The 72,089-nt window shown below is 34.9% G+C and overlaps 6 protein-coding genes across 10 annotated transcripts in view; 2 read left to right on the forward strand and 4 right to left on the reverse strand.

The window, feature by feature from the left end:
* Window positions 1–8,670: 8,670 nt before the first annotated feature.
* LOC110800104 (flavonoid 3',5'-methyltransferase) lies at window positions 8,671–10,851 on the reverse strand. The gene is made up of 5 exons (XM_022005396.2): window positions 10,583–10,851; window positions 10,377–10,462; window positions 10,081–10,225; window positions 9,793–9,924; window positions 8,671–9,116 (listed from the first exon to the last, which is right to left on the reverse strand). Exons 1-5 carry the CDS (start codon window positions 10,643–10,645, stop codon window positions 8,805–8,807), a joined length of 738 nt encoding a protein of 245 aa, XP_021861088.2. The 5' UTR covers window positions 10,646–10,851; the 3' UTR covers window positions 8,671–8,804.
* A 617-nt stretch (window positions 10,852–11,468) lies between these two features.
* Window positions 11,469–23,454, forward strand: LOC130461328 (uncharacterized). The gene is made up of 3 exons (XM_056829383.1): window positions 11,469–11,502; window positions 11,653–11,906; window positions 23,192–23,454. Exons 1-3 carry the CDS (start codon window positions 11,469–11,471, stop codon window positions 23,258–23,260), a joined length of 357 nt encoding a protein of 118 aa, XP_056685361.1. The 3' UTR covers window positions 23,261–23,454.
* A 2,545-nt stretch (window positions 23,455–25,999) lies between these two features.
* LOC110800105 (uncharacterized) lies at window positions 26,000–29,681 on the reverse strand. The gene is made up of 5 exons (XM_056829223.1): window positions 29,362–29,681; window positions 28,423–28,521; window positions 28,215–28,323; window positions 27,889–28,128; window positions 26,000–26,463 (listed from the first exon to the last, which is right to left on the reverse strand). Exons 1-4 carry the CDS (start codon window positions 29,541–29,543, stop codon window positions 28,048–28,050), a joined length of 471 nt encoding a protein of 156 aa, XP_056685201.1. The 5' UTR covers window positions 29,544–29,681; the 3' UTR covers window positions 26,000–26,463; window positions 27,889–28,047.
* Window positions 29,682–40,657: 10,976 nt separating this feature from the next.
* On the forward strand, window positions 40,658–42,867 carry LOC110800102 (vacuolar protein 8). Its single transcript, XM_022005393.2, has one exon. The coding sequence runs from the start codon at window positions 40,852–40,854 to the stop codon at window positions 42,532–42,534; it is 1,683 nt and encodes a 560-aa protein (XP_021861085.1). The 5' UTR covers window positions 40,658–40,851; the 3' UTR covers window positions 42,535–42,867.
* A 14,214-nt stretch (window positions 42,868–57,081) lies between these two features.
* On the reverse strand, window positions 57,082–58,952 carry LOC110800099 (CASP-like protein 1F1). The gene is made up of 3 exons (XM_056828793.1): window positions 58,680–58,952; window positions 58,440–58,566; window positions 57,082–57,557 (listed from the first exon to the last, which is right to left on the reverse strand). The coding sequence occupies exons 1-3, from the start codon at window positions 58,823–58,825 to the stop codon at window positions 57,342–57,344; spliced, it is 489 nt and encodes a 162-aa protein (XP_056684771.1). The 5' UTR covers window positions 58,826–58,952; the 3' UTR covers window positions 57,082–57,341.
* Window positions 58,953–63,521: 4,569 nt separating this feature from the next.
* Window positions 63,522–72,089, reverse strand: part of LOC110800100 (uncharacterized) — a 12,854-nt gene continuing 4,286 nt past the window's right edge. For all 5 annotated transcript variants that reach the window (XM_022005389.2, XM_022005390.2, XM_022005388.2 and 2 more), the window contains 5 exons: window positions 71,787–72,089; window positions 71,429–71,680; window positions 70,738–70,818; window positions 64,715–65,239; window positions 63,522–63,726 (listed from right to left, as the gene is read on the reverse strand). The exon at window positions 71,787–72,089 is cut by the window's right edge. In XM_022005389.2, coding sequence (XP_021861081.1) covers window positions 63,670–63,726; window positions 64,715–65,239; window positions 70,738–70,818; window positions 71,429–71,680; window positions 71,787–72,089 — 1,218 coding nt within the window. In that variant the 3' untranslated portion in view covers window positions 63,522–63,669. The remainder of the gene's footprint in view (window positions 63,727–64,714; window positions 65,240–70,737; window positions 70,819–71,428; window positions 71,681–71,786) is intronic.

The following is a 72,089-nucleotide window of genomic DNA, read 5'->3' on the forward strand; positions in this document are numbered from 1 at the left end:
TACTCATTGGCCTTGGTTGATTTAAACTCATGACACTAGCTTGAAGCTGCAAAATTGTGAGCCCTGGCAGATATAATCCTCATGCTTGACCAACACCTATACAAATTCTCCTATCTCATTCAACCCATCTTTCAAGCCGTCTTGAGTCACAAACAAAAAAAAGGAAACAAATGAAAAGTGCAAAAAAAATAAAAATAAAATGTGAATAATAAAAAAGAAACTTTGCAAAAGCGCCTCTAAAGTTAGTCTAAAAAGTAAAATAGAGAAGCATTTAGCGCACCAAAAAAATATCCGCCCAGAAACCATTTTCAGCGCACAGAGCTGGGCGCCGAAACCTTTAGCGCCCAAGCCTGGGCGCTGAATCTCTCTGCTTGCTGAAAATTTGTCCAAAAGTGCTCGTCATTTTATCCGCACACGCACGAAAAAATAACGAACACTTGGAGGGGTACAACACGTATTCAGATATACGTACCACCAAAAAAATACATGTACTCAATCAAAAAAAAATATAAAACAAATTTTTGGCTTACGGCAAGGCAGCAGATTAAAATAATAATAAACTTCACTTATTCTACCGTTTCAAATAACATGTTTCCACCTCAAGAACATACTTATCAAATTCGGCATTTTAAGAAACCATTTTCTAGGCTAAGAACTACGCAAGACCTGATTCCAAATTAAATCTATTTAAGGCGGATACGTAGGCAATCCATGATTCGGTCCAACCAATTTGCAAAATATTAAAGCCTATAGAAAAACAAGAATAAAGAATAGAAGTCCCTTATTGAAATTTAATTACTTGCAACCCAAGTCGAAAGAAAAGTCAAAGGAAGAATCCAAGTCACCAAGATGCCAAAACGAGCACACATCGAAAAATAATAAAGGCACGTACCCTTGCCAGAAGGAGCACTCACACTCCTAGGCACTTAGCCAAGGCTCAAAAGATCGCTTTGCCTCAATTGAATGGGGGCTAGCGCAAGCGCCCATGACCTCTAAAAGTACTCAACTTGACCCTCCCTAAGAGAACTAACTCACTTAAAGACTTTCTTTCACCACTAGACATAGTCGTTCGCTTAAAGACCTTCTTTCACTAGACACAGTCATAATCGCCAACAAGTAGTAAAGGCAGTAAGCTTGCAATAAAGAGGATTTTTCTACGGTATCGCCCCATCGTTCCTTCGAACTCAGGGCACCCGTTCATGGTAATTCAAATGCTTGCGAATCCCCTTTGAAAAAAAATCAGACATTGTCAATAGGACTCGGCACTTAACCAAGGCTCAATCTACTCAGACATATGACACGGGCATCTAAGATCGAAATCTAAAAACATCGTTAATGGGAAGACATAATAGCAACTGGGGGCTAAAAAAATTGAAATGAAAGAGCTAGGGAAAGAACTAAGTATACCTCGACCTTTTATACAGACATACACCAAGTAAATCTAAGTCAATTTGAAAACGGTTATATTCTCGCAATTCTGGAAAAGATGGCCCTAAAAGCCTAAAGCATATGCCAAACGGGCACAGTATATCTTGACGCCTGCACCCTGGCTTCCAGCAAATCCTTAGGCAGCATTCCAAAAATCGTAACAGTATTTTGATTCACTCATGTAATCCTGTACGAACCCTTCTATAAGTCAACCTACTTAGGACACCTCGGATTGTACACAGTAGGACTCGGATTTTAAATGATTTTCAAATGATTTTTAAAAAAGACTTCTTCGAACCTAATAAAGTGTCGTTGGTTTAAGCTAAGTATGCGTTTATCTCGATATTGCAAGTGAGTCAAAAGATTTCCAAATATGATTATGGGTAAAGAAAGGCACCTAACTTTTGGCCAAGGCATACTACAACATGTGACTACCTTGACCATGGCAATGTCGCACAATACGACATTTACAAGAGAAGTAGCAAAATCACTACTCGAACGTACCTCGCACTAAAACGAGTCTGGTTCAAACTATTCGTGATCCATGTCACCATGAATGCATAAAAACTTATGCCAAGCATTATAGCACCAAGCCAATCCCGTAGCTACAGTTGGAGGCTTGAGAAAAACACTCTAAAAATGCTCGAAATGACGATTTTATCGCAAATTCTCGACGTTAATGCTATACATATGTCATAGGGGCTCAATCCTAAGCTTTAAATCGTGCAAAACGAACCTTAGAATGGCTACAACCCCTCCCAAATTCTAAAGCACTACTTAGAATATATAAAGTCACCCCACTAACAAGGGTAACTGAAAATCGCGAGTCACCAAAACTCCGATCAAACCACTGCACATAACGCTCGCCCTATAAAGCGCCCGTTACACAGTCTACATCGTTCCAAAGCAAAAGCGAAAGAAAAAAAAAAAATCAATCAAAAAAAAACTGTCAAAGTTCTGCCCATAAATCATTTTCAACGCCGAGAGCTGGGCGCCGATATCTTTAACGCCCCAGCCTGGGCGTTGAATATCTCTGCTTGCTAAATATTGCCCTGATATAAAAACAAGAAAGAAACACCTATGGATCCTCGCATCGAACGAAGTAATAAGCCGTGCAGACCCACGCAGAAGATGCTACACTTGTTCGAACACCTGAACGAGGCGTGATGAAGTACTCCAATGCAAAATATAATAATAATATCCCAACACCTGGAGGAATGTTCTAAGACACGCCGTTAGGCCACACAAGCCTACGTTGCACCATAAGTTCAACCATCCCACAGTACAAGTCTAAAAAGTAAGGCACATTGCACTAATGCAAGCACGACTAAGAGTAAGAGACAAAGACTACTTATCGCCCAAATGCAAGACACACGACTTCTACATTAAGGATTAAAGGTAGAAAAACATTACCTACCACGGAAGGGATAGCTCGCACCTACACGAGCGAAACCCCAAGGCATCTTTCTCGAAAGAACCTACAAAATCGTACGCCAAAAGGAAGCATCCCAACATGCATACTTGGGGGCTCCAAGCTACGAAACAACCATAACAAAATAAAAAATCTCGAAGCAAATGTTTGAACAATCGAAAGGGCACGATGTTTGAGCCCACTTCATGAATGGACCTGACCCCTATCAAGCTTCTAAGCAAACTATTCAAAATCAGTCATTGCTCAAAAAAAAAAAAATGATTCAAGCAAACTGATTAATGGACCGCACACAACGGCCATCCTATGAACGCTCGTTCGCACATACATATCATCATTCACGAACACGTTCAAAAAATATAAGAGCGATCAAAGTCTTACACCTCAAGGTATGTTCCTCGGGCCAAATAGACTCGCCCAACTATTGCAATAACTGTACGCCTTAAGAGCAACAGTTCCTTAAAATAATCGCCCCAAAGAGACAAGCACCGTAGTCCACCAATCGGCTACAGCTTCTCAGGAAAATCATCACGTTCTAAAAACAAAGAAAAAACAAAAGAAAAGAGAATACATAGAACTTCCAAGTGAAATAAACGAATGAACAAGAGGCCAACTGTGTCATCAAAAGACCAGTCCAAACAACACTTTCAACGCCCCACCTAGGCGTAAATTATTTCAACGCCCAGGCCTGGGCGCCGAAAATGAACCCAGACTCAAAAAGGCCCTAACTTCTATTGGGCCCTGCCATATTCATTCGGCTTGAAAATTGTCGATTTCTTCACTGAAAATCGCACCTCACGGCTTTGTTAAGAGTAGCACACCACTATAAAGATCACCCGCACTTACGAGCACGATCCCAAACACGATCAAGGACATTACAAATGCTTATCCCCAAGGAACCCTTTTGACAAGAACTGACCGCCAAGCACGAGTACTTGGTGGCTCGAAAGGAAAAAATATATCTCAAAAAAAAAACGGAAGGTATGCAAAGTTAAAACAATATTCCCAGACTACGCTGTACAAAGTCCCGTGTTTGGATAATCTCAAAAGAAAAAGAACCGGTTTACGACCTCAAGCCAAAGGTCGTCGTTGATACTTATACATGGTCCCCAGATCAAAGACTCAGGTAGTGGCAAAATTGAGCCGTAAGGACTAGCTCAAAACCATGAAGGAAGATGACCACAAGACAATGGTCCGCCTAAGCACGTTGTCAACCCACATTCAGGATGCAACTAAATCCGAGCATCCCTCGGAAGAATTCGCTCCTACAAGAGTAAATAAAATAAATTCTCAAAAAAAATCACAAGAAAAAAAAAATGAAATAGGGACTTGCCCACCTCAATCAGGCAAGATCGAACCACGCGAGTTCCAAATTAAAAAAACGAATTCAGGGACGTCCACCCTCAGCGGACAGGGCTCGCCCACCTTCAGCGGGCGGGGTCTGCGTCACTAGCCGCGCAGGTCCTCAGTTTTCGAAAAATAAAGTCTTCAAATTTAAAATAGGCTCGCCATCTTCAGCCGGCGGGGTCTACGGCGCAAACCACGTAGGTCCTTATTTTCAAAAAAGCAAAAATAAATTTCAAAATAGATTCGTCCACTTCTATCGGACGGGGTGTCCACCCTCAGCGGACAAGGTTCGCCATCTTCAGCCGGCGGGGTCTACGTCACAAACCGCGTAGGTCCTTATTTTCAAAACATCAAAACAGATTCGTCCACTTCTATCGGACGGGGCGTCCACCCTCAGCGGACAGGCTCGCCATCTTCAGCCGGCGGGGTCTGCGTCACTAACCGCGCAGGTCCTTAGTCGCTGCAGCGATAACTTTTTCGGTTTTCCCTTTTTCCAAAAATTAAAGGATTGGTTTTCCCTTTTTCCAAAAATGAAAGGATTGGTTTTCCGTTTTTCCAAAAAAGAACGATGTGCTGGATTTTTCTTCGTTTTACGTCCTATAAAAACAAGGGGGATTTCTCGTTTAGCTATCCCTGAAAATGAGAATCTTTAAAAACGTTTTACCTCGTGATTGGGCTTGGCCAGGCCCAATTACACTTTACAGCTTTGATTTCGAAAACATCTGTAGCTACTCCCAATGACAAAGTGAGGGAGTTTCTACGCACCTTTAGATCCTTCCAATGACAAAGTGAGGAAGTTTCTATACTATCAGTTGACAAATCCCAATGACACGTGAGGGATATGTCGACGCTTAAAGTGATGACCCTTAAGTCAAATGTTATCACTCGGGGGCTCGTGAGACCCTCGCAAAACATGTCACATACACCATGGCTTGTATGACGCACTCCGTCTAATACTTTGACCATCGTCTTACTCCAAGACTCAGTCAAAGTGGGGGCTAACTGTAGACACCTACTTTTGTCCCCGTTCCCGCAAGGGAAAGGTTCGATGATGAAAGCATAAAAACTCCACTTGACAACGCGTCTCCTATAAAATAAACGAATCTCGATTCCCCATTTCATTTCACCCGTAACCTGCTATTTATGGAAACCTACTAAAAATAGTAACTGCCGTAAAAGGTAGCTTCTAAAAGTGGCAAATCATAAAAGATAGAAACCTGTCAGAATTAGGTGTTGCATTCCAACATAAATCCTAAATGAGATAGAAAACTACGAGAATCCTATTCCTAATATGATTCAGAAATAAGAGTTACGTATTAATTAAAATCCTAACGAGCCTAGAGTTCGTAACGGGCCCAGACGCATTCCGTCATAAAATTGATACGCGCTAAAAGACTCGAATTAATCTCAAACTCTACGGATTTTAGGAATCCGAATCTGACTAAAGAAAACTGCCCAGACCCTATTTTCAATGCCTGGCTCTGGGCGCTGAAAATACCTGGGTGCGTGTTTTTTCCTAATTCTTTGTGGATTAGAACTCTGCAATTCTATCTTTCCACAAACTCTTCCCTATAAATAGGCCCCTAATTTCGACGTGAAAGAACACACAACAACACATAATTATATTCTGAGTATTGACTCCAACCCTTAGCCTAAGCCTCTCACTGCGAAACTGTTCACGCGTTCTGTCGCAATCGATCCATAAATCGAACAGAACGTATCCTGTCCCATAATTGAGATTCGTTAAATAAAAAGGAGAAATAGCAAAGTCAAAGTGGTTAGTTTTCTGAGAACCTTGACGCACCTCTCAAGGGTGCGTCGTAATGTGTCCCTTTTCGATGATTTAACTGCTTTCCTCGCCCTTTTTATGAACTGTTAAACTAACCTAATCTGATTGTTCTATCACGCCTAACAAATATGATATTTTTGGGAAATCGGATTATCATGCTAGGTCCCTTAATGCTATTTAAATTAGATAATCACGATCGAATTAGTATTATATGTTGCATATTGCTAAAATCAACTCAGATTAGTTTAATAGTTAACGCATGTCCCTTCAATTATTTATGCTGAGCTACTAAGGATATCCTGCCTCTGGAGTTATCGACGAGCGAAGTACTCCTCTCGGTAGTTACAGTCCCCCGAACCCTCAATCTCTACCTTGCGGGTGTATATTGAGAGATCCCCACACCAGGGATCACAAGGGAACCTACGGCCGTCGTGGTCAAACATAATTGGAGTCCCTTTATGTCACGATAACCGGGTTTTGTCAGTTTTTCTCATTGTCGTTAAAAACTGAATGGCGACTCCTATATTACTAGTCAATTGGGTGTATACTCACAGGAAATCCAATTACACTTGATTGAATAAAAAGAATCGTCACACCCACGAGGGACAAGGTCATGCATTAGTCTCGCGCTTTTTCGACCCCCTCACACATACTATACTTGAGAACTCCCTTCACGTCCATAGGGATTGTACACTAGCAAAAGAAATTTGGCAACAACATGGAGTGTATGCCGCATTTTTTAATATGCCTATTCAATTATGGCTCCACTCAAACCTTACTCACAAAAAGTCTAAGGCTCTGTTTAGTTCACCTTATTTCTCCTGATCTGATCTGATCTGATCTGAACTTATTTTTTGTGATCTGATCTAGTCTGATCTAATAAATATTAACGACTTAAGTGTAAAATAAATGTTACAGAAATTTATAATATTGTTATTATTTATTTGACTTTGCTCATTATTTAACTATTCCTTATATTAGATAGACCTATACATGATCTAGATAGATCGGTTATGATCTAGACATATAAGTTCTGATCTGGATATGATCTGTACAGATCGTTTCTGATCTAGACATGATTTGTACAGATAAGTTCTGATTTGTACAGATAAGTTCTGATCTGGACATGATCTGTACAGTTCAGTTCTGACTTGTACATGATCTGTACAATTCAGTTCTGATCTGTACATGATCTGTACAATTTAGTTCTAATCTGAACACGATATGTACAATTCAGTTCTGGTCTGGACATGATCTGTACATATCAGTTCTGATATGGACATGATCTGCACAGCCCAGTTATGATCTGTACATGATCTGTTAGACCCGTTCTGATCTGTACATGATCTGTACAAATCAATTCTGATATGGACATGATCTTTGCAGATCAATTCTGATCTGAATATAATCTGTACAGAGTCGATATCTAGACCAGTTATAATTTGGACATATCGATTCTGATCTGGACATTATCTGTACAAATCGGTTTTGATCTGAGCATATTGGTTCTGTAAGGATCGGTTCTGATGTAGACAAGATCTTTGCAGATTTGAACATGGTCTGGACATGATTTATACAAATCAGTTATGATCTGGATATTATATGATCCTATCAGTTCTGGCCTGGATATATAATGGTTCTGATCTATAAAAATCAGTTATGATATGGACATGACCTGATCATATCTTTTCTGATTTGGACTTAATGTTTTTAATTTGGACATGATGAATTTGAATGTTTTGTTAATGTTTTTTTATGCCTTAAATAATGGATTTTAATTGCACCGACAAAATTATTTTTTATTAAAGCAATAATAGTAATAAAATATTAAATATAATAACAATGATATAAACATACACCAATAATAATAATAATAATAATAATAATAATAATAATAATAATAGTGATCTGATCTGATCTGATCTGATCTGATTTTTTCTGACCTGAACTTATTTTTTCTGATCTGATTAAATCTGAAATAAGTAATAAGGTCCTGAAATAAGGTGAACTAAACAGGGCCTAACTCACAAAATGAGATTTCCCTTCCTTGGAAAACGCTTTTTCCATCAGTCCTTTAGTACATTTGGAAAGGTAGAAACTCATCCATTTTTACCCAAACTCATATCTCTACGGATAAGTGTATTATGGAAGTCCAAGCTTTCGCTTGGGAATACCATACTCCCAGAAATTGCACTATCCTCAAACCACTCTTATGTTGCTTATCCTTGTTCCTGGAAACCACCCCCTTTAGCTTGAAAAAACTAAACTGTGATACCTCTTTTCTGAGCATTGATATTGATGCTAGTGTGATCACAAGGGTGAGTGGGTGCTTGGTTTCCAGAGAAAGTGTTATGTGCAATGAAACCTTATGGGGGAATTGATGGCTCTGCGAACAGGTTTGTTGATTATACAACAAAAAGGTTGGAGTAATATCATTCTGGCTTTGGATTCCCAGCAAGCATTACACATAAATTCGCTTGAGGGTCCTGTATTGTATTTTATGCTAATTTTGTGCTAATGTGGCTTGGTTGAAAACATAGGCATTACGTTCTTTTCAGATTGTCCAGACAAGGAATTTATTTTTACTTTTTTTTTCCAGTGTTGTTCGGCGTGGTTTCATAGGGCCGGGCGAAGAAAATTATAAAATTGTAGTGTGCTAAAATTGCACAAATTGAAATATGCTGAAAAGTTCAACACACTTTATTGATCTTAATTAACAAGTTAACAAGGCACATTCATCCCTTCCAAAACCCATACTTAAAGAGTAGTTTTGTTTATGATAAGAGAACACAACAACAATAATAAGTTACTTCAGTACTTGCGCCTGCAAAGTGTAATACCATCACCAATCGAAAGAAGGCTCGACTCGATTCGAGGGTCGTTTGCAAGAAAGGTATTGAGTTTCCTAATAGCTTCATATCCATTCTTCTTAACAAAACCCATCACTGGATCATTCTTGAATATCTCATCATCTTCAGCATACGCAACGGAACCGAACCAAAGAGTGTTGTCATAGGCTATTGTTCCTCCTACCTTAACCAATTTCAACAATGGTTCATGGTAGTTGATGTAGTTTTCCTTATCGGCGTCAACAAATGCGAAATCAAATATTCCTTCCTTACCCTGCATTTTTAGTACCAAACCCATGTTACAAATATTCTACCATACATAATTTATTAATTTACCAGTGGAGGGTCTCCTAATGTAACTTCTTCTTATCTATCAGGATTGATTCTTGCCTGTAACTCTCCTTACATTATAATTTTGTGTAATTATTTTAGGGTTGTCGTACAGAGTTGGTTCCCGTTAGGGTGATCCATCAACCGAGTTGTTTAAACAGGTTACAACTTACAAGGGTGGTCGGCTCGCCACCCTAAACTTTTTTATGTTTTTGAGAGGAAAACGTTTATATCTTTTTATATTTATTAAAATAGGTAAATTAACACTTCCTCCGTTCCACAATAGATGCATCGTTTCTCTTTTTGACACTATTCATTAACTAACTTTGACAATTATTTTTTCACATTATGTAAAAACAAACATAGTCAAGTGAGATCTTGTTAAATTCGTATCAATGTGAGGATTCCAAATATCAATTTTTACTTACACGCAATAAGAGATATTAATGTTGAAAGAAGCATGTTGGGTTACGTAAAAAAAAATGATGCATCTATTGCGAAACGGAGGTAGTATGGTTCAGATAATTATTTTATTAAAATGTAAACACATTGATATAAAAATCCTGGCCTAGCCGCTGATTTAAATCAATGACTTAAAATTAGTACTCTGTATGAATTACCTTGTTTACGAGATCATTCAAAAACGGCGTGGCAGAACCTTCAACAAAGTCGATTTTGTGTTCAACTCCAGCCTTTTTAATGGCAGGTAGTCCAACCTCATACGCCTCTCTATCAGGATCAACGGCTAGAACCTACAATCATCACAAAATTAATGATTAATTAGTGTCTTAATTAAAATGTCAATTACAATAAATTGTTCTTTTAATTTCACAATTAGCAAGCTAAAAATACTTTTAACCAGTCAAAAATTTGGACATTTCAACATTTTACATGTGGAAAAACTTCACCTTGCCATCTTCAGGTAGAGCGAGTGCAGTAGCAAGAAGTGAGTAGCCAGTGAAAACACCGATCTCTAAGGTGTTTTTAGCGTTGATGAGCTTCAACAACAATGAAAGGAATTGTGCTTCATCCGCCGATGCATTCATAATACTCCTGTACAACCCACGAACACGCAAAATTAGCTATTCCAATCCAAGCACAACCTCTAACCACCAAAGAAATCGCCTTTGAAAAAATGATGATTTCCTTGGAAGAAGTGAAATGATTAATTACAGGCCTAGGAAGTGAAAGTAAGAAGAAGTACATGTGCTTGTATTTCTCAAGAGTGGCAGCTCTAATTTCCTTCAATTGTTGATGCTCATTTGGGTAAGCACTCGTCTCCAAAATATACTGTTGATACAAAATCAACACAAATTTAATCATACTATTAAATCATCAAAATTATCGTTAATTCGGCATGTATTAGTTAATAAATACAAAAATTTAAGAACAATGATAAGATTGACTGACCTCAACAAGAGCTGGGGTGTTGAGGATGGTCTTCTCCTTGATCTTGTTCAAATCCGTTGCCATGTTTAGTTGTTTAATTAGTAACTTAATTAAGTGATTAAGTTAAACAGAGAAAATCAAAGGAATTGTGTTAATGGGTGTGATTGTGTTTGAGGCAGAAAGGTTACATATATATATAGACACTCACACTACTCAATTACTCATCAATATAAATACAACACACTATGTAGTTGTTTACTTATTATTTACTCCGTAGAATTTAGTTTTGTCAAGCGTCTACCATAAATGACCCGTCAGAAATAGCCCACCCATGACGACTAACTACTCACAAGTCACAACACACAAGTTTGGTGATCTAACGTGAGGGTGAGATTTTTTTGATTTTTTTGGTTTCTACTGTAACGTAAGTAGGTAGCGTACCTAACTCGTTAATGTGCAACATGCATAGGTTCGATTCCCACCACCGTTTTATCAAAATGGGTACGACAAATGATACAAATTCGATACAAATATGGATAATATAGGAATATTTAAAAATATTTATTCCCTCTATATTTTAAAAAGACATACACTTTGACCGACACGTAGTTTTAGGAGAGTGAGTTGAATTTATTAAAATAAGATGAAAGTGGGGTAGTGGATGAATTATTTATTATACTCCCTCCGTCCCGGAATACTTGACCTGTTTTCCTTATCGGGTCGTCCCTTAATACTTGACATGTTTCTAAAAATGGAAATATTGTAACAATATTATATTATTCTCACTCCACCCATATTAACCCACCTACTTGGGGTGTTCAAAAATACCCGACCCGCATTACCCGACCCGTTGACCCGCCGACCCGCTACATTTAAAGCGGGTAATTTGCAGATTTTTTAGAAATAAATGGGCCGGGTACCCGACCCGGTAAAAATCTCGGGTACCGGGTCGGGGCATGGGCCTCCATATTCGTTAAACGGGTACCCGGATATACCCGTTTTTAAAAAAAAAAAAAAAAAATAATTCCCATTTTTTTGGAAAATTACGTACAGCGGTACAGCACATGAGCATTGACTCATTGAGAGATGAGACAAAACTCAAAAGCCCCAAAACAAGGAAATTAGGGTTTTGTTTCCTTCGCTTCAACTTCCCCTTCTTCCTCTGTTACTCTGTCTTCTTCCTCAACCCTCAACTTTCCCACCCTCCTCAGCGGCTCCGCCGCACTCAACTCTTCATCAGTCCTCCTCCCTCTCTCACGGATCTCCGGTCACGGCTCACGGCTCTCACCCTCAGTCCTACTCTCCTCACTCTCGCAACTCGCAACTCGCAAGGCTTCACTCCAAGGTATTTTTCACTTCAGAATATTATGATGTTATGTACGAATTTAATTTCTATAACTTCTACGAATTTCATTTCTATAATTTCTACGAATTTAATTTATACGAATTTATTTTTCACTTCAAGTTATTTTGATTTATACGAATTTAGTTATTCATATTTCATAGGAATTTGTAAGTTAGATTTTACGAATTTAGTTATTTAGTTATTCATATTTCATAGGAATTTGTAAGTTAGATTTATACGAATTTAGTTATTCATATTTCATACAAATTTTGATTTAGATTAGTAGTATTAGAAATTTAGTTATTCATATTTCATACGAATTTAGTGTAGATTAGTAGTATTAGAATTTTGTAAGTTTAGAAGTTAGTATTGCCTGCAAAACCATGGAAATCAGTAATTTCAAAATTTCTAATTTGCCTGCAGAACCATGGAAATCAGTTAGTATTACTAATTTGCCTGCCTAACCATGGAAATCAGTTAGCATTCATGCTACATGATTGTTTACAAAAAGCACAGAATTTTTTTTAATAATAAAATCGGGTACCCATGACCCGACCCGGAATAACCGGGTACCCCGGGTACCCGGTTATTCCGGGTCGGGTCATGGGCCGAAAAATTTACTACCCGGAAGTTCGGGTACCCGCATTTCCGGGTACCCGTTTAGCCGGGTACCCGGTAATGAACACCCCTACCACCTACCCCCTACTCCATACAAAAAATAATTAAAAATTCAACCCTATTCTCCCCCAATCCCACCCTATTACACATTTCCCACTAACTACATTAAAATAATACCCCACTATCAACTACTACCAATTAAATTAAATAAGTCAACTCAAGTCCCTTAAACTCTGTGTCGGTCAAATCGGGTCGAGTATTCCGGGACGGAGGGAGTAGTAAAGAGAGGATGTGAGTAAGTGTAGGGACCACAAAAAAAAATATTACTCCCTCCGTCTCTTTTTGTTTTTTACGTTTTGTATTTTTCAAGCGTTTTAACGAATAATTAATTTGCATTGGAATCCCTCAATTTTTTTATTTAAACGAGATAAATTACGTTTCTTTATAATGTTTTCACTTTTATCAAAATTCTGATATTGGGAAATGAGAAAAAATTTAATGTACCAATGGAAAAGTGTGAGAGGTTAAATGACCCAATGAATTTGATTGGTTAAAATAATAATTTGACACAAATTTTGATAGAATACTAAGTTATTTATGTGATAATATCAAAGGAAATGTAAAGAACATTTTGAAATACCCAAAAAGGAAAACGTAGGGAGTAATATAATTAGAAGTGGGGACCAAAACATGTCAAAAAAGAAAATTGTATCTTTTTTAAAAATACGGTCGTTTAAGAAAAGTATATCTCTTTTTAAAATACGGAGGGAGTATTACCTTCAATCCATTATGAAAAAGTTCTTTACGTTTTAGAATACGTGTCCAAATTATGATATACACCAAAGCGTTATCATGCAAATTCTTGTTAAATTGTTCTCGGTATATATTTTCAAAATATCAACTTTTTATAATTTTTCACTGATGTGGTATAGGAAAACATATTACGGGGTATGATGAATTTGTTTTAAGTACTTCCTCCGTCTCTTTTTTTTTTTGATGTTTTTCACGCGATTTAACGACTATTTAATGTGCATTGAGATTTCTCTACTTTTTTTATTTAAACAAGAAAAATTACGTTTATTTATAATGTTTTCACTTTTATAAAAAATCTGACATTGGGAAAATGAGAAATATTTAATGTCCAATGGATTTAATTGGTTAAAATAATATTTGGGCACAAATTTTGATAGAAAATTAATGCATTAAGTGACAATATAAAAGGAAATGTAAAGAACAAAATGAAACACCCAAAATGGAATACGTAAAAAACAAAAAGAGACGGAGGGAGTACCTTTCATATGTTATTTTATTGAAATTACTACTTTTCAAAATCTTAATTATAAACAACTATGGAGTACTACCTTTTAAGTTTCTAAATTAATGGTATTGCTATTAATAGTGTTATAACCAACACGTGCCACGAACGAATGAGAACAAACCCCCAAATACAATATAGAACAAATAGCAAAAACAATAATAAAAGACGCAAGTGTTTGTGAGGAAATTTAGATTTCTTCCCCTCAAATATTATCGTATTATTAAGTTCCTGCAAAATAATACAATAATCCCTCAATTGATGATTCCTCTCACCAATGTATTTCCCCCTCTTATTTTCTAGCTAGGCCTAAACCCCTTTTATAGGCTAAACCAGAAACTCACGTCTACTAGAATTATACTTGCTCCCCTAATCTAAATAATTCTAGAGATTGTTACATACCAAAATATATCTACTTTCCTAATTACAATTCTAATTAAACTAGGAAACAAAATATTAAATCAAACAAGTCCGTTTCGTATTTTTATCAACTTAACTGAGTTGTGTTTATTTTCTAACTAATAGACAAATTCCATCCGAAACAATGTCAACCACGACTCAAATATGTATTTGACTATTTTAATTTCCCCCTCGTTGGTAGATTAATTTCTTTATCTTTTAGTTGCTACAAAATGCCTTTATTAAGTGCAATTTATACCACTTTTTCTATAACGAAGGAAATTAGGAGGGAAAACGAATTCAATTCCTGAAGATAATTACTACTCCGTAGGATAATAAAATATTAAAAGATGACCGGCCAATTGATTTTACGACCGGTATGGTATGAGTTCCTGTTGAAAATTTTGTGATCTTCTAAGTATTGCGTGATAGATACGGGTGGTTTTTTTTTTTAATATTTCATCTGTTTTTAAAAAATTGTAATACTTTGATTAGCACGTTTGTCAAGACGCAATTTTGACTGTAAATATCTCTAATTATTCTTATTTTTTAAACCTTACAATTTGATATTATGAAAATATACAATGAAATCTATCCACATACCTTTTACTTATAACATTCACTTTTTGTTAGTAAAAATACATGGTCAAAGTTAGTATATGAATAGCGACAAAACTAAAAATATTGCAATTTTTAGGAAACGGAGGAAGTATATAAACAGAGAGTATAACAATAACAAATGATCTAGACATGATTTAATAATAAATCATAAATAATATCATCATTAAATTTTTGATCAACTAAACTAGTTGATTTATGATGATGTATAGATAACTTTGAATTGTTAACTTAATTACAAAATGTTAACCAAGTCTACATATGTGTACCAATCTCAAGAGGGTGATATTATTTTAAGTAATTGCACATTTTAGAATAATCCAACTTTAATTAAAATAAAAATAATCTCATGTTTGTTGTTTTCTTTCATAAAATAGTCACTGTCCTCAACTTAATTCCAAATATCCAATAACGCAGTTATCAGCCAATAGAAGTGATTTTTTATTTAATTACTGGTCATACCACAAAAGTTAAAATCGTGTCCTATATACGACTAATGGTATGGTGGATTGAAGAAACCTCACCTATCACTCTATCAGTATTTTATAAGGCAACATTGTGGTTTTTGACTTTTTAATGCCCGTAAAAGACTTATTGTTACTAATGTGTTATCTTGGTTTAAAGGGAAAAGACTTGATTTTTATCGTATTCTTACTAATGTGTTACGTATTATGTTGGTTTAAAGAGAAATAATTGGTTCATCTAGCTATATTCAGAAGCAGATCATTTTAGACTAAAATTTTATGAAAGGGATCATTTATTTAAGTTATTACTCCGTCATAATTTTTTTTTGCTATATTAGTTAAAATTTGAAATCAAATTTAGTACTATGTGAATGAGCAATAATAAAATGGTACATCCGTAGACAATTGGCAAAATATGGTTTATACACCCGGGTGCACATGCTCACCGTGCACCTTGTTTTACAAAGAACATATAGTTCAAATACAAAGAACATATTGTTCATACCACAAAGAACATATAGTCAATGAACATATAGTTCAAATTCATAGAACATATAATTTAAATATTTTACTAGTACATGTACATTGAAATCGTTCTCAATGTTCATTAGATTTTCAATTAATGTTCAATATGGTGCACAATGAGCATTATGCACCCGAATATATAATCAAAATTGCGGACAATTGGACATCATCACTTGATAATAAAATATAAGCGAAAGAAAAACAACGTAACGTTAACTAAAATCACTTCCGAATTGAAAGACCTGCCACTAATATCATTCCTACCAAGTCGTGCTTGCGATTGCAAGATTCATACCTTTAGATATTCAAGTCACAGCACGGCACCTAACCAGCAAGTAGCACCATATATACTTCATTATAAGTAAGCCGTATATAATTATTTAATAGAAAAAATACAGGTGTCAGTCTTAACTTGGTAAACGGAATACTAGAAGTAGAATACATATTCAAAACAAAACTTAATTAAATTTGTGGAAAGAATTACACCTACTAATCTTACTGCCTTAACATATACGGAGTAGGGATTATTCTTGCGTGGACCTGATCCACAATAATATTAGTGTGGACCCAAAATTAATAGTTTTCTCTAGCACCCTTTCGACAGTCATAGTGACCTTTATTGTTCATATAGTAACTATAATAAACTAAACACCATAATTCTTAGACATAGTAACCATTTTGTGAAGCATAGTAACCCTATATTTTTAAAAGCGAATCGTGACTTAAAATCACATTATTCAAGCACATAATCAAGGATACTAATTTACATTTCTATCATAATAATCTTAATAAAATGCCAAAATAAATTGGGAACAAGTTGTTGACTTTATTTTAAGACATAGTTCACGGAATCACAGTAAATTTAGTGTGGATCCAGTCCATTTAAAAATTGGTGTACGGGATATGATTCAATCTTCACAGAGGGGATCCCCTTATCCACGTCCCCTAACACTCCCAAAATAACTAACCTGGTCCGAATTATCTAGAAAAAAAATTAATAATTCACCTTGTAATTTCTTTTTTCTTTTTGGTGCAGACCTTGTACGTATTATTACTCCGTAATATACTAGTATATTGTTTACTTGTTGAGGAGAGGGAATGTATAATTGTTATCCTAATGGAAAGAATATATGAAGCACAAATCAAGCAACATTTATGCATAAAGTCAAGTTATGTGTACAATTCAAACAAAGTTGAATTCAATGTTTCATACTGGAGTATAATTTTGGAAATTTGGTAGGATCCTGGGAAGGTTTTCCCCATGAACGTTGAACCATTCTTCTTCCAACTGAAAGTTCTAAACAATATTCCTAGTATTTTTTATTAATCAACATTAGTCATCCATGCAATTTTAAGCCCTTTTTTTTCACTACTTCGTACTCCCTCCGTACTTATTTAAGGGATACACTTGGCTGGGCACGAGTATTAAGAAGAAGAATAGAATCAAATAAAATAATAAAGCAAGTGGAGTTGGGTAGATATTCTAATAAGTAAACAAGTGAGGAGCATGCCATTTTGGGGATTGGAGGTGGGGGTTGGTTTCTGAAATTATTTGTTTAATATGATTGTGGGTTATAGGGTAAATTAGATATATTATTTAATTAGATGGTGGTTTTGATAAGTTACTAAATATGGCAAGTGTATCTCTTAAATAAATACGGCCGGAAAAGGCAAGTGTATCCCTTAAATAAATACGGAGGGAGTATAATATAACCTTTATACTAAAACAGACTTCAGGAATAACCCATATCACTTCTTTGTGGAAAAAAAATTCGGTCAAAAACTATGTTCCTAAAAAGTATCTTTGTTTTTGTTTTTATTATTTATTTTCTATTCTTTTTATAAACTATGTACAGATAAAAAAAAATACTCCGTTGATAATTTACGACAGTATCATATAATAATAACTTGCTACATAATTTTTGGTACTCCCTCTGTATTTTTTTAAGAGATACACTTGCCTTTTCCGGCCGTATTTATTTAAGAGATACACTTGCCATTTTTAGTAACTTATCAACCCCACCATCTAATTAAATAATACATCTAATATACCCTATCACCCACCATCCTATTAAACAAATATTTTCATAAACCCACCCCATCCTCCACCCACCAAAATGACATGGTCCCCACTTATTTAATTATTAAAATATCTATCCAACCCCACTTGCTTTGTTATTTTATTTCATTCAATTATTCTTCTTAATACCCGTGCCCGGTCAAGTGTATCTCTTAAAAAAATACGGAGGGAGTAATACTTTAGTCAAATCAATATATTCATGAGATTGGCCACGTATAAGCCTGATGGGATCACATCCTACAACCAATCGGTGATAGACTGATAGGTGAAGTATCATACCAATATTATGTTTCATGTGAGACAATTAGTCCCAACTCATATGCAAGGGCCAATAAAAAGTTTCGAAAAGAAAGAAAAAAAAATGAAACAATTTATATTAAATAGAAAATCATGAATCGGTATAAACACATCTAGACTAGTGGGCCTGTGGCCTAGTGGTTTGTATTTCAACTTTTTAAGTATTTAGACCACTCTTAAGTCTCACTAATGGAGAAAAAAATCTCACCACTATCTCTCTACCACTTTCTTACTCCTCCACATCACTTTCCTCACGAACAAATTTTTTTACAACAAATTCATCCTGCCAATTAACAAAAAGGAAACTCCTCACCACTTTTACTTTTACTATTCACTAAACCCCATCATACTTTCTATCTCCCACATACTCTATCTATTTTGTATTTATTCAATCATATTAATAAATTAAATGCATTCTCACAATTAATTAAGATTAATACCGGAAATAGGATTATCGAAAATATATATTTCTGAAAATTTTAAGTAATTTTAATACTTTGTAAGAAAATGATTTTTGAAAGTGATTCGAAATATAGCAAAATGGGTCTCTATTTATAGATCTTGAAATTTTATGACCGTTGGTGTAATTTTTATTTTTTTACTAAATTATTTTTAACTAAAATTAGCTGTTAAGCAATAGAACAATTACAATTTGAAAGAAAATTTTTGATTGGTTGATGTAGCCCAGTCAACAATGAGCAAAATTCCTTTTTTTTTGGATTCTTGTGCATTAAACGGTAACATTTTGCCCACAAACTGTCATTTTCATTTGCATTTTTCAGTGCGTGGGTCCCATGAATTTCGGTGAGGAAAAATGAGAAAAAGAATGGTGCGCGAGATTTTTTGTTTTTGCTCGCGAGGATTTTTGCTTCTACTCGTTGATGTAGTGTGTGAACTATATTTTCCTCACCATATTTCACTCGTGATGAACTTTTTTCCTCACTGGTGAGAGTGCTCTTACATCTTATATTTACTGAAGCTAAATATCATATTTGGCTCCAAAAAAATCAAAGAGCTGAGTGTTTGCAGGAAATGTAGTTGATTGTAATGCTTTAATAGTCTATGCCCCGTGTTAATGCACGAGATTTTTACAATGTTGTAAAATTACGCATTAAATTATATATATATATATATATATATATATATATATATATATATATATATATATATATATATATATATAAATTAATTTGTATAATGGGAATAATAAAATAATAAAAATATAAAGTAGTTATGAAACTAATAAATCAATGATTGATGTATATGTTAACATTTATGAACAATGGAACTTTTACAATATTAGATACTCCGTACTTTGTAAAAAATAATTAAAAGTTGCAATTAAACGTTGGTGTCTAAGACAAAATGTCATGTTGAAATAAATTAACTTATTTTAATTGTTTCAATATTTTCTTTTTTTATGATGTTCAATTATAACCGTGTTTTGTAATACCCCATATTTTTTCAATTATAAATATATTTAATTATATTTATAAAGCATTATATAGATTTTATAAATCAAAGTTGCATTTAAATATTTATTTAAATGTATTTTATTAATTAATTTTTATTATTATTTTTAATTGGAGAGGAAAATGATTTTATTTTAGAATTGGGGAATTTAAATTGGATTTTAAAAAGTAAAACGATTTTTAATTCAAGCTAGCTCAGTCCAATCTTAAACTCAAACTCAAACACATTATTGCAACCCATATGCATTTAGTGAAAGCTCGAAAGTTGAAACTTACAGCCCAACCCTCATGGGATTTCGAAACCTATAAATATTCATCAATACATCACAAATCCCCACAAATTTTTATTAAACCCTTATTTTCTCTCCTCTCTTTTCTTCCTCTCTTACTTTTATCCTCTCTCCTTGCCCGGTCGTGAAGATGCCGCGACGAGCAGCAGCAGCAGCAAGGCCCATCCCTGTCGCACTGCTCCTCTCCTCTCGCTGGTTGTTCGTGCAGCCACCACCACCACCGTGCTCGACCGTCGTGCCCTATTGGTCGGCCGATGTATTTTCTCTTTTTTCTAATCTCTCATATATTTAATTATTGTTTTTTAAATTAAGATTATGATTTAAATTTATTATTGGATTGAGATTATGGATGATGAATTATGGATTATTATTGACTGAATGTTTAATATTTAAATTATTTAAAGGAGTGTTAATTTTCAGATTTGTTTTATGAACTAAAGCACTAATTTTTATGAGTTTTAATGGTTTTAATTATTAACTATGATCAGGATTTTAATTAAAACTATATGATTGATTGATTAGCATAATTAGAGGTTAATTTTTATTATGATATTCGATTATAATTTTTATATTGGTTTATGAACTTTAAAGTGTTTATTTTTAAGGTTTTATGCATGAAATAAATTAATTTTCATGCTGGAGTTTTTAGTAATTAATTAGAATTATTATTTACATTAATAATAATTAATTTCTAATTAATTAAGATGATTTAAAGTTATATAATGTTGCTGGAAATTTAATGAACATGATGATTAATTAAGATTAATTATTTTATGATAGGAGGAGGTTTATAGTTAAGTGGAACTGAATCACAAAGTTTCCCCTCTACTTAGGTACACAATGTAATCCTCCGTAAATTTATAAATTTTATTTTTATATGTTAACGTATATCTATTTATATTTAAATAGAATTGTTTTGCTTAATTACATTATATTTAACTATATTTATTTTGCTTAATTACATTATAAATATTTTAACGATTTATGCAATCAAAAATAATTTTAGAATCTGATTTTGAAAAGAATTTGGATTACGAAAACACGATTGAATTTAGAAAACAATCCTAACCGGTTTTGGATTCAAACAAACTCAATTCTAATCCTAGCCCAAGTTGACAAAGCCCAAAACAAGTAAACCCATAATTCCCTACCCATATTCCAATTCCACGTAAAACATCCAAACTCTCTCCTTCACTTCACGTGAAACCCTCAACCTTGCTTCAGCATCCACGTGAACATCCGAGACTCTCCTACGCCGTCGTCCAGCCATCCACGTCGGACCACCGTTGCTGCAGGCACTCGCCACCACCCTACGCCGTCGGTAATTCGCCCTCCTTCCTCCTCTTCTGTTTCTTTTTCCCTTTTCTCTCGCGTTCTTCATTGCTCTCCTCCTTAATGTGTTCTTTCTGTGCTGTGACAGCCACCACCGCGTGTTCCTGGCCACCATCCCTAACCGCGCGCCGACCGTGGCTGCTGTCGTGCCCAGCCGCCGGCCAACCTTGCTTCTCCTTTCTCCTCCAACACACGCAAACAGTCCTCCCTTCTTTGCTTGCTTCACCATCATCGCAACCACCATCGCCGGTCATAGCACCCGCCGCCGCTGCTTCCCTCTACCGCCAAGTTTCCTCCGCCGCCCAACTTCCTCGCTGCCGCCGCTCCTGCCGCCGGCCAGCACTCTCTCTCTTCCTCACTTTTGGTTATTTCTTAAACCCTAAACTATATTTAATGTTTTAATTCTTGTTTTAGTAAGTTAATTAATGTTTTCATGCTTTAACTTTATTATTTTACTTATGTAAATATAGAATTAAGATTTATATATTTGCATAATGAACTTATAAATTTTCAGATTTATTGATTTTGTTAAATAAGGATTTTTAATTATTAAAGAATGAATTTTTAAGGTTTTAATATTTTAAAATCATGGTAGGGTGATTATAAGTTATTAAAGTTATTATTTTTATAATTTTTATAATTTTAAGTATGATTTGAAATAGTTTGAAATTAATGTATATTGCTGGAAATTGTAAAGGGGCATGTTTATTGGAGTTTATGATAATTGGCAATCATTAGTGTAGTAATCACTATGTTAGGAGGTTTAGTAGTTAAGTTTTGTTATTGGGGAATGTTTTAATTATGTTTAGGAAGGGTTTGAAGCACCCTAATGTTGCTGAAAATTCAATATGAATTGATATGAATCTATGTTGGTTGTTTTTAGGCGGAGAATTCTCTGTAGGCGACTTTTGAATTATTAAAGTAGTCTCGCGGTTTGTTTACACAAGGTACGTACATACCTGTGTGCTTGGGGATGTGTGCTTATGTTGAAACTATGTTGTCATGTCTTTGAATTTGGTTATGTTGAAATGTACATGTTTAATGATGTTGGATGAACGTGTTGAGCATGGATTTTATTATGAGAATTATGACATGTTAGCGTGGATTATTGATGCAAGCATGTTGGTTGGGAACATTATATTATTTCATATATATTGGTTTAGATCGATTGATCGTTGTTCCCTTTTTAAGTATTTGACTACTTTATGAGGGCCGACCGGCCGAGGACCTTGTTTAGTAAATTGAAACTTTATACCCGTATTAAGGGGTTAGCCATTATTAATGGAAGGATTGAATTAATTGGAATGAATTTTTGATTGACATCTTTGTCATCACTTATTTAATTCCAAGATAAAAACAGTTGCGAATACTTGTTGATTGTATGATTAATGTGATTGTTGACTCATAACAGAATATTAATCTGTAAATCATGTAAAGTGAAACTGAGTAGTAATAGCTTTATACTGTGCACGTCTGAAGTGACGGACAATCAGGAGTTGGGGTCATGGGTCGCCTATGGCTTTTTCTGGGGCCGGAGACGCGCCCGTACCTCGTCTTCCTTAGTGAATACTTCTGGTTGGACAACTCGGTCCATTGACTATTTCAATTAACATGATATTATTGTTATAAAAGTCTACTTCAGTCTAGTCCAGTCTAGCCTAGTCTAGTCAAGTGTGGTCTTCAAATTAATATGTTTTGTTTGCCCTTACTTATGTTTTATTAGTATCATGTTAGGATTGTTCGTTTAATAGAATCATTTAGGATTATTATTGATTTAGTATGTAGTACTCAGCTTTGCTGATTACGTGCTTTGTTTGTGTGTGTTGATCATGGCTATGCTATATTGATCCTGTGATGATCCATTTTGGTGAGCAGTCTCTAAGGATCAATAAGCGTTGTCCATCTACAGGTTTGAAGATGATGCATAATTGGGATCGGGATTAGAGGGCTTGTATTTAGTTTTGATTCGCTAAGTTGACTTGGGTTTGTTAAATTGAACTTTAAACTTGTCGTACTAGCTACATTACTTTATTTTCGTTGATTGGTTTTGGATTTTACTCTGTAATTGTTTATTTATAAACCTAAAGTTATTTTTATGTTTTCCGCTACAAAATTCTGAATAAGCCGTTACGTTTTCACACGGGCGATAATTCCTTGATAATTCTCTACGTTTTATATTAAAAGGTTATTTTAGAAAAAAGAGAATTGTCGGGGTGTTACACACAAGGTATGTACAAGTCTAGAATTATTCATGTGAATACATGCATGTTATGTTTATGATGTTGTGATTCGTGTTTACTTGGATTATGGATACATGTTTGAGTAAGTAACAAGCATGTTAATACGATTTATGTTTGTCAAATTTAATTAGCAAGCATGTGAACTAATTAAAGTTTTCAGGAGTGAAGCATGTTAAGTTATAGGTTTTGTTTTAGCTTGTAGTACTCAGCTTTTGTTGATTACGTGCTTTCATGTCTTTTGGTCATGGCCTTTGCCATAATGACCCTATGATGACCCATCAATTGCGCATGCGTTGTTGGGGAGTAGCATTTTCTAAGCAGGATTTCTAGAGGTGACTAGCAAGCCAAGTAATCATTCAATACGAGATTGATTGAGAGAGTTTTTATTTGCTTGCATGGTCTGAACATTGTTTTAATAAATAGTCTAGATCATACTTAGTTAATGGATTGTTTTAAATTGCATTTTTGGTTGGGCCTATACGGTCCCAACTTGTAGTAGAGGCCATTAACTATATTAATTATATTTTGAAAGTTAGTTATTTCCGCTGCGTAATTCTGGTACTAGCTTTAACCGTTATTACGGGGGCAGTAATATTTTAGTAATTCTTTTATTTTTGTTGGAAAATGATTTTATAAAAGTAAGGAATTATTAGGGTGTTACGTGTTTCCATATTTGTTGACCAAAAGTCTAAATGAAAGTACTCCATGCATAGAATGTTCCTATTGCAATCATTTTAAACATTGATGTTTTTTCTTCTCAATATGTTTGATCTCATCTGAAACTCCAGCTTTAGTCCAATTTACTATTAATATTAGTTGGTGACAAGTGGTACAATATTCGAAAACGTGGTAGTAATTTGGTTTCTGCAAATTAAAGCAAATAGAGGTTATACGGATGTGATATTTATTAAGTTCTTCATAATTCTTTAATCTTTATACTCCCAAGCCTTTATAATCCCCCAAGCTAGTAAATCTAAAAGTTATACTTCGTTAGTTTTTACCAAATGATCCTTATAATGCGTATGGATTTTTATTTCATACTACGCGTACATTTTATCATCCAAATTTATAAATTCTTAATATTCGATTTACAGTATGTATGTTGCGTTAATTTGTGTTTTGATTAAGATTGTGATTTGTTAGAGATTTAATCGAAGACTTTGGAAGATAAATTTACCATGTAAATATAAAAAAAATTAACTATTTTATATTTTGTAGTTCCGTTGGAGATCGAATATATTACGGATATTGAAATTATAATATTTCTTCCCTATTTTGTATAGCGTGTATCATTTTCTACGCGATTTTTTGTATATATAATCAGCTACATTTTTATTTTAGGTTTTTTTGGAAATTATGTTATTTCTTCTTAATTATTGATTTTTAAAGGCTTATTTAGGATATATATTTTGACTTTAATTAAGTTAGGTTGCAAGTAATTAAGACAATTTCTCCTTTTTTTTCTTTTTTCTTGTTTGATTGGTGCATGATTGAAAATGTGGATTGAATGCTTGCCTTTTGAGTTGATATGACGTGGCACAGCTAGGAGGAGAGTATTAGAGGTTTGCTCACATCTCATTTCTCATCACTTTGCTTTAATTATATAGATTTCTTAGTATAGTTTTCAAGTTTGCTTGTAGATATCCTGAGGAGCTAAGGAAGATACTTTTGTTGTAAGTCTTATGCTTGCAAATAAAGAGTCGGTCTCTCAACCCATCACAGTAAACACTGATGCATTTTAGCTAAGACAACGCCTTCAGATTTTGGTGACTGAAGTTTTGTATAGTCTTTATGTTTGGTTAGTAATAAAAAAAATGCCAAAAAAAAATCAACTATTTATAATTTTTACTCATTGATAATTAAATAAATTAATGATTGAAATATTACATTGGCAAACGTGATAAAAAAAATTGTGCCATCTAAAAAAACGAAGATAGTATATTTTTCTAAAAGTCATAATTACACTGCAAAGTACAAGGCAAATACTTTTCCAATATAATTATTAGTATAATTAGATATTTTATGCTTTTATTGAAATTATTTTTTGCATGATATTTTTAAAATGGAACTAATTTTATTTTGCTCTGTACTTTCTATTGATTGTTCAAAGATGCTCACCCTATTTCAAAATCCTAAATACGCTACTGCTTACACGTTGATTTGTCTTCTCAACACTCCCCTCACATGTAAGGCTGTCTTATTTCTTGCAATTTGAATTAGGTCACTTCTTCGTTGGGCCTTCTCTGGGACTTCCAACATGAGGTCAAATGACCCCTATTTAGGGCAATCAATTTTTCAACTTTTTCGGATCACAATATCACATGAAACAAATGATAGGAGGGTATAAATCTACTATAATAACGAAAGCTAATCTACCAATTCCTCTCCCCAACTCAGTCCTTTAATCCCCTTATTCCCAATCCGCCTACACAACGACTCGAGCTTGTCATGCAAAAGAAACCACTATCAACATTTGGAAAAGAGGGTTAAACACAAGAGCAGTTCAGTTAACTTGGGGCATCTTTCAAGAAAAGAAAACCTCCAAGCAATTCTTGATTTTAGCGAATCTGTGTAAAAAAGTCGAGTGAAACATTAACTCTATTTAAGTACATGACTACACAAGGACCAGAAACAGCAGGCAACCTTCAATTTTGAGTAAAAAGAAACCGATGCAGAGCCAGAATGGTTAGCGTTTGGTATCTTTAAAGACTCGTCAACAGCTTGGAGTAGCCATCCTCAAAACCAAACCAAAACAGTTAGTTGTTTGCTATCTCATTAAACTTGTACTTCGTAACTTCATCGCCTCTTCTTTTGTGCATTTGACTTTGATGGACTAGCAAGTATGTATCCAAACAAAGCTACAAGAGAGATTGCTGAAAACTGTGGACCAAATCGAGCTAGAAGACTCTGAAAAAACAAGAGTGGTGTAAGAAAACAATTTGGACAAATTAATAGTATAACATCACTAACTCATCCAACAAAAATGCAACTGCCAATCTTATCAAACACCAAAAGACAAACATTTTTTGCAATGTCTTTGATTCATCAACTTAAGGAAGTTTTCATAGCAGGAAACCACAAATTAGATTCTACACTTTAGAATATGATGTGCAGCATTCTCTAAAAAGAGCACAGTTCAAAATAAAAACACACAGTTAGGATCTTTAAGTGTTGGGGCAAGACTATATGTAGCACTAGAAAATTCAAGTACACTAGGATTCTTGTTCTTTAATCACTACCACCAAGACCAGTGGCAGTGCTAGTAAGGGTTAGTGGGTTCAACTGAACCCTTACTAGTTGCGGAAAAAACTGACAAGTTAAAAACAGAAATACAAACGTTCAAAACAACGCAAATGCGATATGATTCACAAAGTCTTTCAGACGCTTGAGTGGTTGTAACTGGAAAGTGTATTGCAAATGCCAAAGGTTCGATTCTCACTAGTCCCATTTCTAAGTGTTTTCTCTTCCCTTTTTATTTGGGGGTTTTTCTTTACATTTGGATAACTAAAACGTATAAGTTTCTCCAATAGTTTTCTTGACTTGTAATTGGTCCGATTCCCAGTTATCCATTCCTCTTCCCTTTCCTCTCTTTTTTTCAAAAATTTTCTATACTTTTAAACACTAAAACATATAAAATCTGTGCAGTAATTTTCTTGTTTTTCAAATTTGTAATTTCTTTTTGCAAATTTATTCATTTGAATTAATGTTGCTAATCATTTGAACAAATACAATGTTAGATTTTAGTTAGAGTTATAATTATTTGTTGCTTGGCAATTAAAACTTATGAATAGGTTGATACTCCGTATAAGATGAAGGCTTTAAACTAAAACACCCTTTCGTCGAGTTGAACTGTAATTATTTTTTAAAGTTATTGGGATAGTACATGTGCGCCACCAATTATTAGTTTTAATTTGAATTTTGGATAATGATGTTTGATTTTATTATGTGTCTGAAATTTCTGAACCCTTAGTCAAGGAATCTTGGCATCGCCACTGGCCAAGACTAAAGATAAACTAGTGAAAGAATAAGAGAGGCTAGTATAGAGCTTTGCCTTATTCCAAACACATGCACAAAGTACTCAACTTATTCGACACTAAAATTTGTACAGTTGTATTTCGTATATAATATCATCTGTTCACATGACTGCTGCAACAACAAATCTAGATAAGAGTAACTTGTTTTACTATTTATCCACTGAGGTATATCATTATAAACACGAAGTCAAGAAAAGTAGGGGTTTGCAAACTAGTGCTTAAAGCTCATCAAAAAAATACAGACAAAAGGCGTTCCTATGAAGAGGTCGCACAGAGTATTTGAAGCATGAAAACTAACCTTTGCCTGAGAAAGTTGGTTGCCGCCAGCCCACCACCACCAGACAATAATTCACAAGTGAAAACATAGAATGTCAGCTTAGTATATAACAACATACTTTGTATATGGAAGGCAAAAGAACATAAACATAATAACCATGGACAATTGAAAATTTTAAGATTATATTACCAAATCAAGCTTGTTCTGTGGTGTAGTATCTGCAAGCATGTTCATAGGGGAGATGGGGGTAGAATATGCAACCTGGTAAGGGATTAAAGTTTATCAGCTGCAGAGGTTAACAATGTAAGAAAATTGCAGTAAATTCGACATTGTAAATAAGTGCCTACCACAGGTGCAGCCTTGTTGGGAATGCGGAATGTAATCACAGCTGGGGAACCCTGGAATAGACCTTTTACTTTTGGCTCCAGCTCAATAGCATGAGAAACAATAGCTCCACTGTGAATAACAATGATCAGTGGGCAGAGTCATGACTTAGCAACTCTCATAGAGCAATAGGATGCTAAATTGCTAATAAATTAATACACAGTTACTCACGCATCAAGGCTATCCCATGATCTTGAAAAGTTCCCACTGACCACATCAAATGAATCTGTTGGCCAGTTCTTGTCGACAAGGCTTACATCATACACAGTTCTGAAAACATTAATCGAATATAAACACATTAGACTTCTACTTAGGGAAAGTGGAAGACGGAAAAAGAACTCCATTGCAAAATTGAATTGTTATCATCTGGTTAGACATGACCAAACTGACAAATGCATCGATTTTTCCTAGGCTCTAGTGTAAGTAAAAACGAGTGAAACATAGCCAATCCAAGTATCAAATTATGAAATAGTTACATCATGGACTCATGGGGTTTAGCGGAAATATGATTTCTGGTCATTACTACTGTTTCGACCACGAGACATAACAGAAACGTGATATTTGGCCATTACTTATTCAGAAGATTAGCTCCAGTGAGCAGAAGATTAGTTTCATTACTATTGTTTCGATCATGAGGTATAACAGAAATGTGATATTTGATCTTTACTTACACTCATTACTTTGGTTTCGATCAAGAGGTTTAACAGCAATGCAAATGGTATCACATTATCAGAACTACAGGACATGTATTCGAACATACAGTCTTCAGAACTTTTTTGTCCAACATGTTTTTCCAGGGAATTGATTCCAGTTTTTCAATAAATAAACGCTTAAAAATTATCACTAATTCATGTAAAATCAGTTCAATTTCACGATTACCATAGTCTAATTCTTAAATCGCAAACTCACAAAATTAAACAAGTGCAAAATTCGAGATTAAACAACGCAATTGAAACCAAAATTTAATTCCAAAACAACGCTTCTTCCAAATCAACATGCAACAAAAATCAAGCACAGAAGATTTCAATCGACAAACTTCAAAACAATGAAAAAATCAAACGAAAGCGTAATTGCAAATGCAAACGTAGGAAAGAGATAAAGATAATATACAGAGATCCGCGATTGTAAATGTCGATAGAAACAGAGATACGTTCAACGCCATTTTTGAGCTTAGTGAGGGTAGCCTTCTTGTGTGCTACAATGAACGCTGATTCTGAGTCCGCCATTGCTGCACCGATTGTTAGCATCAAAGCTACGATTGTAAACCCTAATTTATTGATCGAAATCGCCATTTTTGAATTCTCTGGAATTGCAGATTGCCAACGTTTTGTTTTTTGTATGAGCCTTGGATGGAGATTGGAGACGACAATTGTCAAGGGAGTTAGGGAGAGGAGTGAAATTTCGAAAATGCAGAAGCAGGAAAAAAATTATGAGGGAAATGGGAATGTTACTAGAAAAATACGTGGCTATGCTGACATGTCGCTCTGTCATTTGCTGGAGTCGATGGTAAAGTGATGAAGAGTTGTTTCATGTTTTCTTTCATTTTTGGTAGGTAGTGAAATGGACCTAGGCCTGGTCCCGAAAAATAATCCAAGGCACCCCTAGCCTAGTTAAAGCCCAAGCATTTGGGTGTTGAAAATTTGCAATTCAAAATAGCAATCCGTTAGTTGCTGAGAAGGCTGCTCTTTTTGGCCCCAAGAAAGCAAAGCAATGTGGTCTCCTTGCCGAGTTGCCGGTAGGACTGAGCAAAACTATCTAAAAATAAAAACTAAATAATCCGATCCGTATTTGATCTGATTTTTTTGGATCATTAAACGGATATCGGATAATAATTCGGATATTAAAATTAGCATTTTTGAATATCCGATATCCAAAATATTATCCGAAATAAGTTGTTTTGGGAAAATAAATATTCTCAAAGCCCATTATTCCGACATCCACGTACCATTTTCCTCACCTCCCAGGACCTTGGCCGCCCAACTTCACTCTACCCTACCCAAATCTTAACCACCTTCCTCCTCCATATTCATTATTCATCATTTATCCACAAAGTATCAATTTTTGTTGTTAGAGTTATGGTATATCTAGGGTTCTAGTATGTTTAGAAAACTAGAGTTGTGTTAGTTTAGGAATCTAATAGAGTCTTAAACCCAATAGAGATATGTCATAGTTTCATATATAAACCAATGATGTAACCAAGTTATGATGAGGCAATTAAGTTATATTATTGTCAATCAATATCATTCCTATTTAGCTTAACATGGTATCGGAGCTATCCATAATTTTGGATTGATCCTACGCTTCCGCAAAAATTCTCCGGCCGGTGGGTATGAGTTAAAAACCCACCGGCTGGATTTGTTAACTCTCTAATATTTTTTTCCTATATTAATTAAGCGTGATCTAGAACCTAATAAAGGGGTGATAGGTTAGTTTTTGTTGATGGTGTTTGCTTTACTCATTGACGTGCCTGTGCTTTGAAGGTAATTTTTCATGTTTTGGTTGAAATTAAATATAAAGTGGAGAGCAAACTAGATTGGTGTTGTTGATGTTAGAGTTGGTTTTTTTTGCGCGTGCAAGAGTGTACTTGCAATCGCGTGCGCAGGGGTGTACCTGCGCTAGTGTGACTAATCATTGATGTACGTAGTGCGCAAGTTTCAATCGGACAAGGAGTGTACCTGTTCGTTGGTTTTGCACGGAATCCAAAGCAGGTGTGTACCTGCGTTTGTGTTGGTGCTCAACATGTCCTAGCATAGCCAACCTCTTCACCAGTTATTGCGGAGTGTACCGTAACAAAGGAACAGGAGTGTACCTGTTTGTCTCGAATCAGATTGATGGTTTCGGTCGTGATGATTTTACATTTCAATCGTACTGTTCGTGTTACTGCCTTTACGATAATAGAATCCTAAACCTAATAGAGATATGTCATAGTTTCATATATATAAACCAATGATGTAACCAAGTTATGATGAAGTCATTAAGTCATAATATCACCCATCAATATTATATTCCCAGTAGTTTAACATCTGCCATTAACATTTTACTATTTTTTATGTCTTTTTTTTCCACTTACTTCCTCATTCTCATAATCTAAAATCTAATTGACGATGTAAAGATCAAGCAAGATAAGAACATAATTCCAAAAAAAAAAAAAAAACTGGAATTAAAGGTGCCAAGCAGGCAAGCACTAGCAGATCTATATTTTTTTCGTTTTGTGTTATTGCTGACATCTTGTTGTAATGAATCGGATTTTTGTGGGTTCATGTGTTAAGGTTTTTAGTTGTATTAGTTTGCATATTTTCTCAAACATTGATTGTAATTTTTTGAATTAATCATCTGATTTATAAGGTAGTTGAATGGGTACTCTTGAAAAAGAAGAAAACTAGCCAAAGAATTTTCCAACGGCTTTGTTGGATATCGGATATACGGCATTATCTGATCCAAAACTTTTCGGATATCGGATATCCAAAAATTTTGAATCAGATACGGATATCATTGTTTAGGTTTTTCGGATACGGATATCCGATCCGTAATGTGATTTCGGATCGAATATCTGATTCCTACTCAACCCTATTGTTTGGTGTGATCTTGGAGACCGGCTCTGAATCTCTTGTTAGGAAAATGAGTAAAGGTTCTTTTATGTTTTCTTTTGTTGGTAGTATTTTGGAGGATATAGCCTCAACTATAGAGCTTTTAATTTTCTAAGTTGGTCTCATACTAGAAGAGATGGGAATAGTGTAGCCCATCATCTTACAAGGATAGTGCCCGTTGGAGTAGAACAATGTTGGAATTCTCACTTACCTAGTGAAGTATCCCCTTATGTATTGATGGATTCTCTTTCGATATAACATATGCACTAACCTCTTTCCCTAAAAAAATCTATCTATATACTCTACTAAAACACGGGGCACTCATTATGAGGCTGACAAGTGTCTCTATCTACTATATACATGGGATAGATGGTGGAATAAAAAGATATTTTGCCATACTTAGAATTATTCTATATATGCACACTTTCTTATTGGACGATCATTCACCTATGGTTGGAATTGGATTATCTTTCATGACATTATTGTACTTTTATAAAGTCTCAAAGTGGAAAGGATTTCATGGAACTTTCATGTTCATACGCATCACTTGTTGTGTAAGTTGATGGTCACTTGTGTGACTATTATTTGGTTAGTACCTCAATAAATAGATTTGTGATGGAATACTAGCTTTGGGGCGCACATTTAGGAAGGAAGGGGAGATACTAAGAGGTGTGAAAAAATTCCCACTGCTGCCTCCCGTAGGAGTCTGGGCCGTTTTAATTGGAATCTATTTTTGAAAAGTTTCTACTTTTGGAATATTGTTATATTTGAAAAGTTTATATATTTGGAATATTTCTATTCATGGAATGTTTCTATTTTGAAAATATTTATTCTTGAAATGTTTATAGCTTTGGAAAGTTATTATACTTGGAAAGTTACTATTTGGGGAAAGTTTCTATTTTTGGAAAATGAATCTTCTATGATATCGCAAGTTTGAATTAAATGGTTTGTGAAAGTATGTTCAACTAATATAAATGTTTTACATGTCTTGCATATATTCGTACTTAGATTTTGCTAACCCGTATTTCCTATTTGTTTTGGCTTGGCCATGTTCACCTTTTGGTGAGCAGTTTTCAGGAACTGAATGTGATAATGTGGCATGCTTAAATACAGGATTGATGGAGAATTTCACCTAGTTAGGATTTTGTTTAAGTTGGTTTTATTTCTAGGATTTCACTTATTGAGGTTTTGATTCCAAATGATCGGTAAATACATTATTATAATTTTTAGTTATTATTATATAATAAAGAGAAGTATTTTGAGTTATTTCCGCTGCATTAGTTGAGTTAGTTATCCTTTAACGTAATCACGTGGTGGTAATACTCCTAAGTTTCTCTCGAGTTTGGTTTCATTCAATTAAATAGTGGTTTTTAAAAAGAGAGAAATTTGGGGTTTTATAATTTTTGTATGTTATGGGGATACAAAAATGTATCTGGCGTGGGTGAGTACGGGTTATCCAACGTGGGTAATGGGGCAATGATGGGTTTTGGATTGGGCATGATCGATTCGCTTATCCTTTATCTAATTGATTATGAGTGTATCAATATTTTTTAATATTAACCTACATATTATAGTTTTGTTCTTTACTCAATCACCCTATCAGACAATTGAGTTTCCAAACACTCTAGAACAATGTTTTAAAATTCAAAACTCTCATACCAAAAATAAATATAATAAAATTGTGGGACCCATGGTTGAGCTTGAGGCGGGTGTGGATTCCCGGGTGGCTGATGTAGAAGGGATGAGCTGAGATTTTTTTTGTACCCTACGAGGATAGTATTTAGATTAAGTTTGAGATGAGGATGAGTACCGTACCTATTGCGGGTGACGGGATGGGGACAAGATAGACATGTATGGTTATGAAGGATCAATTCTCGCACCCGCCCCGCGTCGAAGTCATCTTTGCTGAATAAAGTAGATTGTGTGGTAGACTGGTAGGTGTTAATTGATTGGGTACAAGAGTAAATGGTGTGTCGAGTATTAGGTGGATATGATTATCGAAGTAAATGATAGATGCAAATGACTTTATTGTGTGACACATGTGACGAACAAAGGTGAAAATAATTTTACATACGTAACATTAATGGTTTTACTTTAAAAAAAACAAAAAAAAACTAAGACACTGAACCGGGCCATAACATATATATTCATCATTAATTTTAATTAGAAGAAAATCTATAAGCTTTGATAATTTTCAATAACTATAGTTCATATTTCATTGAAAATTAATATTTTGATTATAAACTGTGCATCGCACGGATACTGTACTAGTAGTACTCTATATAGTCCGGAGGTCGGAACTTGGAAGTACTTCACAAATTATTTTCGGATCCTCTTTGTTTTGATAGGAAATTATTTTTTTGAAAAATTAAATTGTGCTTGAGTTAATCAGTTCAATATGCTCTGTAGGTTGGAACACATAATTTCCAGGCTACTTGTTTTTTTTTAATTGAGCCACAAGAGTAATAAAAATTACAAATAGCTAACTACAGTTGGGAATTCGAACAGAGACATATTGTACACAAACCCTCGGATTGAACCAAATTTCAGACCTGTGAACTTGAATAAAGTAGGATTTTTTTTGGGGGGAAAAGTAGATCAAACCTCGATATTGACTTTTTTTGGAAGGTGGGGGAGGAAAATGCACCACAACTACAAAGTGTCATTAGTTTGTACTCGACCCGGTTAGATTTAGGTAAGAAGACTTTCGAATCTGGTACAAGTTACATTTGACTGAGAAGAATTTTGGTTCGAGTAAGAGCCAAGTTAAGTTCAGTTCTATATAAAATAAGTTTATTGTGGAAAACAATTTACTTTGGTTAAACTTTTCTGTTTCAAAATAGTTTATCCACTTTGACTTTAATTTTTTTCAACAGACAATTTTGACAATTATTATACTAGTGTTTACACATGCAATATGTGTGTAGCATTTTTATATGAATATTTTATTTTATTTATAAAATTAAGGTCATGCATATTGTGCACTCTCATAGTCTTATACTCTTTAGTTGATTTAATAAATAGATAAATTTTATATTTTGGGTTTGAAATAATCTTTTTCAAGAAATACGAAATTAATTTATTTTTTTCAAACAAATTTAACACATTGGTAAGAGTTTAGAGTCATATTACACATGGGATACCAAAAAGAAAACACCTCAAAAGTAAACGTGAAAAAGTTAAAAATGTTGCAAATAGTTTGAAACGGAAAAGAATTAGATATTTGTTCAGTCAGTTTGGGTCAGACTAATAATAAGTGTAGTCAATTTATTGTTATGATTTTGGGTTCCATGTTGAGCCAATTTCAATTCATCCAATTCTTATTTCAATTTAGATTTGAGTTCTACTACCCCCTCCTAAATAATTATCCTGTTTGTAATTATAGAGTTCTCTAATAAGTGTTCATTTTTTATTTTTGGACATACACGTTTCCCATTTTTTTATATAAATTATGATTGATTTTTCTTACACATTCTATACATTTTCAATTCCACATCCATTTTTATTTGTACTTTATCAATAAACGATTAACTACTTTATCCTTTCCCCCAAAAAACACCCCCAATTATTATTTTTACGCACTTGCATTTTCCTTCATACCATCACATTCTTACAAATAGGACACTTATTTAGAAACGGAAGTATCATTTAGGTCAGATCGGATTTGCCAAATATAGCCTCAACAAGTGGAGTTTGGATCCTCCGTGCCAAATTTGCATTGAGGAATTAATGCAATTTTATTGAGTTAGAATGAATGCAATTTGGAGCAAAGGATCCGAACTCCACCACCAAGCAACCAGGTTGCTTATCTTGTTAGAAAAAAAAAAAACAGGTTGCTTAGCCATGGCCTATCTACCAAAAGGCATTCGATACGGTAAAAAAAAAGAAGGATAAAAATGAAAAAAAAAGTTGCAAACCACAGATTATTCTTCTCCATCTCATTTGCTTCCACCTTTACCCACCACTTTCCTCTCCAGCCTTTAATGCTTTTACAACCCCATTAAAAAGGTACCCTTCAAATATTACCCGTCAACTCCTTAAAATAATTACGGACTACATCTTCAAACAAACCCCAAGGGGATAATTCAGTCTTTAATTCCAACAATAGCAAACAGAGCCGCAAATAAACAACAACCGACGCCTGCCACGTCAGTACCTACCAAATGGGCTCACACTGCAACTGCTACAGTCACGGGGCCCTTACATCACAGCCTTGTTGTTTTATTGCATCTGTCACTTAAAGGGGTTGTCACAGACGTGTGAAGTTAGAGTGAGTGAGATAATTATAAAAGGGTGTGGCGATGATCTGGGAAATTTCGCTGTCAGTACTTGGAGAATTAAGAAAAAAAGGGAAAAAGAAAAGGAGGATTTGGAGTTTATTCGGCCCCACACAACTCTACTCCCGCGTAAATTGCCTCTGTGTACTCACCCACCTCAACTTGCACGCGCTTTTTCTATTAACTGGAGTACCCCCTATATTTTTATCCACGTACACATTTCATTTTAGAAAACAAATTATTCTTTCGATTTTATACTTTTATTTACAAACAGTTTTCTTATTTAGTGGTGGTGCTTAATAAGTACTAGTTTAGGGCCCGTGCAACGCACGACTATTACTAAAATAATTTACTATTTTAATAGTAACTAAAAGACTTGTGATATTAGGAAAACATGAAAGTAAAAAGGATATATGAAAAAGTATAAATTCAAAGTTGTGTAAAAAAAATATTCAAATGAACTAGATTTGCATATTACTCTACAAAGTTAAAAAGTATAGTCGTTTACTTGTATGTAGAACGATCTAACAACGTTAACCAAACCCGAATGACTCAAGACTAATTTTCGAAAAGACCCGAGCATAACCGAGTTAGTCAAATACAACATATTTTGAATTGAGTAAAATTTTAATAAATAAACTTATATGTTAGTCTACTTACCATGTATTATTATTTTAATTAACATTCTTACTTACCAGTTACCATGTATTATATTATTAATAGTAAATTAACATTTGAAGTTCATTTATCAATGTTTTTTATATTTCTTATCAGATCAAAAAGTTATAATTAATAATACATAAATAAAATTATATCATAAAGGAAAAAATAATATTGATTTAGCTTTCCTCAAATAATATATTATGCAGTACCTATCTATGCTAGTTAAAATATATTTTTATCTTAATTTCCTAAAATAACGTAATTTAATTTACTTATTTTAAATTAAAAAAAATAAAATAACATTTTGGCGGGAAAAAATCGCACCAGGAAATGACACGTGTCATTCCTGGTGTCTCTTTTAGTATATAAAATAATAGATAGATTGTAATCGTATTAAAAGTCAGATCAAAATATTTAAAAATCATCGCAGTTTAATGTAAAAGTTATTTATATTTTACTGATAGTGTTGTGCTTTAATTAAAATTATCCCTTCAAAACCACTAATAATGTATAAAATAACTATTTAACTCTTTAAAATGTTTATCCATCAAAAAATATATAATATAAAAATTATTCAAATTATGTTAAAAGGTACCAAAAATGGAGCAAAAGTTACCGAAGTACACTAACTTTATTGTTCATATAGTGCATGTGTGTGCAAGACTTTTTGCTATCTGTAACTTTTTTCTATGTAAACGATGCGTGTTTGTAAAGATGGTCGTGGGGCGGGCCGACTTGACCCGACATGAAAAAGTTCTACCCGACACGAGCACGAAGTCGTGGGTCGTAGGCCACATTTTTTGGAAAAGCACGACAAGGCACGACTCGACCCGACACGACAAAACACGCTAAATTTAGTAACATTAGGCTTAGGCACGACGGCCCGACACGACAGCCCGTGTGTCTGAGCCCTGTTTTGAACTTTTCAGCCTGATCGACCTGGTCCGACAAGATGTAGAGTAAGCCATGCGTGGGCTCAACCCGGTCCGACCCACAACCATCTTTTCGTGTTTATAATTAAAAATCCACATATACTAATATATTAAATTGGCTTATTATTCCTTGTCTTTTTTATTGAATTTTTTTTATAGTTATAATATTTGGTGATTTTGTTATATATGTTTTAATTAGATTATCTTCTATGATTTTTCAAATTTAAATAAAGAGTAAAATAGATAATCACTATTTTGACATCGCTTGAAGCTTTTACATATACTACGTATATTTATAATTAAGAAAAGGAATCTATTATTTACTGCTTTATTATTACGAGTAATGTTCAAGCACTAATTTACAATGTTGGTCAATGCGTGATTTTTTTCGTACTTGGAAAATATATCCAAATTTTAAGATCGATAGTTCATATTGGAATATATTAGGTCATTTTGAATTGTGATCATGATATGATTATTTTTTATACTAAAATCTACAAGCATAATAAGTTAGGGGTATTTAACTTACTTTTAGTTTGGATTACTTTCGATTAAGGTACTTTTAATTCGGACAACTTCCATTCAATATCCTGAATATCCAATCAAGCTAATTTATCAGGGTCCATTTTGATTTCACTTTGAACTATTTTAAGTTCAATTCTCCATATCCAAATGGATGAAGAATATGTTATGTGATAGAGTACATAATGGATACTTAATGGAGCTTCTTCAATTAAAAAGAAGCTATAACTATAGTTCTCCATGAAACCACGTACATCTTATATTTTTTCATAAGGAAGCATCATATTGAAACTAAAATAGAAATTTTCTTAAAATAAATATGATATTGTATTTATTTATAAAGTGTATTCATTATCACTCCATTTTAGTTGAAGTTTCACTATTTAATTAACCTACAAAAGTGTAGAGATCGATAGTTATTTCTAATGTGCAAATAGACATTCCTAGATATGAATATGAAGGGATTACTATTTTCATAGATGTCTTATATTTGTCATGAATATAAGAATATAATTCTCTTTACTTTATGACAAAACATTTGGAATTCGGTACTCCAAATGTTGTTTCTAGGCAAGGGTCCCCTTCATAGAAAAATGTCCACGATTGTTTCTTGATAACCTTCTAAGTTCATAGCCCTACTTCTTAAAACGTATTTTGATGGTTTAAGCTAAAAAATGGTGGACCAGTCTAAATGTCTAATGTATGTTCTTCGAGACATTCAAATAGTTTCAGCATTTTAGCTAAAGCCATCCTTTCTAATAATGGTGTTCTTATGGATAAAGTTCCAGCCTCACAAATAATGACTCTAAAGTGACCTTAATTTTTGTTCATCTTATCCATTGATTATAAGATTGAATGTCTATATAAGATCATTTTCCTTAAAAAAAATAAAAAAAATTATAGTGAATTCTGTTTGAGATCTATCGATTCACGATGGTGATTTGCATCCTTATCATCCATTAGTAATGTTAAGGGTATAATCTACATGTGAGTAATAGACTAGTTATGGAGAAATAGAGAGAGATTGACTAACATATAAGATTGATGGTCTACTCCACCTATCACCAATTAGTTTTATGATGGAACCCCGTCAGACTTATATGTGGTTAATCTCTTCTCATGTACGGGGCTCGTATATGGCTTGGCGAGTTTATCATGGTATCAGAGCCAACGGTCTTGGCCCACAGTTTGTCCCAAAAAGGGAGGGCTCATCGATGTTGAAGATTTACAGTATATATGGAGAAGAGTAGAAGATATGTTTGGAGCAAGTAGCCCAACATAAGTGAATACCCCAAGCAGGGGGGCCAGTAAGGACATTGTGTGACCTATCCAGACTGCAAGCTTAAAGGTGCCTCACATGTGAAGGGGAGTATTAAGGGTAATAGGGTATAATCTTCATGTGACTATTGGACTAGTTATCCCACATTGAATAAATAGAGAGAGATTGCCTAACATATAAGATTGGTGGACTATTCCACATATCACCAATTGGTTTTAATTAGAATGGAACCCCGTTAGACTTATATGTGGTCAATCTCTTCTCATGTACGAGCTCGTATATGGCCCGGTGAGTTTATCAAGTAACATACTCTTGAAGGCCCGGTGAGTTTATCAAGTAACATACTCTTTTCAAGAGGCATAAAATGTACTTTCTTTATCCCCCTTTTTTTTTTAAATCTTAACGTATTCTATTTTGAGTGTACCATTTTAATCTTTATGTTTGAAATATTTTTTAATATATATATTATAACATAAATGCCCCTAATATTCTGTAAAAAATTGTGCCAAGTGATTATTTTAATAAATTAAATTGTCGATGCTTTAAATCTCTCCCATTATCTCATTGAGACATTAAGTCTCTCACACTTTCTCAATATCGTATTTTTAACAAAAGTGAAAATATTATAAATAAACAAAATTTGAATTGTTTAAATAAATAAAAACAAAGAATTTCAATCCACATTAATTGATCGCTTAATTACGTGCATTAAACGTAAAGAATAAAATGGGACGGAAAAGTAGTATTTGTAATAATTTTTACAATTAGTAAGCTTAATTCACATTTTTTTTTCAACTTATTGGATTTAACTTCAAAACAACGTCTAAAAGAACAGAGCCTAATATAACCGCTCATATATATCCCACTTTTATTATTTTTACCATTCTCAATAAAAATATATTTTCTTGTTACTTTATTTTTTAGATGTTGTAGGGAATATAGCTAGGTTAATGAGATAAAAACCAAATTGGCCCAACCATAAATATATAGGTCATGGACTCATGGTGATGTTGGATGGTTGTTGATGATTTTAATTGATTTATGATTATTACATAGCGCGTGAAGACAAACGTAACAACCGCAAGTACAAACTCATAGAAAAGTAAAACCCCTTTTATTTATTTTTGTTAAATGTTGAAGCATCCATCAATAATTTCCTCTCCTCCAATTTCCCATTTTCCCCCCATACTTTTGGTTCCCCTCTTCCTTCACTCATGCCTCGTCGACTGCTCTATTCATCTCCCCCATTAACCACCACCATCCACATTTTCTCTCTCCTCTAAAACAACCACCTCCCAACCACCGTACTCTCCGCCGTCTCAATCTCTTTTATCGCAGCCATGAAAGAAGCTTCGCCTGAACCTGAAGACCTCCTCCTCCTCTCAACCCACCGTCTAACCACTCTCCTCCACGACAACCTCCCTCACGTTCACCACTTCAAAGGAAAATGGTCTCTCATCAAAGCGAAACTTGTTTCTCTCCAATCTCACCTCGTCGACTTTTCCGACTCCGCTTCTTCTCACTGTCTCTCTTCCAACTCTCTCTCCATTTCCGTCCTCTCCGCTCTGTGTGCCGCCCTATCTGACGGCGTTTCTCTCGCCGGAGTTTGCTCTGACTGTAATCCTCTTCCCGATGGTAAGCTTCGTACTCAGAGTGACATTGATTCTCTTTCCTCGAGACTTGATTTTATTAACAAAGACTGTGAGATCTTGCTTCGGAGTGGAATGTTAGTTCAAGACGGTGTCGTTTCGACTTCTCAACCACCAGGGAGGGAGGTGGTTAGGGCGGAGGTGAGGAACTTGTTGACTCGGCTTCAAATCGGTACGGCTGAGTCGAAGAACTCGGCGATGGACTCGCTCCTAGGGTTGCTCAATGAAGATGATAAGAATGTGTTGATTGCTGTTGCGCAGGGGATTGTTCCGGTTCTTGTGCGTTCACTCGATTCGACTTCGTCGGAGATGAGAGAAAAAATCGTTGCCGCAATTGCTAGGGTTTCGACAATTGAAAGCAGTAAGCATGTGTTAATTGCTGAAGGTTTGTTGTTATTGAACCAATTGATTAGGGTAATTGAGTCAGGAAGTGGTTATGCCAAGGAGAAAGCTTGTGCTGCTCTTCAAGCGTTGAGTTTTTCGAAGGAAAATGCGAGAGCAATTGGTTCTAGAGGCGGAATTTCATCGTTGTTGGAGATTTGCCATTGCGGAACGCCGAGTTCGCAAGCGATGGCGGCCGGAGTGTTGAGGAATTTAGCTCAATTTGAGGAGATTAAGGAGAATTTTGTGGAGGAGAATGCAATTCCGGTGTTGATCGCATTATCGGCTGCAGGGACGACGTTAGCGCGGGAGAATGCGATTGGGTGTTTGTCCAATTTGGTGTGTAATGATGAGACATTAAAGGTGTTGGTTGCTAGAGAAGGTGGAGTTGAGAGTTTGAAGAATTATTGGGATTCAACTCCACTAGACAGGGGTTTAGAGCCTGCTGTTGAGTTGTTAAGGAACTTAGCATCTTATCATCCAATTGGGGAAGTCTTGATTTTTGAGGGATTTCCATTGAGATTATTGCCATTGTTGAATTGTGGGGTCCTAACAGTGAGGATTGCAGCTGCAGGAGCTGTTTATGAACTCGGATTTTGCTCTAAAGCAAGGAGAGAAATGGGTGAATGTGGGTGTGTTTCTGCTCTAGTGAGTATGCTGGATGGGAAAGCGATTGAGGAGAGAGAAGCAGCTGCGAAAGCACTGTCGAATCTCCTGATGTGTACCTGTAACAGGAAGATATTCAGGAGGGAAGAGAGAGGGGTAGTAGGAACAGTTCAATTGTTGGATCCATTGACTAAGAATTTGGATAAGAGATGGCCAATTGCAGTTTTGGCCACTTTGATTCAATCTAAAAAGTGCAGGAAACACATGGTTGCTGCTGGAGCTTGTGTTTACTTGCAGAAGCTTGTTGAGCTCGAAATTGAAGGAGCCAAGAAGCTGCTTGAGAGTCTTGGCCGAGGAAAACTGTGGGGCGTTTTCGCCAGGCCTTGATGATCAGATTGATACAGAGAAAATGAGTTCTTGTTTTCTGTATGTATAATTTTCTTTTTGAGCTTGTTTTTCTTGTTAATTTTCTGCCTTACCACTTGATTTTTACTACTAATTCCTTGTTCATAGTTGTGGTTAGAATTGGTGACAAGAGAAAGGGCAATTGTGAGTAGTAGTAGTAGTAATAGTAATAGTAATAGGTGTTCTAATTGTTGAATGACATCTTTGCTTGTAGAATATAATCTTTGGTTAGTGACAGTGTGACACAAACTCGAATTGAAATTGTTTGTATCTTTTCGACCTCTTAATAAAGTGATAATCTTTATGCTTTTTCAATTGATCTGAACAATGAAATTTAGAGAACTTTGCTTGAAATGGTTTTAATTGAAGTTTACTATGTGTGCTTTTCCTAATTAGATGAAGGATGTTGATGTATGTTCTCCTGTCTGTTCATCTAGATACAGTAGGTATTGGAAAACTATACTCCATGATCTACTTGGTTGAATCAAATTGCTTATTTTGCAAAGTTTGCAAAGTAACCATATATTGTACTCCTTAACTAGTCTCTTTATGTTGATGGATGTACAACTCATAACCTTGTTTTCTTTGGTTGTAATGAACTTTTTGTTTAGTACTCCAATCTTTTCCAATTCGAGGTTAAAGTAATCCAACTCCTGTGCTCCCAATTCGGAGCATTGTTCTTGGAACTTTCAGAGGCACCTCCCTCTATTCCTCCAAGGACAGGCAACCCTGACATTCAGCCAAACACCTTTTTTCCAGTCTTTTCAACAGCCTTGGCAACCTTGATTAGTCAACCAAACAATTTCATACTAATATGGACATTATTAGTACAAACCCAATTATACAGTCTTCCATCATGTAGCTAATTAGGTTGTTGGAATAATTGTATGTCGGTTTGATAATTCAATGGAGTATAATTTTGATACTCTTGTAATGTAAGGTACCGCAGGTAGCAATAGCAATGGTGGACCTGAATCATGTGCAAATGTCTTAATATAGACTACATGTGCAACTTCCAACACATTGTTAATATATGTATAATTAATTAGGGTGGGAAGACAGGATTAGCAAAGTGTGCAGAAAGCATAGGATTATGGTCCTATACTCCTATGCCTATAATAATTTGACTAAATCCTACCTGTTTAAACTAACACCTGCCTACCCTGTTGAAGAATATGCATTGATTTCTCATTATGAAAATGAGATAACAAATCATCATGTTGTAATTATGCTTTTATCATAAAAAAAAGGTGACGAAAAGGAAGCTACTAACTAAATGTTCAAGTAGATATTTTTTATTATTTGCATAGCATTAGTAATTTCATGATGTTGATTTGTATAAATGCTGTGAAATTGAAAAAGTTGTTTTTATTTCAGTTCTAGCAGTTGTTGCTCATTGTTGACATTTTTTCTTGGCTGTTTTTGACCACTGAATATATTTAGAATTTTAGAGATTTTCAAGAGATTCCCTCTCCCCCTAATTGACAAGATATCAATTTTAAGGAATAGTAGATTTTATGTAACTATACTGTTCAAAACAGAAATAAGTACAAAAATTAATATTGGCATACTCCCTCCGTATTTTGAAAAGATATACGGAGTACACTTTTCTTAAACGACCGTATTTTAAAAAGAAATATACTTTCCTTTTTTGACATGTTTTGGTCTTCACTTCCCATTATATTAATATTTATTTCTTTCTTATGGTCTCCAACTCTCCACACTTACTCACATCATCTTTTAACTATAATAAATAATTCATCAACTACCTCTATTTCATCTTATTTTAATAAATTTAACTCACTTTTCTAAAATTACGTGTAGGTCAAAGTATATACGGAGTATATCTTTTTAAAATACGGAGGGAGTACCACATTGGAGTGTAGTATACTCCTTACTCCCTCCGTTCCATAATACTTGCAACGTTTTTTTTTTAATATTTTTATAAGGGACCACTAGAGCTGATCATCATGGGCCCGGCCCGACCCGCCCCGAAAATTAGCGGGTTTTGTACAGCCTATCCCAGCTCGGTTTTCGGGCCCGGCCCGACTCGAACTTTTGAAAAATTGCGGGCTTTGGGCAACGCAAAACAACATTTTTAGTTATAAATTTGGCCCGACCCGAAAATGGCCCGAAATGCCCGCCAATTTTGGCCCGAAATAGCGGGTTTTGGGCACACAAAATTGGCCCGAACCTTGGCCCGGCCAGGCCCGACACAATGGAAGTTTTTTATTCTCTCGGCCCAGCCCGAACCCGGCCCGACTTTTGATCAGGTCTAGGGACCACACTTATTTTATTATTTCTCATTTTCCATTGGTCCCCTTAAATATTTAGTAAATTGTGCAACAATAGTGGGAAAAAAAATGATACTACTCCCAAACACCCCTCACACCAACAAAAGTAAAGGACTCAATGAGTCACTGTCCTTGTAAAACAATAAAAAAAAATACCCCCATTCATCCACTTGCAACTTAGTTTATTTATTTCCTAGAATATTCAACTCTTCTCCTAAAATTATGTTTTTGGTCAATTGTTGCGAGTATTGTGGAACAGAGAGAATATAATACATGTTCTGTTGAGATTTTTCATGCTATGAAGAGGCGTGGGCAAGGTAAGGATGGTACGATTGCACTTAAGCTGTACGTGAGTAAAGCGTACGACAGAGTCGAATGGTCGTTTCTGAAAAGGCTAATGTTCAAGATTGGCTTTAGTGGCGAATGGCTGCCTATCGAGTGTGTCGTTCTCGTTCAACATCAATGGTCAGATTAGGGGATCAGTTATACCGACAAGGGGACTTCGCCAAGATGAACCTATCTCCCTATATTTATTTTATTATGTGTTGATGCTTTTTTCACCCTTTGTCTAAGGCGGCTTCAGAGAAGGTGATTCATGGTGCAAGAGTATGTAAGGGATCACCTAGAGTATTCCATTTGTTTTTTGAAGACAACAATATCTTATTTGCAAGAGCCAATTTGCAAGAATGTTCTAAAGTTACTGAAATTATTAGTGCGTATGATAGAGCATCCGTCAGAAAGTTAGTCTAAGCAAGACGGAAGTGGCTTTTAGCAAGTGTGTGCAGTGGATGTTGATCGAAGGAAACATTTGTGGAGTCGCTGGGGGTCCGTGAAGTGGTAAAACATGAGAAGGACCTTGGTCTTCCGACTATTATAGGATGTTCAAAAAAGGCGATCTTCGCGGGATTGAAGGAGAGATTGTGGAAAAAATTAAACGGTTGGAAGGAGAAGTTGTTATCCAGACCGAAAAAGGAGATCCTAATCAAAGCAGTGGCGCAAGAAATTCCTACGTACATGATGAGTGTATTTAGGATTCCAGATGGATTAATTGATGAGCTCCATGGCCTCATGGCACGGTTTTGGTGGGGATGGACGGAAACAACTAAAAAGATGCATTGGCATAATTGGGATTCGATGTGCCTCCCTAAGTCTATGGGTGGTCTAGGGTTCCAGGATCTTAAATGTTTTAACCAAGCCCTCTTAGCTAAACAAGCATGGAGACTTCTCAATGTTACTAGCTCTCTCCTACACGCGGTGCTAAAGTGAGGTACTACAAGAACGACGAGTTTCTACATGCTCGACGGCGTACGACCCAAGTTATACATGGAGGAGTATTTTGGGGGCGAAGGCTTTACTACTTGATGATCTCAAATGGAGGGTGGGGAATGGATTGAACATTGTTGTGTAGGATGAAGCTTGGCTACCAGGAGATAATGCAGTTCAGGTCCTGACGCCGAACATGAAGTATGATGGCAACTTGAAGGTGACAGATTTAATTGATATGCATACGTGAAGGTGGGACGAAAATATCATCAAGAATGTGTTTAATGAGGAAGATGCTGGCCTTGTGTTCGATATCCCTTTATCGGAGTTTCTACCTCCGGATCAACGCTATTGGTGGCCTTGTAAATACGGAGTCTATTCAGTGAAATCTGGGTATTGGCTTGCCAGATTAGGCCATATCCGTGCCTGGGCTTCAGGATGTGGTCCGAGAGAAGAATCTTTGTGGCTTAATGTATGAGACTTAGACGGACCCCCGAAGTTACGACACTTTGTATGGAGAGCATGTAAGGGAGGGTTAGCGGTGATGGAGCGCTTGAAGTACCGACATGTTGTGGAAAATAGTGGGTGCACAATATGTGGAGAAGGATATAAAACAATAGTTCACACACTATTCGACTGTAACGCAACACACGAAATTTGGGCACACAACCCCTTTTTGGTTTGTTACCTGAGGAGCCAACATCGTCCTTTGCTGATCGTTTCAACTGGATCTCTAGCCGTGTGGAGAGGGACGACCTCCGTCTCTTCTGCACACTTTGGTGGCGTCCTTGGCACCGCAGGAAGTTCATAATGATGTGTCTGCAAACACCTTGCACACTGCTAGGGGTGTGCAAAAAATTCGGAAAACCGAAACCGAACCCGAAAACAAAAATAACCGAACCGAAAAAGCGGGTAACCGAACCGAAATAATAGGATTAGGGTCGGATTTTTTGCTTTTAAAAAATACCCGAACCGAACATGCGGGTAACCGACCCGAAAAGCGGGTAACCGAACCGACCGAAATTATAACATTTTATTTTAAAAAAATATAATTTTATCCATTTTTTCCAATCAGTTTTTGTTTACAGTATTGAAAAAATAAGTTACTGAGGCTGATGTATGCATTCTGCTGACTCTTGCAGTCTTGCTAACCTGATGATGTTAAATGTTGGGTATTTATTGAATCTGTGAAAATATATAGAAATTGCTACTCTCGTAAAATTTGTTAAGCTGATGTGTTACAGGTGGTATGCAAATGATTTAGTAAGCTGATGTATGTCAGGTTGTATGCAAATTATTTGCTAAGCTTGATGATTTTTAACGTTGACTATATTCTTATGTGATTGAATTAGTTATTGTATACTACGTTAATCAGATATTAATTTGAACTATTACCCGACCGAACCGACCGGAAAAAACCCGATATCCGAAAAAGCGGGTACCGGTAGTTATGGATACGGTTTAGGGTCGGCATTTTTGTAACCCGAAACTAACGGTTACCCAAAATAAATTCATAACGGGTAACCGAACCCGCATTTGCACACCCCTACACACTGCTGCTGGCTTCGCTAAGCTAGTTACCGAGTATATGGAATATGCACAACGTGTTTATAGGAGCCTGGCATGCGCATCACAAGTGGGGTTGGCGAGGTGGCTGTCTCCGATGACGGGTTGCTTTAAAGTTAATACGGATGCAAATCTGGGGGAAGGTGGAGGAGTGGGATTGGGTGTTTTGATACGCAACGAGGAGGGAAAAAAAATAGTTGCTGCGGGGATGCGAAGGCTCAGGGCAAGATAGGAAGTGGAGCAGGCAGAAGTTGCAGCAGCCAAATATGGTCTGCAATTGGCCAGGAGGGGCGGATTTTCGAAGGTTGTCTTGGAGTGTGATGCGACAAATGTGGTACGGTCGATTAAGTACGACATTGATGGATTCTCCCCATTAGTATTGTTTTATGAGGACATTGGTAGACTGAAAGGCAACTTCGAATCATTTTCTTATAATCACGTTCGTAGATCGGGTAATACGTTGTCCCATCTTGTTGCAAGGTGGAGCTCTAACGACCTGGAGATTGTATGGTTCGACAATTTCCCCCAAAGTCTAATCACTTTGGCGGATATTGATTTGATTTAATAAAATTGCCCGCCTAACGTTTCCTTCAAAAAAAAACATGTTCTTTTAGTAGGTGTGCCAAAATTATTTTCTAGTCGCCACGTGTCAGTCTTGTCACCCTTTCTTAATTTTTTTTGTTTTAATTTTTAGAAAACCAAACGGACCACTTGAAACATCTTGGTATGGTTTTATTAATCCTTCTTTTTAGAAATCAGGAAGACAATTTGAAACTTTCTTAGCTGGTTTTCTGGTCTGGTCTAGTCTGAAATTTTTTTATCGACACTAGACACTGACTTGTAAATCTTCCTTCAGTTTCATACCTTTTCTTGAGGGGCGGAGATGCTGAGTAATACGAAGTAGCTTGTTATCCACATTAGAATCAATGGACCACGAGAAATAACATAATTTTCAAAGGCCTTAGCTGGTTTTCTGGTCTGGTCTAGTTTGAATTTTTTTTATCGACACTAGACATTGACTTGTAAATCTTCCTTCAGTTCCATACCTTTTCTTCAGGGGCGGAGATGCTGAGTAATACGAAGTAGCTTGTTATCCACATTAGAATCAATGGACCACGGGAAATAACATAATTTTCAAAGGCACTCCTGGGAACATGTCAGGTGTCTTTACAATTGTGCAACAATGCATGGAACATTTGGATATTATGTTGAATGTTAAAAACGAGATCTTCTTCTTTTAGGTCCGCTGCAAACTACAACAACGCAACCTCCACGGTTTTAGAAAGTTGAAATTGGACAACATAGTGAAGGCCCGACCGACTTTAGACTACAAATTGACGCTGCCTGGAAAAAGGACACATGTCGTGTGGCTGATGATATTTGACGAGAAGTGCAGACATGACAGGAAATCCAATGCAAGGTTGCTATTGGGGCATGGCATACTCTGCAGCTCATGCAGAGGCTCTAGCGTGCTTATACAGAATAAAATGGGCTTTAGATCACTCCATACACTCGCTTTTCATTTTATCCGACTCCTCTATTCTGGTGACATCCTTGCAGAAGCAGCAAGTGCAGGACTTTCATCAAGAGTAGACAATTGAGCGGATTCAGACAATGGGCAGATTTTTCAATCGATGTGTCATATACAAGGTAGGTCGTGACCAAGTCCAACAAGTGCATGAATGTGCGAATATCGCCATACAAGAACATTGTCTTTCTACAACATTCACCAAGGAGCCAGATAAGCTTGTGTCCTTTTTTTTTTTTTTTTTTTTTTTTTTATGTCTTTATTATTGCTTTTCTTTTCTTAGTTTTACTTTCTTTTCTTTAGTCTGTTCTCTCAATGTCAAAAAAAATTAATAAAAAAATTGGGCCAAACCGTGGACGTTATCTCGGGTCTTACAGATGCCCTCCATTACATCCACATGGCTTAGTCAATAGTCCATAGACGACGAAACCACGCAACACCGCTTCTAGAATGCATTACCCTACTTGTATGAAAATTCAACCAAGAATACATCTATCAAGTTGCAAAACGGAGCTTAACCCGAAGAGAGATATGTTTGGAGTGTTACAAATAATTATATGGGCCTATAAGTATAACCGTATATGTATAAAAGTTATTTTAAAGTTAGTTTATAAAAGTGATTGGTTTTATATTTCAGTATATTGGGTTGATATAATCAACATAAGTTGGTGGAGTTGGTGGGGAACTCACCTTGTGACTTGGAGTTTACAAGGTCGAGCCCCATTAGCTGCAATATGATTGGGAGTAACTCAAGTGAATACCTGCGTAGTTGAGCTAGTTAACCTGTGCTAGGTGCTGGTTCAGTAGGGTACCTTATTGTTACCTATTAAAAAAAAATTGGGTTGATATGTATCTTAATTAAATGCGGTAGAGCTGTTAAAATGGTTACTCGAGTCGGGTTCGGTTCTAGTCGGGTTCGGTCAGGTTGAATATTTGTCGGGTTATTTTTTCATTTTGGTATAGGTCTGGATCTGGTCGGGTCTTTTTCTAGTCGGGTACAATTTCGGGTTCGGGTCTTAACGAGTCGGGTTTAAGTCAGACTTGTAGCAGTTAATTAATTTCGGGTTCGAGTCAAGTTCGGATCGATATTTATCTGGTCGATTAAAATTCAGGTCGAGTTCACTATCGGACACAAATTAAGACTGAGTCTGATAACTATCAGGTCTAGTAAAGTTTTAACCTTATAGTTAACTTTTATAAATTTGGTTAAATTTAGTTTCGCATGTTTCACTTGTTCTAGATTAGGTAATTATAAAAAATAATATTAACTTGATTGAAGTTTTTATTTAGTTAGGTCAATGACAAATTGGGTTGTTAACAGGTCGCGTAAAATCAGGTAACGAGTTGTCACGAGTTGGTTCAATAACAGGTTTCATCAGGTTATAGTCGGTTTCGGGTTGACATCGGGTGGGGTGTTGAATCGAATTCGGGTCATTTTTCCTGTCGGGTCAGTTGACTCAGTTATGTTATCGGTTATATTCCGGTCGCGTAGTTCGGGTCCAAGTCATGCATTAATGGGTCGAAATCTGTCGTCGATTGTAAAGGGTTGGATACGGTCGGATTACATGTTTTCTATTTTAACAACATTTCGGGTCTCAGGTCGAGTCCGGGTCCTTAAAAATACAGGTCGGTTTAGGTTGGTTTCTCGGACCGGGTCAGTTTTTTGACAGCTCTATTAAGGGGTAATACGTGTAGAGAATAGGACCCACTTTTCAACATCTTATTTTATGACGGGTTTAGTAAAAGATACAGAGTATTGAAGACCCTATATATTTATATAGAGAGAGAGAGGAGTTATGGATAGGGTTAGAGTTATGGTTCTCGATTTATATGGTTTTCTATTCTCTTGTCACATTTCATTATCAATAGAATATTGTTGAATTTGTGAATTGAAGAGGAAAGAAGAAAGCAAGAACAGAGAAGGAAAGCCATTGACGAGCTTGTAGCTCGTGGCTTCGAGAGAGAAAACAAGGGTCTGCATTTTATTAATGTTGAATAATCTGAGATAGTACATAACTAGAGTATTAATTTATACTAAGTATTTACAAGCTAGTTACAAGCTAATGATCTATACTCCAATAAATATCAAGGGAGCCCATATATGATTGGAAAATCCAAAACCCACCACTCATACGATGGAACAAGGTACGTTTACACAATTAGATTCTACGTAGTACCAATTATTTTATGTTAGAATTACTTTGTTTGGATTAAAGCTAACCCAGAGTAAGCCACACCGTAGGAGAATAGATGTGTAGTGTGGCTATGTGGTATGGTATTTGACGAGTAAGAAGTTACGTACCCTTGGAAGTTGGAATGACTCAAGTGTACATTCCACACAAAAAGGCTAAGGTGTTTAGATTACAACAACAATTATAGGATAAGTAGAGTGATTTACTGGTCTAGTTTTTGATGCATAGGAAAATTATCCTCGAATGCCTCAAGTGTACTGCCCACACAAATAGGGTAAGGTTTTTTTTCTGGTATCGCAATCAGTTTTAACTTTTAAGTCTTTAGTTTTATGACTTTGAAAGTCATAAGATTTAGATTAAATCATAAACTATAAACAATTATGCATGTAGTAATCATGTTGATTTTGAAAAACAAAATTATGCATGTATGTAAAAGTGGTTCGTAGGGTACAATGGGATCGTGCAATGTCATTTATCTTAATCCTTGTCGGACACCTTCATTGCTGTTTGTTGCATATCCTGGTGCTTAATTGGCGACCTTGTCTTTGTCTAGTTAGTAGGCACTTCCGCACTAGTTAGCTAACTATCCTATTTTTTCTATGGCTCTAAATTGTTTTCTTGTTGAAAGTTGTATGGCTCTAGTTTGTTTTCCTGGTTAAAGGATGAAAATGATTGATTATTCATTACCAAGGAGTACACAGTATTTATATTACAAGATTACAAGTATAGCTAGCTAGGCTAATTATGCATTCCTAATTATCTTTGTGGTCTCTTTTGCTTCAAGGTATGATATTTCAGGGTCGTGAATTGTGCTGTCAAAAAGTGACCTTACAGAAACCAACCGACATCTGAACCGAATATGTCCGAGAAATAGTTAGACCAAATATCCACCCAAACTAATCCGTTATTGACTCGGAATTCGACCCGTGAATTGAAGACCGAGACCCGAACCGCTAGCAATCCCAGGAGACTCGTAACCCGATTTGCATCCGATAACTTTTACCCGAATCGAACCCGCATCTGATCCGATAGCAATCCAAAAAATGAATTTACCCGATAACAACCGCAATCAACCAGACCCGATAGCCCTAGATACTCGACATAACTCGAATCGGGTCTATCCGAATCCAAATTCAACTAAATTGTTGTCAATCCGACCCGATTAAATACGATATCCAAAAATAACCAGACTCGAGTTAACCTATTAAACAAAAGTAGACCCAGTTAAAAAAGAATAACATGATTTAACCCGAATCCTATTTAATTACTCATCGTTAATCTAAATCAAGTTAATTGAATTGAACTATTAACTATGTAAATCCAACTCGATACATGAAGATTTTATTCTATGTTCTATTTATATTAAATAATTTGGAAACAAAGCAATATAAGTCTCGAAAATCTTTACTTGACATGAAGTTATATACTTCGTATAGAATAATAAAGTGATCTGACTTTATCGAGAACTCGAGAGTCACTCGATTAATAAGACATAAGATTACAAACTAAACTCGGTCTAAACTTGAACCGCAAACCCAATCCGTAATTAACTCGAATCTAAGGTACATTTTATCCGAACTTGACCCGAACCAGATAATCACCGAACATGACCCATACCCGAAATAAACCGATCAAATTGTATCTGAATCCGACATACAACCGAACAAAACTTAATCCGATAAAAGCAGTTTTAAACCCGAACTAGTTCCAATCGAACCCGAAATTGAACCGAACCGAAGTTACCCGATCCGAAACCGAGTCCAATCCCAAGCAACTTATGACCCGACCTCACCCGAATCTAAGTTATTCGAACCGATCCTAATTGACCCGAATAAAAATATTGACCCCCACATTAACCGATTTCAAAGCGACCCGAACAGTTTATAACCAATCCGATTTGATAGCCCTAGTCGTGATGGGCAATGTTACTCGGATCCTTCATATTATCTCAAGTACTCGTGTTAGATCTTCGACACTCCAACACCTCATTTTCGAGTCCAGAGTAATACGGAGTACAGGTGATGGGTTACGGTTAGAAATCTACTAACCAACGAAATTTCCCTAAAATTTTAAAGTGGTTTGCTCAAAGGAAAAAAAGAAGCCTGGAATGTTGTTTTCAGAGAATGCTCTAGGAAATTAAACAATCAGATGAATATCCCATCGCTTACGAACATGTCCCTTTTTTTGGTTGTGAATAGGCAATATAAATTATAAATGGAGGAGTGGAGAATCAAACAAATTGTATACATTCTATGAGTTTTAAGTCTCTTAACCATTAGGTAATATCTTTTTTTGTTATTTTAGATGCAACGTAGGAGCGATTAGTTAAAAAATAAAGAGTTTTACAAAAAAATAACCCATCTATAGAGATCTATCTTCCAACATAACATCCGAAACACATTTGGGAGCTCGGTCCAAAATCTCTAAAGCATTATTAGCTATTACATTAGTCCTACAAATCTTGGCTAATCTATCCGCCACTTTGTCCTGCAAAAATTATCAGTAGAATAATTGATGTTTCTAACATCTACCTCATGGAGCATATGAATCGCTTTAGAAGAGTCCAAGATCTCATTTGTATCAACAAATGTGTTTTAAACATTGCTAGTACGGATCGAGTATTCTCTAAGATCTTCTAAAATCTGTGGACAAGCCCCTATAATGAAGCCATCAATATTAATGGGTCTGGCTAAAATTTATAATAATAGAGCTATCAATTTTAATGGGCCTGGCTAAAAAATTTAATAAAAAAATATTGAGTCAATCTGTATACAGTATACTACATGATATTCAATATTTTGCACATCAACTACCATGGGCATTTGTTTCCGTCTCAAAAAGGAAAAAAAAAAATGTTGATGGTGGCTGGCTTTTTAATTACTTTCCATCATGCCAAATGTGGTTAGTCTATATCGATCTTTTATAAGTCTAATAGGGGTTCTAAACTAACACTACTTGAAAATAGTTAGAGTAACTTTATATGATTATAAGGTAATATTTTCTCTCCTATTTTTTCAATGTGGAACAACTTACTTATGGGTAACATTGAATTTCAACATTCTGATCAGTAATTCTTGCAAAAGGCAAGAACTTATGAAAGGAGGATCAAGCTACAAAAATTGCAAAAAAAATTTGAAAATGACGAGCTGAGCTTATTAGTTATTAATGGGAGAGGGGTTGAATAAATAAATAATAAAAGACCCGGTAACATATACTCGGATGAATCTTAATAATTACTACGTACTTTCAGAAATGGAGGTAGCAATATAGAGTAATAGGCTCAGTTCCTCCCATGTCTGGGTTTGCTATATATATTCTTCCCTTTTATTGTACAAGGTACAATTTCCATTTAGAACATGTTTGGTATAATGTTTTTAAGTGATGGAAATAGAATCATTTAGTTATTTTCATTAATTACCTAATGTTTGGTATGACTGTATGAGAGGTGAGGTACAATCCCCTTCAATTCATAAGGGTAACCAATATATACCACTACTAGATTAGATCATGTGCACGCACGGGTATCTAAAATTATTTCTTTTGATATAATATTTAACTGATATATTTCTCCTCATAAAACAAATGCATATTTAATAAATTTTGAACATACTAATTTAATTATTTAATATAAAATTTTCATCGTATATGTAATACATATTTTATGTACTTAATATGCCAATTTTTCCATTTGATATAACTATATGACTAAAGTATTACCAAAATTATTTTAAGAAAATTATTATTATGTGGTATCTATATATTAATTTTCATGTTTTAAATTCCAATATTTTTTCCATACATAAACAGTTTATAAAAAAGGTAGAAAATAAAAAAGAAATAAAGTTGATATATATATATATATATATATATATATATATATATATATATATATATATATATATATATATATATATATATATATATATATATATATATTTTAAAAAAATACAATTTTGGCGGGAAAATTTTGCACCAGGAAGTGACACGTGTCACTCCTGGTGTCTGTTAAAAAATTATTTTCGGGTTCGGGTTAAATCGGGTCGGTCACTTTCGGGTTCGGGTTTACAAATGCTTGTTCAAGACCCAGAACTTTCGGATTCGGGTCGACCCAACGGGTTGAGAGATTTTAAAACGCGCATTATATTTTCATTAATTTAGGTGATAAATATACAAAATATGGGCACAAATTAACAAATTTTCCTACATAAGTTTATATTTAGTCAAATTCAACCGTAAAATGGCGTATAATTCAAATTAAAATCATATTACACACAATAATAGTAAAAAACAGCGTGTTTATTATGCTTAAATTTTCTCATAATCGCATTTATTATTATAAATACAACGATTTTCAATCGGTCGGGTCCAAAACGGGTTCGGTCGGGTTTTGACCCATTACTTTTCGGGTTGCTCGGGTTCGGATAAAATCGGGTTACGGGTCGCAAAATCTTGTTCAGGACCCAGTATTTTCGGGTCGGATTCGGGTCGGTTTTCGGGTCGGGTCAATTTTTGACAGGTCTAGTTACAAGTGATTCTTTTCCCAAAATATATCAAACAACTTATAATGGTAATAGTACGTTAACAGTACTTTTCTCCTTCTCAGTTATTTTCTTTCCATTTCCTTTCATAAATTTATCCCAAACATGCCCTTATAGTCGATTAAAGAGGGTATATGGCACGATGACAAATGTTTCGGTTGAAGAAAAAGAGATGGCAAACATGCTTAATGCTTTGACATAAAAGAGGTAAAAGAGAAAGGGTAGGCCTAAGTACTTTCACTAGTAAGGAAGAATGAAAGGGATGGACAAATAGTGAAGTAATTAATTAATAGGACTAGTAAACAAACTTCGGTTGTGCTAGATTATGTGCATCGTTTCAACTTTCAAGTGTAAAAATACTAAAATGGAGCTTTTTCTGTTAAAAAAGTCTATGAGAAAGTTACTGTAATTAATGCACGGTTATAGAAACGGGTCAAAATTGGAGCCATCCCAAACTATAATTTCTTCTTCTTAATTATGGTATCAATTTTATCGCCGTGGTCGTCATTATTACCAAGCTTGATACGGGGTTAATCGGGTTACATGGTATCAATTCTATCCCCGGCCCGTTATAGAGGGAAACTAATGGCCCACGACAACTATTGAGCTTGCCACACCGTAAACGAGTTTCCCAACCTAAGCAAAAACCCAAATGAACGTCACATTGATCTGTCTTATATACTCGGTAACCATCAATTGAATTTCATACAAATGTAATTTTTCTTAAATTAATTTTTAATAAGGTGATTAATTAATTATTGCTAATTTATACCTAGTATTTTAAAAAGCAAAACCACATTTGATTAGATGACACGTGTCATCCATTTTTTTCTCCATTTTTTATTCTATTTTTTCTTTGTTGGGTTTGATATATTATACAACTCGATCAACCGCTTCTTTCACTTCATATTCCTCTTACAACATCAATTTACTAATCTATTCATTCAACATCCCACTTCATCTTCCCGATTAACACTCAATATTAATACATTTTTAATTTATGTATTTTTTCAACTTTCAAAATTTACATCTATTTAAATCATATAATCTCTTTACAATCACAAAGCTCAATAAAATTAAAACTTAAAAATGATAGACTAAATAACTACTATACAACCGCCCGTTCATTAAATGGGCTCAAAAGCTAGTTAAGGGAGTAACCAACCAAATCTTATTTAAGGAAAATCAAACATTAATTCGTACATATTAGTGATGAATGATCATTAACGTACGTACAAATAACAACAACCAAGCCGCGGCCGGTATAATTGTATCACGCATCATAATATATTCGTCCTCCTGTATACATATTATATGAATAAAAGTAGGTTCTACAATAAGCATTAATTGTTATTGTAGTCGAATTGAAGAATTTGTTAATTAGATTTGAGTTTCGAAATAAATAAAGCTAGTGATGGGGAGTAATGATGGCGTTGATAATGGTGAGGACGAAGAAGAAGATGAAAGACAAGTAACCGAGGACGACACCAGCTGTGACCTTATGGCAGAAACTAGAGAAATGGTCACATATCGGCATCCAACCTGCATGATCGTAACCATATTTCGATACATACCCTATTGCTGTTGCTGCCGCGCATCCGGATAGTACTAGTGACATTGTCACCTGCATTAATTAAACCCAATAATTACATTTCTTTCTTAGCTTCATTTTTTATTTCAGTATAGTATGTACGTTTTCTTATATTTAACCATGATCAATAATGTAAATTAATTCCTTTGAGAAAGTAAGCAAAATTTCATTATAAAACACTAACAAGGGTCCGTTATAAAACAATATTTAACTAGTAATATATCCAATTTCGTATGTGAAAAAATTATAAAAAATTTGATATTCTGAAAATACATCCTGAGATCAGTCTAACAAGATCTTACATGTAACGTTTTGATGTATATAATTGTGAGAATTTACGGTCAAAGTTTTTATAATTTGGACACATTTTCCAAAGCGTAAAGAACTTTCTGAAACGGAGATAGTACGGAGCAATACGTAACAGACTAGTATATGTAACTTTCACTTTTATACAGAGTAACTTTTTATAACCTGTGAATGAAGGGCTTTTTTTTGTTTTTGACATAGGCTCAATTTACATAAGTGATACTATGGGAAATTTTATCATTTAGATTGTTTTTGTTTTGTTTTCATTTGTTATACGTCAAAGGTTGCTGAGTGATTTTAGGATAATTTAAGAGATTAATTTATTTTTCTTTTTTGACGAATAGCAAATACTATAAACTAAGATAGTCTTCTCTCTATTACTGATCCTAATTTAAATGATTAACTACACATTCACATTGTGTGGTTCTTTATTTGTAAAAAATAGGCATAATTTTCTCCAATTAAATCAAACCACATCAAAATTTATTTCTTATAAAATACCGTGAATTTCTTTTATAACAAAAAAAAAAAATGTATTTTCATGTAACGTTACTTATACCACGTAGTCCATAAAAAGTTAATTAGGAAGGGTTAAGCTTAATTAATTACCAGATCATGCATGAAAAAGAAAACACGATGGATGGCTTTAGATGACACAATTCGCGGAAGAATGAAGGTGAGAACCAAAGAAACAACAGAACAAACACTTGCTATCGCAGTCGTGATTCCAAAAAACCTGCCAGTGATCGATCGAAAAACAAATCAGAAAAAAAATGTAGAATTATTCATGAAAAATGCGTAAATTTTTGGTAAGAATAGTAATAATATATATATATAGGATGGGAGTACTTGATAGCAGAAGAATAGCTGTATTTGGCGTCCATTTGAATGCCAAAAATAACAACAGTTTGGTTGGAAGTGAATATAATGCAAGTAGCTGCTATTGAAGTTGCAAGTGCTGATAGTCGCAGCCCTATCTTAATCGCATCAATCATCTTTTGTTTCTTCCCTTTTATTCTCTGCTGGTTTTCCTTCTATATGAGAGAGAGTGGAAGAGAGACAGAGCGGGCGGGTGGGCGGGCGGGCCGGCCAGAGAGTGAGTGAGTGAGTGAGAGAGAGAGAGATGGGAGCAATTTAATGGAGGAGTATGTTTGTAGTGATGAGGAGAAGAACACAGCTAGTCTAATGGGAGCTAGAGAATGTATTTATAGAGGGAAATAAGTTATTCTACTTGTTTTTTATGAAATTTGGAGGGTAATAAAGTAAAATTAAATAAATATAAATCTGAGGAAAATGGGTGAGTGGAGGAGAATAGGAGTTAATCATTTTGAAGACCATGCATTACTATTTACTAAGGATTTTTGGAAGAAATATTCAATTAAGGAGAGATTTGTTAGCTTAATCCTTTGTGAGTTGTTTCAATGTGATGGTAGTTTGGCTCTTTTAAGGGAAATTATTTTAATTAATTTTTACAAAATAGGACGGTTTTAAGTAGAGTTGAACAAAATTGTCCGAAAAATCAAAATGCAATATCAAAAAATGGGTACCATAACTGATATACGGTTATATTGGGTATTCGATAACAAACCGATAAATATTTTCCTTTTTTTTTCAAAAGTTTAAAATCATAAATTGTTTAATAATAATGTAACTTTGAAATTTGAGTAAATAAAATTAGTAAGACGTTCGAAATCATATGGTAATGTTGGTAATTAATGTTGAATGTTATTGTAATAATTTAGTTGTGAAGTCCAAAATTTCGAATTGGGTATCATATCGGGTATTCAATACCCTATCCGAATTTATCAGTTCGATTCTAGATATCAATTTAAGTGCTACTTCGTATTGGATATCAACTTTTTGTCTGTGTAGAACAGTACCACAAATACGTACTCTGTATATATCTTTTCTTAAAGTATACTACTACGGAGTATATTTAAAGTATACTACTCGCAGGCATGTGCGTTTTGACAAGACAGAATTACTCGTACATAAAAGGATAATAAGTAATCATACATTCATATCGTGAATGTCAACTAGCTAGCTAGTTAGTTAAATAATGTTAAACTGTTAAAATTATAAAAGGTGGGACATAAAATCAAACTACACAAATTCTTATTTACAATGGTTGTACAATAAATATTGTACACCAAAGTAAAAGTTAACTCAAAATTCTAAAAGTTAAACTTATATATGCAAAAGTTATCCATTTTTTAATGATAAATTTTTTTCATTTTAATAAAAATTGTTTCTTCAAAATCACTAATAATGTATAAAATTAATCATTTAACTCTTTAAAATGTTTATCTATCAACATTTTTTTACTAATATAAAAAGTTAATCAAAACTAGGTTAAAGTTACAAAAAAATAGGTAAAAGTTATCTTGGTCTACAATAAATTTATTGTACACCTAGTGCGCGCAAGAACTTTTGATCAAACTAAGTAATCTTATCGTAAATATCAACTAACTAGCTAGCTAGCTAACTCACTTAAACGATGTTAAAGTTATAAGAAGTATGACATAAAATTAAACTCCATCGATAATTCTAAGAGTACCTTTAATTAAGGATGGGTGTTAGTGTTATTTATCCAAAAAACAACAGAAAATCCAAGTGTAATTTTGTTGATGTGAGGGAGTATTTATGGAAAGAAATTGATTAATCCATGTGAGAAAATAAATGTTGTCGCACAATGCTTTAGGTGCGACGACTCCCTCTTCCCTTACCATTCTTTTTTCTTTTACATATGATAAAATTCGCGTAAAAATAAAGTGTTGTTACAAAAACTATACACTACGGACTGAATACGGAGTATAATCTAAAACAACATTAATACAATTACTCACTCCGTCCCTTAATACTTGCACCGCTTCTATAAATAGAAATTTTTACCACTATTATATTATTTCTCACTTACCTACTAACCCCACCTACACCCCTATTCCCTACAAAAAATCATTTAAAAATTCACATCCCCCACTCACCACTCTCCACCCTTACACATTTTCCACTAACTATATTAAAAAAATACCCAACTATCAACTAACACACATTAAATTAATAAGTCAATTGAAGTGTCTTAAACTCCGCACCGGTTTGACCGGTGCGAGTATTAAGAGACGGAGGGAGTATGATTGAATAAGACTGTGAAGGTATTTGAAAAGCCTAGGTACCTCACTTTGGAGGTTGTTTTTTCGCATATCAGATATCACATATCAACTAAAAAACAAATAGCTAAAAGACAAAAAAGGAAGTATCATTCATATTAAAAAAGTACCATTCTGTAAAAAAAAGTACCATTTTTGTTTAAATAAGTACCATTTAATTTCATTTTTGTTCTTTTGCCTATTTTGTCTTTTGTTCTGATATGTATTTGCCCATACATATCTGATATGCGCAAAGACTTCCTCCCTCACTTTGCCTCCTGTCAATTGTCATCTTCGACATAAGAGTTTTGTATTATTCCATAGAAGTACGTACGTTATATATTCTATAATATGACCTTGTGATTATGCCTTAAAATTACCATGTAGTATGAATATAGCCACAAAATTTGTAACAGAATTTAGGGTTGTTAGATATGACTACTTCCTATAGAACAAAACAAGTCGTTTCCAGTTTGCAATTATACGACAACGATGTTTCCTAACTTTTGCTCGTATAATTTTCCTTCCTAATTGTTATTCGTTGGATATTGGAAAATGACAAATATCAACACGGGTAAATAAAATGCCTGCATCCAGAATTTTATCAAATTACATAGTATGTGTAAGAAAAAGAGATGTACCATACGTACTTATCGGCACACCCGGATGGAGTTCGGCGATGCGGCACTCAGATACGTGCGAGCAAAAACATATCAGTGGACAATTTGGTCAATTTTTTTTATTTTTTTTGACAATAGCTACAAAGAAAGAACACCATTTTATACACCATTTTTTTTGACAATCTGGTCATTTTAAAGGTATAAAAACACCATTTTTCACATAAAAATGTCATTTTTAATATAAAAACACCATTGTTCATATTTTATACTATTTTTTCATTTTCAATACCATTTCTTACAATAATATGTATTTACTAATACATATCTGATATCAAAATTTACTTTCTCCACCCGATTACATATAAAAGACAATACTCCGTAACATTTATTTCGTACGACCAATTGCCTGTTGGTTCAGTGGTGATTGGGGCTGAACTTAGTAGATTGGACCGCATGTTCGATCCCCGACAACAACAATTGGCAAGGGACTGAAACCTATCCACACAGATCTCGCCCCGAATTCGAATTAGCCCTATGGATACAGCGGGTGGTAACACCAGACAAACATTTATTTCGTACGAAGTTAAAGTTTAGAGCTAACTCGTGTATAAATTGCAATGTATGTAAACCTTACACAACCATCCGTAGTTCTTAGTTTAGAAAACAGACTATAAGGATCAGGAATATATATCACTAGATGAAGCCTCATGCATGCACGAATATTCTAAAATTATTTGACAAATATTTTTAATACTCTCTAATATATTTGACCGAAATATTTCTCTCCCCAAATTTACCGCATATTTACTAAATTTTGAACATACTAACTTAATCACCATTCGAAGTATGCAATTTCTGCCTGTCCTAATACATATTACATGTTTTATATGTTTGATACACTAATTTGACTAAAACCCCTGGTACAAACAACAAAGTACATTGCACGGAGCCGCACGCTTCCTTTACTTTTAACCACGTACTCCGAATTAAAATTACATATTTGCGTTAGTTCACTCGATAGATGTAAACTGACGAGGAAGTACAAATACGTACATATCAGATATGTATGGGGAAATACATATCATAATATAAGACAAAATAGGAAAAAGGACAAAAAAATAATTAAATGGTACTTTTCTAAACATAAATGATACTTTTTTTTTACAGAATGGTACTTTTTTTACATGAATGGTACTTCCTTTTTTGTCTTTTAGTTGATATGTGTGTTTCCACACATATCAAATATGCGAAAAAACGAAACCGTAAACTGACACTGTTTTTTTTTGTTTTTCATGTAGTCAAAACAATTATTACGAACATATAGAAGACGGATAACATGAAAACTGCAGGCCTAAAGCAAAGATGGTTTCTTCTTATAAGGGAAAAATTGATATTGACAGTTCCAACTATGGCCGTTTAACTTTTAAAGGTCCCAACTTTTGATTATTCTAGAGTGGTCTCAACTTTAAGGTGTGTTTTCCAAGAATGGTCCTTTGGTTTATTAAACTATTAATTAAGTTGATTTAAGCATATCATACTGTTCCATTTACTTCATTTAATTAAAAAATATGATTATTGCACGAGAGATATGAGTGTTAATTAAGTTATTTAGCACTTAATTTTAACTAAGGGACCATTTTTGGAAAACACTCTCTATAGTTGGGACCACCCTGACATAATCAAAAGTTGGGACCTTTTAAAGTAAATCGGCCATAGTTGGGACCGATAATATCAATTTTTCCAAAAATAAGCATCAGAAGAAGTTGATCTAGTTTGACAATATGTCAGACCTGAAATAATATATGGAGCCAAATCTTCTGGTGAAAATCCAGCTCCTTCAACATCGCCATAAACTGGTAAAACCCAAACCCTTTCTCTCTTTCTTTCTCAGTAAGGGTGAAAAACTGGGCATAGATACTCACTACTTAGTACTTAGGAACATAACTGCACAGAATAATGAATACTGAAAACCAAAGTACTGTACAGATGTAGCAGAATAATGGCTCTGCTTTCAGTAGTGTTCAAATGTACAAGTTGAGTTATGTACAAGACAAACATGTTTTCGAGGCACCTTTAGTTGCTGATGTCGAAGTATTTTGGATCGGATGGGAAATGATATTCAACATTCAACTGCAAGTAACACCCAAAACAGAAAAGACAGGAAGTAAGCATCAGAAATTAACTGAACTATCACGAGAACGAGGAATAGTTGACATAACTCAGAAAGGTATCAGATTCTCATCAACAAAAGTGGTTATGACTTATCACTTTCTACTGAGAGATGATTACAACAGGGAAAATACTTGTGCCACGAGATCAGGCAAACCAAGCAATTCTTCTGAAATCAAATATGACCAAATTCAGCACCATCAAAATCCACACCCACGTTTTCTAAATGTGCTCTCACAGAAAAGAAAACATGGCTGTGTAATTTAACTGAACGCAACCAGAGCAAGGATCTGTTATATTAGAAAGAATCTGTTTTCATTCTAGAGTATTTTTCTTATAAAGTACTCTTCATAGAAGATACTCAACCTTGTATTTGGCAATTTATACTAAAATATTTTCTTTTTGTACATTTCTCACTAAAGATACTCAAGTACTCAACCTCTCTTTCCTTAACTAGAATAATCCTATAAGTTTTATGAGGTTGGAACTGCGTCCTGATTCAGATGAACAAAACATCATCTACTTCCATGGAGGAAAACAAGAAATTTAAATTCTTCCTAAGCACCAAGTGGAGCCTCCAACACACATGAAACCCAAATTAGTTTTTCATAAAATCCATAGGTCCTGTTGGACCTGTTCCAATGGATTAAAAAATAAGAATAACATCATGTACAAAGTAAATTGTCAAACTAGCTACAACATTAGTACTTTGTATGTTGCTTTGTGGAACACCAAATATCCTACATGACTTTTTGAAATGTTTTAAAGCTGGATCATGCAATATTAACAATTTGCTTTTATATCATATATTCTTGGATGGAAGAGTCACCGATCATTTATTGGACGGAAAAAGGATGTGTTATACTGTGAATTGTACGACAAAAGCCGATAATAAGAATATGCACCAAATCAGTATTAAAAATTTAAAATAATAAAGTAATGAGCATACCTTGCCCTCATCAGCATCTGAATGACGTTGAGGAAAAACTGCCTTTAAGTCACTATACAAGTAAAACCTTCGTTCTGCTTCCATATTTGTGTTTTTCCTTTCGGGGGCAGATGATATTTCAGATTTGCACCTTTGGACAGACTTTGAGGTTTTCTTAGGATGAGGACACACAAATCGAAGATGAAGAGCGTAACGTAAAACACCATTGCCACTGGCACTATTATTAACCTTTACAGGACTATTTGATTTTTTTCCAGGCAGATGGCCAGTGTTCAATACCCCAATTTCACATCCTGGATCCCCTGAAAAGTTGAATTCAGAGGAACAGGATTCCAGAATATGATGGTGGCAAAGACCTTCAGTTTCCATCACTTTCGTTCTCTGGTTTAGCAAATTTACTCTTGGCAGATCATTTAAATTGTTCGGCGCCATGAAAAGCTTAGCATCATCTGCCTCCTTATCACATCCATTTCTTGGCGAAGCCTTTTCAGATGAGGCAAGAGATGACTTTTGGCGGAGAAATGTCTGTCGCAAGTAGATGACAGATACAACCAGAGTCAGCAAATACAAGTAAAAATAGCAATAAAAAACTAGAGTACAAAAAAATTAAAGGCGAAGTGAAAAAGATGCTGCACACAAGGATAATCTTAACACCTGTTACTTTCTTTTCTCAACTTGTTTTCTTTGGGGTTTGGGCCTTCTAGGGCTGTTGATTGGAAGGATGTGAGTGAAAAATGTCCTTAGATGAAAACCATGCAGCCAATCCTATCTAGTACATTGCAGTTTTCATTCGTCTCCGGGTTAGCAGGCAAACAACATGGCAAGAAGACAGACATGTCATGATTGATGAGGCAAATAGAAGTCAACAATTTGGCAGTTCAATAGAAAGGAACCCAGTTTCTCCCATAAATTGGTCATCTTTGTCCTTTCAGATAACCAAATAGATCATACAGATTACTAAACATTATCCAATGCCTATACAATTCCCAACAGGTGAAAAAAAAGAATTGGGAGGGTGATGATATGCATGCAATCTCAAAGAGGCTAAGAAAGGTTAGAGATTGGAAATTGGTTGGACTACTAATCCACACCACAAAAACAGGAGCAAGAGCGTCCTAGTTAGACATTAATTTATTCTATAACACGTCTGTAATAAAATAATCCGTGATGTATATTAGAATTGAGTATAGATCTCAAACTCCGGCCATTATAATTGTCATGGCTTGTTCTGTAGCCTAATGAATCATTCAAGCCAAAATTCGTCCATATCCTCTATATCTCATTCACACTGCAAGGCGAACTATTATCTTCTCATACACTCCGTAGTTGGATGCATATCTGAATGTACAAGACGAATGAGAAATGGAATAAAGACAAGTAACAAAGTATGAGCATATACGATCTAATGAATGTCACTATCCTAGTCGTATTCTCACCCCAAACTTGGATCTTACTCGGTAAGTCATAACTACCTCATCAACAACAACAACAACAACAACAAAGCCTTAGTCCCAAAATGATTTGGGGTCGGCTAACATGAATCGTCGTAGGAGATCGTCATTGTCACCAATCAAACCAGAAAGGAGCAGGAAGTAAAAAAAAGAAAAAAACAAGGAAGAGAAAGTGGAATTAATGAAAGTAAGTATATATATATATTATAGAAAAAAAATATTGTAAGAGATGATAAAAAATAAGTAAAGTTTAAAATAAATGAATAAGTACAATAAGTATATTTCAAAATAGCATGTAAAATAAATAAAAAAAATTAAAGAATTTTTAAAAATAAAAAACAAATAAATACTTCGTAAAAAAAATAAAATAGAAAGAAACAGAAAAATGGAAGCTGTATAAGTCAAATGAAGTCATCAATGTATATTCTCTCCCTCCACTCTGTCCTATCCAACGCCATATTTTTCTCAATCCCAAGAAAGCTCATATCGTGCTCAATCACCTTTCTCCAAGTTTTCTTAGGTCTTCCCCTACCCCTTGCAATTCTATCGCTTTGCCACCCTTCTATCCTCCTAACCGAGGCATCACTTGATCTTCGGCTTACATGTCCAAACTATCTTAAACGATTTTCCATCATCTTAAACTCAATCGGAGCAACCCCTACTTTCTTCCTAATAATCTCATTCCTCAAACGATCCTTTCTTGTATGCCCACACATCCAACGTAACATGTGCATCTCCGCCACATTCATCTTGTGCACGTAACAATGTTTCACTGCCCAGCATTCCGTGCCGTATAACAAAGCCGGTAGAATTGCCGTGCGGTAAAATTTTCCCTTCAATCTTTGGGGCATGCCTGAATCACATAGGAACCCCGTGGTACCTTTCTACTTCAACCAACCTACTTTGATTCTATGGGCCACATCGCCATCCGATTCTCCATCCTTTTGGATAATAGATCCTAAATAACGGAACATTTCAGAGCCTTGGACAATTTTCCCATCTAAGGTAATCGCCCATGTCTCTCTATCTTGGACTCCACTAAACTTACACTTCATATATTCCATCTTGTTTCTACTCAGCCTAAAACCCCGAGATTCCAAAGTTTGCCTCCATAACTCCAACTTACTTTCCACTCCTTCTTTTGTTTCATCAATCAACACAATATCATCTGCAAACATCATACACCAGGGTATACCATCTTGAATTGACCTCGTCAATTCTTCCATGAATATAGCAAAAAGAAACGGGCTAAGTGCGGAACCTTGATGCACTCCAATCGTAATGGGGAATTCTTCGGTCTTACCAACACTAGTTCTCACACTCGTGCTAACTCCCTCATACATGTCCTTGATGATATCAATATAAATCCTCGGAATTCCTTTCCTACTTAATGCCCACCAAAGAATTTCCCTTGGTACCTTATCATAACTACCTCATCATGAAGATAATTTCATATAGGGAAAGAGACAAAAGGTGTGTTTGGCCAAACTTCTGAAAAAAAAGTTTTACTTTTAAACTAGTGTTTTGCTCGGGCCCAGAGGTTATTGCAAGAAGTGTTTTTCATGCATTTGACTTCTTTTATAATAATTATTCGGAAATCTTTTGTCTTATTTGGATAGTGTACGATAACCTTTTTTTTTTAGTAAGATGGAGTAGTGTTTTTTATCCTTTTTGGGTTGTTAGTATTTGTAAAACCATATCTAGTTAATGTATGGTATATTATGATCCATATATGTTCAAAACCTGATGACTAAAGAGTGAAAAAACATGTTTTATTCATATATAAAAATGGACAAATTAAAGATGTACTCCCTCCATTCTAATAATGTTGTTCTAGTTTAAGGTTTTGAAACAATTCACGGTTGAATAGAATCTTCTAAATTCTTGCCAATATATAAGAAAAAAACATATTCATATGGGGTCTTGTTTGATTTGTCTCAACGAGTACTTTAATGATAACAAAATTTTATAATTTTTAATATTGTGTAATTAGAGATTAAAATGATATTAAATGTGCAATGGAAAACGTGAAAATAGAAACGTGAACATCATTATGGAGAGGAGTGAGTAGAATTGTTCAAAATTGTTTTCAATAGTTAATTCATAACAAAAATTACAATTTTCTTGCAATAACTATGTTGTGAAAATTAACAAATAACATAAATTTGTACAAAAATTATTACAAATACACACTCATCTATCCAACTTAAATATATTTATGTAGAGTTAAAAGACATAAATAATACTCCCTCCGTCCCAGAGTTATAGTCCAGTTTTCCTAATTTGGCGTCCCAAAATTATATAGTCTTGTTTCTATTTCTGGCCATTAAATTTTCCACTTTCCCATGTACTCTATTAATTAAAAATGCATAGAAAACACAACAAAACAAAAACATGTACTATATCCACTTCCCTGTGTACTATATTCCTCTTTCAGATGTACTTTATTCCACTTTCTCATGTACTATATTCTATTTTTCTTAAAACCTGTATTTATGGTCAAACGGGACTATAAATATGGGACGGAGGGAGTATGTAACTAAGATGGCAAGCTTTCTAATATAATCCCTCCGTTTAGAAATAATAGGGACAGTTACACATTTCACAACAACCAAGATAAATGACTGAAAAATAGAGAATAAGTATGGAAAAGTGGAATGTAGTAAGAAAAAAAAAATAGATTGAATGAAATGGAGTAAGAAAAGAAGAATAAAAAAAAAAGGTTGAGTGGAAAGTAATGAGTAAAAAATAGAATATAAAAATAGATTGAGTAAAATGTTGTAAGTAAAGTGGGAAAAAGAAGAGTGTGAATGCATTAAATATGGTGGGTCATCCATCCAAAAATAGAATAAAGTAGAGTGTCCCTATTAATTTGAAAAACCTACTTATGGAAGCCATCCCCATTATTTCGAAACGGAAGGAGTACTTCCTATTGGTCCCAAGTTCGAACCCTAACAAAACATTTTAATGTACAACGATATTACATGTTTCTAGTTGAGATGATGTGCCATGTGGCATCTAGCGCATGAGGGAAGATTCTATGTTGCACATATACTTGCGCATAACGATTTTTAATACATTAGTATATATAAAGATAAAACTTTTTTAACAACCTATTTTTACAGAAATTTCCGAGTGTTTGGCAAAACCTATTGTAGAAGTAATTTTGAGAAATAAAAACTACGGATAATTTCCTATGTTTTTTTTATTTATGGCAACAACTGGGTTTTCATACTATTCATTCACATGCCTCGACCATCCATTGTGATTTTTACGTTAAAAAAATTTGTCATGTGGGGTTTTGTTAGATACATGGCATACGTCTCGATATACACTTTTGAAATATAACCTTTTATTATTTTACTAAAATACAATTAAAGATACCAATAGTGAAATTTGGGCACCGGTAAGCGTGAAACTCAAAGAACGGAGGATGTATTTAGCATTGTATAGCCACTTATTAATTTGACATTTTATTGTTGCCAGATTTTGATTTTTTTTTTCTTGACAAAGATGATCACAACTTTTTTTTTTTCACTTATTATGCTTTCAATATTTGTAGACTCATAGGTATATTTTATTTATGAAGTGGAAAATTACTTTTTTGATAAAACCAAGTTCTAATGAAAGATATACGGAGAAAGACATGCTTGTGGCTTTATGAATTTCGAAGTTACAAACCTGCAGACACTAATATAGACCAAATTCACCAAGATTCACAACCTGATAATTCAAAAACTTACTAATGTACTGCCTCCGTTTTTTTTGTTGGTTACGGTTACTGTAGATACAAGAATTTAGGAGAGTAGGAGAAAGAAAAAGTTAGTGGGGTTTTTGTAAGAAAAAAATAGTAGAGAGAGTGAAACAAATGGGGTTTGTGTAATAAATAAAAATAAGGAGAGAGTGTTGCGAGTGAGGTTTGTGTGGGATATTAGGGACAAAACTTTAAATCACAAGCAAATGCTTGGGGTAGGAACCGAACCCTAGACGTGTTCTTTTACATGTGTACATATGTTATTTGGGTGCACCATCATGCTCAATGTGCATCCTTGTCCATAGTTCACGAATTGAGAAAGTAGAAGTGTAACCAACAACAAAATGGAGGGAGTAGAAAAGGTGATCGAAGAATCGATAAAATACACAGTATTCCATAAAAAAATTAGCACATGGTCATGGTATTGGCCTTTGATCTGCTCCTCCCATTTGCCATTTTAATTCCATAAAAACCCAACCCCAATTTCCATTAGTAGGGGAGATTGAGAGATTTTGAGTCTTGTGATGAGAAAGAGATCTCAGATCCCTGGTTATGGGTCTCTAACTTATACAAGGATATAAGATCATCATATCTTTTTCTCCCAGGTTTCATATGGTTGACTTAAAAAGCTGCTTTGCCAATATCTTTTAGAACTGATTTAACCGCAAACCAATGTCTAATTTTCTATGGTTTTCCTAAGGGTAATGGTCCTCCCATATACACCAAATAACAGAAGAATAGTTCCTTTGAGACTTGGTTTTCTAGTTGTAGAAAGATCAAACAAATATGACAAACCTAACACTCATCGAAGAAAATACCTTTGTACCAGCTGGCATATCGCTCAAATCGTAGTTGCAAAGGAACGTATGAACAGGCGTTTTTTCAGGATTACTCAAGACCTGCAACAAATAAGCAAGAGATCAAGTCAAACTCAATAGTTCAGCCTTATATCTTTATCAGTTGGCAGATACATTTGCATTAATACAGTAGAGGAGGGCAGAGGAGTACAACATGCTACAAAAAAATAAAGTGGGGAAGAAATTTATGATTGATTTTCGGAGAACTTTAGATTCTAGGACACATTTCTTGTTAAAAAGCGTCACAGAGAAACTCTTACGCAAGGAAGGTATCAACATATGCATAATCTACCAGACAACTGACATTGTAGACATTTTCATGTATATATAACAAAATTGTTTCAAATTGATTATAATATACCAGAAGCACTTATAACACAACTGAACTTATAGAAGAACAGAACTGTAAGAAAGGGACACAATTACATATCTTAATCAAAGAGAGCTTCTAATAACTCCTAGCTCTCTCCTGGCTTCAAGCATGAAACACTGTGATTTGGACCAGAACTGAAGCCATAGACCAAAAGTGGCTAAGAAGAATTAACTTATCTCCAGCCCAGAGTCAAACAAAGAAACAAGCACCTTTAAGTCGAACATTACGATCTATTTGTTCCTCCAAAACAATTAACACATAAAAAGACAGGGAAAGTACCAGTTGTATTCGCCCCTTCATAGGTATACGCATGCGGCTTTGCTCTGATGGTGAATCATTAAGACTAAGACTCCTTTTCATTTTTAATTTTCCAGGCTTGCCTGATGGCGAATTCCCTGCAAGGTCTATTGAAGAATAATAAAGCAAGTAATTATCCCCATCCACACTCGTAACTGCAAATGGAAGTTTTTTTGCCTTTGGTGAAAAACTCCCCCCTGTTATGCTGAGTACAGCAAGGAATCCTTTAATTGTCTGCACATCCACAATCTAAACGAGTTAGACCATGATCATTAAATCCAGCTAATAGAAGCTGAAGCACATATAAAGATATAATATCCAGACAGAATAATAATCTGACCTTGCTGACGTATGTGGATGCCAAACGACCGGACAAGAGGGACTCCTCAAAGGAGCCAACCAAAGACCTCCTAACAGGCAAACCAGTAAAATTCCTGGTCAATTTTGTACTTGGCGAAGAATAAATTGATTCATGAGTCCAACACTGCGGAATAGCAGCAGACTTTACAGGACTAAACTGATCATCTGCATTATCCAATAAATCAGGCCCTTCCATGGTCATGTTCTTATTTTTAGGAGAAAACGTTTGAGGGATACTCCAATCAAGTGAGTTCTCGACCTCCTTGAAGGTTATGTACTCAAC

This window comes from Spinacia oleracea, chromosome 5, assembly GCF_020520425.1.
Source record: "Spinacia oleracea cultivar Varoflay chromosome 5, BTI_SOV_V1, whole genome shotgun sequence".
NCBI lineage: Eukaryota > Viridiplantae > Streptophyta > Magnoliopsida > Caryophyllales > Amaranthaceae > Spinacia > Spinacia oleracea.

Excerpts from the sequence above, each read along its gene's own strand:
- LOC110800099 (XM_056828793.1), bottom strand. The coding sequence starts at position 58,825 with ATGATTGATGCGATTAAGATAGGGCTGCGACTATCAGCACTTGCAACT. Across the intron at positions 58,567-58,679 it reads AGCTATTCTTCTGCTATCAA|GTTTTTTGGAATCACGACTG; the intron begins GTACTCCCATCC and ends GATCACTGGCAG. Across the intron at positions 57,558-58,439 it reads TCTTTTTCATGCATGATCTG|GTGACAATGTCACTAGTACT; the intron begins GTAATTAATTAA and ends TAATTAATGCAG.
- LOC110800105 (XM_056829223.1), bottom strand. The coding sequence starts at position 29,543 with ATGGCGATTTCGATCAATAAATTAGGGTTTACAATCGTAGCTTTGATG. Across the intron at positions 28,324-28,422 it reads TCATGGGATAGCCTTGATGC|TGGAGCTATTGTTTCTCATG; the intron begins GTGAGTAACTGT and ends TGTTATTCACAG. Across the intron at positions 28,129-28,214 it reads CCAACAAGGCTGCACCTGTG|GTTGCATATTCTACCCCCAT; the intron begins GTAGGCACTTAT and ends ATCCCTTACCAG.
- LOC110800104 (XM_022005396.2), bottom strand. The coding sequence starts at position 10,645 with ATGGCAACGGATTTGAACAAGATCAAGGAGAAGACCATCCTCAACACC. Across the intron at positions 10,463-10,582 it reads ACACCCCAGCTCTTGTTGAG|TATATTTTGGAGACGAGTGC; the intron begins GTCAGTCAATCT and ends TTGTATCAACAG. Across the intron at positions 9,925-10,080 it reads CTCTACCTGAAGATGGCAAG|GTTCTAGCCGTTGATCCTGA; the intron begins GTGAAGTTTTTC and ends TGATGATTGTAG.
- LOC110800102 (XM_022005393.2), top strand. The coding sequence starts at position 40,852 with ATGAAAGAAGCTTCGCCTGAACCTGAAGACCTCCTCCTCCTCTCAACC.
- LOC130461328 (XM_056829383.1), top strand. The coding sequence starts at position 11,469 with ATGGGCCGGGTACCCGACCCGGTAAAAATCTCGG. Across the intron at positions 11,503-11,652 it reads CGACCCGGTAAAAATCTCGG|ACAAAACTCAAAAGCCCCAA; the intron begins GTACCGGGTCGG and ends TTGAGAGATGAG. Across the intron at positions 11,907-23,191 it reads TCGCAAGGCTTCACTCCAAG|TCTCTAAGGATCAATAAGCG; the intron begins GTATTTTTCACT and ends TTTGGTGAGCAG.